The sequence below is a fragment of the Tachyglossus aculeatus genome, chromosome 5, assembly GCF_015852505.1.
Source record: "Tachyglossus aculeatus isolate mTacAcu1 chromosome 5, mTacAcu1.pri, whole genome shotgun sequence".
In the NCBI taxonomy this organism is placed as follows: Eukaryota; Metazoa; Chordata; class Mammalia; order Monotremata; family Tachyglossidae; genus Tachyglossus; species Tachyglossus aculeatus.
In genome coordinates this window covers 46196089-46268177 of record NC_052070.1, presented here as the reverse complement: position 1 = coordinate 46268177, position 72089 = coordinate 46196089, and the positions used below count along the sequence as shown (strand labels likewise).

The following is a 72089-nucleotide window of genomic DNA, read 5'->3' as shown; positions in this document are numbered from 1 at the left end:
CCAGGGGAGGAGTTTACAGTCTAGTGGAAGATTTTACAATTGAGTTAAATAGATGTGATAGGACGATTTCTTTAGATCATAGAATTTTCCAAAGTATGTGAATGGGAAATATTGAGATGTAAGTCAATTCTAAAAATAGACCTATGGAATACATATCAGTGTTGGTAATTGGGGAAGTAGTATTGAATTTGAGTACTATGAAAAGAATGCAGTCGAGTAAGATAAGGTAAAATTTGAATCACTGTAATTAGTGAAAAGTTAATCTTTAACCTGATTAGTAGAGTTCAATTTCATTCTGTAAGTTAAACTGCAATAAATTATGTAATGATGAATTTCTAGTGAGCATCAATAGCAACCTTATAGAGTCCCTTCTATGTGCGAAACCTCATACGGAGCACAGAGATTAGTGGGTACCTAATGTCCCTTCAGCAGGAGAAGCAGCATGGCTTAGTGGAATGAGCTTGAGTTTGGGAGTCAGAGGTCATGAGTTCTAATTCCGGCTCAGCCACTATCAGTTGTGTGACTTTGGGCAAGTCACAACGTCCCTGGGCCTCAGTTACCTCATCTGTAAAATGGAAATTAAGACAGTGAGCCCCACGTGGAGCAACCTGATTACCTTGTATTTCCCCCAGCGCTTGGAACAGTGCTCGGCACATAGTAAGTGCTTAACAAATATGATTATTATTATTATAATTACAACAGAACACTATTTCCCCTGTTTCAGATCATTTGTTCTGTTCAGTGCTGGATGGCTTTTGCAGGTTTATTTTTCTTATTTTTGTTAAGTTCCTGATTTATCATTTGTACTATTTATTTTATGGTTAAACTATAAGCTTGGCTAAGTTGCATCACCAGACAATTCAGGGAACATTCTAAACAAGACCTTTGGAGTTTTTTGTTATGCAGAAGCCGGTGTACTTGTTTGTGGCAATTACAGAAGTGATTTAACATCTCCCCTGAATGTAAGCCCAGTCACTGATAAATAAAAGCTAAGATTGAGGGCCTAGGAGAGGAGGGAGATGCAAGAAGAGGGGAGGTTTAGTGGCGGGTGGAAGGATGGGAGTCCAATTATCCAGTCCACTAAAATTGGTTATTGGGGTGGGAAGTCATATTGCTTATGAAAATGAAAGGCCCTGTCAATATAGTAGGCGTTGAGGTTCATTCTGCCCTAAACTTAGCTGCCAATCCAAAGCTCACTTCAAATAGTGGCAGGGATCACACTCTTACCTCCTTCCACCTCCCTGGCCATGAATATCCAGGCTGGACAATTCAAGACTTTTTCACATCTTCTTTGAAAGAAGCAGCTAGTTTTCTTGCATATCTGTGAGCCCTTTCAGAACTCTTCCCTCCTTAGACATGTTTTTAAGTCTTCCCAAACTGAAGACACAACATCTGGCTGGCCCTTACTTTGGGCTGCCATGGTTTATTTAGCTGGTGTGGCTAGGTTTCACCGAGAGGTTTCAGACTCTCTCTGCTCCCCTTCCCCATTTTGGATCCTGTGACTCAGTCCTCCTCTAGGGGAGGCTTATGGCCAGGGCCCTGCAAGGGGTGATCATCATCAATCGTATTTATTGAGCGCTTACTGTGTGCAGAGCACTGTACTAAGCGCTTGGAATCCAGGGCCAGAACTGGATTCCTTGAAGCACACAAACGCTGAATCAGGAGAAGGACAATAATAATAATAATAATAATGGTATTTGTTAAGTGCTTACTATGTGCCAAGCATTCATTCATTCATTTGATCGTATTTATGAGTGCTTACTGTGTGCAGAGCACTCCACTAAGCACTTGGGAAGTACAAGTCGGCAACATATAGAAACGGTCCCTACCCAATAACGGGCTCACGGTCTAGAAGGGGGAGGAAAAAAAAGCACTGTTTTAAGTGCTGGGATAGATACAAGGTAATCAAGCTGGAGCCCCCATATGGGGCTCACAGTCTTTAGCCTGATTTTATAGATGAGGTAACTGAGGCACAAAGAAGTTAAGTGACTTGCCCAAAGTCACACAGCAGACAAATGGCAGAGCCAGGATTAGAACCCAAGACCTCTAACTCCCAAACCTGTGCTCTAAGCCTAATAAACCCAAACGTAAAGTCATTCATTCAATCGTATTTATTGAGCACTTACTGTGTGCAGAGCACTGTGCTAAGCACTTGGAAAGTACAAGTTGGCAAAATATAGAGACGGTCCCTACCCAACAGCGGGCTCACAGTCTAGAAGGGGGAGACAGACAACAAAACAAAACATATTAACAAAATAAAATAAATAGAATAGTAAATATGTACAAGCAAAATAAATAGAGTAATAAATATGTACAAACATATATACAGGTGCTGTGGGGAGGGGAAGGAGGTACGGTGGGGGGGATGGGAGGGAGAGGAAGGAGGGGGCTCAGTCTGGGAAGGCCTCCTGGAGGAGGTGAGCTCTCAGTAGCCCCACATCATGTGGTGTAAGAACTAAGAAAATTATAGGTAATGTTAGGACACCACCGGAACCTTTGGGGCTTAGGGGCCCCCAGTGAGAGGAAACTGTGATATAGGCCCTGGGCCTCATTCCTCAATAAATCAATCATGCACAGCACTGTACTACACACTTGGGAGACTACAATACAGACATATTCCCTGTCCACAAGGCACTTACAGTCCAGAGGGGGAGACAGACATTAAAATAAATTATGGCTACATACTTAAATTCTGTGGGGCTGATGTTGGGGTGAATATCAAGTGGTTCAAGGGCACAAATCTAAGGTCAGCCCAGACGGGAGAGGGATTAAGAGAAATGAGGGTTCAGAGGCCTCTTGGAGATGTGATTTTGGAATAAGAGAAATGAAGGTTTAGAGGCCTCTGGGAGATGTGATTTTAACATCACTTGTTGCCGACTTGTACTTCCCAAGCGCTTAGTATAGTGCTCTGCACACAGTAAGCGCTCAATAAATACGATTGAATGAATGAACTTGGAGACGTGATTTTGGAATAAGAGAAATGAGGGTTTAGCGACCTCTTGGGAGACGTGATTTTGGAATAGGAAAATGAGGGTTTAGAGGCCTCTTGGAGACATGATTTTGGAATAAGAGAAATGAGGGTTTAGAGAGAGATGTGACTTTGGAATAAGAGAAATGAGGGTTTAGAGACCTCTTGGAGATGTGACTTTGGAATAAGATAATACTATTAATGGCATTTATTAAGTGCTTACTATGTGCAGAGCACTGTTCTAAGCGCTGGGGAGGTTACAATGTGATCAGGTTGCCCCACGGGGGGCTCACAGTCTTAATCCCCATTTTACAGATGAGGTAACTGAGGCCCAGAGAAGTTAAGTGACTTGCCCAGTCACACAGCTGACTATTGGTGGAGGTGGCATTTGAACCCATGACCTCCGACTCCAAAGCCCATGCTCTTTCCACTGAGCCACGAGAAATGAGGGTTTAGAGACCTCTTGGAGATGTGACTTTGGAATAAGAGAAATGAGGGTTTAGACATCTCTTGGAGACGTGATTTTGGAGTAAGCGAAATGAGGGATTAGAGACTTCTTGGAGACGTGACTTTGGAATAAGAGAAATGAGGGTTTAGACATCTCTTGGAGACGTGATTTTGGAGTAAGCGAAATGAGGGTTTAGAGACCTCTTGGAGACGTGACTTTGGAATAAGAGAAATGAGGGTTCAGACATCTCTTGGAGAGGTGATTTTGGAGTAAGCGAAATGAGGGTTTATTCATTCATTCATTCATTCATTCATTCAAGACCTCTTAGAGACGTGACTTTAGAATAAGAGAAATTAAGGTTTAGACATCTCTTGGAGACGTGATTTTGGAGTAAGCGAAATGAGGGTTTAGAGACCTCTTGGAGATGTGACTTTGGAATAAGAGAAACGAGGGTTTAGACATCTCTTGGAGAGCTGATTTTGGAGTAAGAGAAATGAGGGTTTATTCATTCATTCAATCATTCAAGACCTCTTGGAGACGTGACTTTGGAATAAGAGAAATGAGGGTTTAGACATCTCTTGGAGATGTGATTTTGGAGTAAGCGAAATGAGGGTTTAGAGACCTCTTGGAGACGTGACTTTGGAATAAGAGAAATGAGGGTTTAGACACCTCTTGGAGAGGTGATTTTGGAGTAAGCAAAATGAGGGTTTAGAGACCTCTTGGAGACGTGACTTTGGAATAAGAAATGAGGATTTAGACATCTCTTGGAGACGTGATTTTGGAGTAAGCGAAATAAGGGTTTAGAGACCTCTTGGAGATGTGACTTTGGAATAAGAGAAACGAGGGTTTAGACATCTCTTGGAGAGGTGATTTTGGAGTAAGTGAAATGAGGGTTTAGAGACCTCTTGGAGACGTGACTTTGGAATAAGAGAAACGAGGGTTTACACATCTCTCGGAGAGGTGATTTTGGAGTAAGCAAAATGAGGGTTTAGAGACCTCTTGGAGACGTGACTTTGGAATAAGAGAAATGGGGGTTTAGACATCTCTTGGAGACGTGATTTTGGAGTAAGCGAAATGAGGGTTTAGAGACTTCTTGGAGACGTGACTTTGGAATAAGAGAAACGAGGGTTTAGACATCTCTTGGAGAGGTGATTTTGGAGTAAGTGAAATGAGGGTTTAGAGACCTCTTGGAGACGTGACTTTGGAATAAGAGAAATGAGGGTTTAGACATCTCTTGGAGACATGATTTTGGAGTAAGCGAAATGAGGGTTTAGAGACCTCTTGGAGATATGACTTTGGAATAAGAGAAATGAGGGTTTAGACATCTCTTGGAGATGTGATTTTGGAGTAAGTGAAATGAGGGTATAGAGACCTCTTGGAGATGTGACTTTGGAATAAGAGAAATGAGGGTTTACAGGCCTCTGGCAGATGTGATTTTATTAGGGCTTTGAAGACTTCTCAAAGGCAGGTGAGAAGTAGGCCCGCGATCCGATCTGCCTGACCGACCAGGATGAAAAAAACAGTCCCCTCCAGCTCCTTAGCGCAGTGGGCCCCACCACTCCCAGCCTCGCATCGCCCCTTTAAGGGCCGCCTGCGGGGTGGGCGGGGCCCGGCCGGCCGGCCGCGTCCCTGAGCCCTCCCACCTTCTATAAAAGCGGCCGGCGGCGGCGCCAGAGAGCGTCAGTGCCCGAGTGAGCTCCGGAGGGCGGGGGTGGGTGGGGGGGAGGCGGGAGTTGGCGCCTGCGCAATGCGGCGGCCCGCTTCCCTGCAGCGCTGAGCCAGCCGGGACGGGCATGCGCGGGAGGCTGCAGAGGGGGCAGCTGTGGCTCAGACGAGGTAAGGGATGCCAAGGGGGGGAGGTGGGACTGGTTTTCCTATAGATGTGCCTGTGTGTACACGTATGTATGCATGCATGTATGTGTGAGAGAGTGGAAGGAGGTGGGGGGACTGGAAAGAAGAGTTATCCCTGTAGGGGAAGCTGGCTTCCCCCCCCAAATCCTTCACAGGCTGCCTTTCTCCAGCTGCATGTCAGGCAGGGGGCTTCCTCCACCAGATCATCATCATCAATCGTATTTATTGAGCGCTTACTGTTTGCAGAGCACTGTACTAAGCGCTTGGGAAGTACAAATTGGCAACATCTAGAGACAGTCCCTACCCAGCCAGTGGGCTCACAGTCTAAAAGGGAATGGGGAGGCACTGTGCCCTTCCCAGATCCCTTTTAGACTGTGAGCCCACTGTTGTCTCTATATGTTGCCAACTTGTACTTCCCAAGCGCCTAGTACAGTGCTCTGCACACAGTAAGCGCTCAATAAATACGATTGATTGACCCCTGAGGTATCCAGGCAAGAGGGAGGTCTCCCCCAGATGGGGATTGGGGTGGGGAGAGGCCTTTCTCCCCCCGGATGCCCGGGAGGAAATGGAGCCACTGTTTTTCCCCCCCCCCACAATCCCAGATGTGTAGCTAAGAGGGAAGGGGTTCACTGCAGGGATGGCTGGACCCCAGATATAATAGAAATAATGACGATGGCATTAATTAGGCGCGTACCATGTGCAAAGCACTGTTCTAAACGCTGGGGAGGTTCCAAGGTGATCAGTTTGGCCCCCGGGGGGCTCACAGCCTTAGAAGTCTGAGAAGCAACGTGGCTCTGGGGAAAGAGCACGGGCTTTGGAGTCAGAGGTCGTAGAGTGTGAGCCCACTGTTGGGTAGGGACTGTCTCTATATGTTGCCAACTTGTACTTCCCAAGCGCTTAGTACAGTGCTGTGCACACAGTAAGCGCTCAATAAATACGATTGATTGATTCAAATCCCGTCCCTGCCAGTTAGCTGTGTGACTTTAGGCATTTCACTTTTCTCCGTGCCTCAATTCCCTCATCTTTAAAATGGGAATGAAGACTGTGAGCCCCCTCCGTGGGACACCCTGATCACCTTGTAACCCCCCTCCAGCGCTTAGAACAGTCCCTTTTCATATAGTAAGCGCTTAATAAATGCCATGATCCTTATTTATTATTAATCCCCGTTTTACAGATGAGGTAACTGAGGCACAGAGGAGTTAAGTGATTTGCCCAGAATCACACAGCTGACAGTTGGGGGAGCCGGGATTTGAACCCACGACCTCTGACTCCAAAGCCCGTGCTCTTTCCATTGACCGTGTGTGTGTGTGTGTGTGTGTGTGTGTGTGTGTGTGTAAGGGGGGGGGCACTGAAGGAGCGGCCGTCCAGATGTGTAAAAGGGGGGAACCCTGTGGAGGGGACTGTCCCCCCTGCTTTTGTATCAGCCAACGAACGGACCAGCCCCCCAAGATATGGGTTCGAGGAAGGGCCCCCCTTTGGGTTGTCATCTCCTCCCCCTTGTTTCCCCCAATCCACCCCCGATTGTTCTGGTTTCCATGCATGATGATGCCGGCCATATCCAGCTCACTATCACTTTTTGACCATAATGAAAAGGCCAAGATGTCCTTCTCTGCATTAGGCCTTCCCTTAGGGTTGTAGTCAGTAGGTAGCGGGTGGTGGAATTTTTTTTTCTCTCTCGTGTCAGAACTGTTTTGTTTAGAGCACTTGACATTGTTAAATTCCTGATGATCCATAAATCCTCCCCTAAACGCCTTGGTGGGAGGCCCTAGTAGGGCCCTAGTAATTGCCAATTATTTGAACCTTCCTAGAACTCAGTCTGTAGAAAATTGCTTCACTCTTAATGATTTTCTCAACAGGCCATTCTTCAATCTTTCTTAATTCAGTCAACCTAGTTGATTATTTCCTTAGTGGTGTCTGTCGCGTCCCCTTCTTTTGCAGGCTTATCTTCTGGGTCTTCCTTCAAATGATTTCTTGAAAGTCTGGAGCTACAAGACTACTAGATTCCAAAGCTGGATAGTCCCTCCATTGGCCTTTAAGTCTGTAAACCTGCACAAATTAGTTTACTTCTTAGCTATGATTGGTGTATTGGTTCTTGCTCAGTCTTTATAGGATTTCATCATTGCTTGAAAGAGGCAAGTTTCTTACCTGATAAAATGTGAATAGATTGTTAGTCATAAACTTAAGTGTAGTCAGGAAAGGGACTGTAGCTTTAAAGGAGGTGTGTTGGTGACTTTAGATACACCTATAACACAGGTAGGGCAAGACTGGTTTCTAGGCAACTGTCAGGTGAAAAAAGGTGAGGTTGAAGTTTTGTATAGATGTGCATATAATAATGATGGCATTTGTTAAGCGCTTACTATGTGCGAAGCCCTGTTCTAAGCGCTGGGGGGGAATACGAGGTGATCAGGTTGTCCCACGTGGGGCTCAGTCTTAATCCCCAATTTTACAGATGAAGTAACTGAGGCCCAGAGAAGTTAAATGACTTTCCCAAAGTCACACAGCTGACAAGTGGTGAAGCCGGAATTAGAACCTATGACCCCTGGCTCCCATGCCCGGGCTCTTAACACTGAGCCACGCTGCTTCTTATGTATATGTATTTTTTTTTTTTTTTTTTTGCAAGCAAGTGCCCTACCAGGTATCAAGCATTTATGCATCAGAAGAAAGCTATTGAGTGTGTTGTCATCTGGAGTTTATCCATTCAGACTTTGTCTGGGTTTTCTTTACCGCATTGTATCCAAGTTTCTGTAAAGTGGAACTGGCTTAGATTATTATCTTGTTTTTCAATAAATTTTAAGGTGCCAAACCCACCAAAAGAAAGAAAAAAGGTTGCTTGCTAACATGCTTACTCTAGTTACCAGTATGTTCTAACCCAAGATCTCTTCCTGATAAAAGAAAATTTGAACTGCTGATAAATGTTTTAGTATGGGTAATATGACATTTTGGTTTTTGGGGGGTTTTATTGCTCAGTTAAGTTCAGTCAGGAGTGCATTTTTAGTTGTCCTGGAGAGGGGTCTAGTTTAGGTGATGCATGTCTTTTCTTGGACCAGTAGGCTTTAAGGTAGGGTAGGCCTCTGAGAAGTTTGTTTCTCTGTAAGCAAGTGGAAGTGTACCTTCAGACTTGGAGTAGTCAAAAGTGTCCACTTGACCCTTAGCAGATTTGGGAATCATATCTTCATTTTTTTGTGGGTGTTTTTAAAGAGTTAGGTTGTGTCCAATTTGATGGGTTTGTGCCTTTTCCCTAACCATGGTCCACAGAAGAAACTAATTATAGAGCAGTCTGACCATATTGTAGGTAACTTTGTCTTGAAACCCATTTTCATCGTGGGGAAAATAATGCAGCTGGTTCACTACTGAAGATAATTCTTCCTTTCTGGGAACATTAATAGAGGGCTTAAAAATGAGTTGTTAAAATTAGAGGTACAGTCAACATATGTGAAACCTACCTGATTCCTCCATGCCGGCAGGTTCCTTTAGATGGTGAAGCAAGGTTAAGGGATAGAAGTGATGCAAAGGGCAAGAACCTACCAGTGTTTGTGTGACCTAGATGAGGTCAAGGTCAAGATTTTTCTCATCTTTGTATATGTTTACTTATTAAAATTATATTCAATTTATTTTGACAGTTTTTAAAAGTTATTTCTTTGCTATTAGAGTGTAAGCTCCTTGTGAGTAGGGAAGATGTCACTTTTTTAGTACACTGCATCACATGCATCAGGTGGGCACTCAAATTCCAATAGTAGGCTCACTAGAGAAACATCCCTTGCATTTAACCGCATTAGTAGAAATTCATTATTCTCATCCCCTATCGAAACCAGCATTTCTTAACCCACTTTGATAGTCTTTGCATGTTTTACACAGGTGGTTATGAGCAAATTTGCTTTATCTCTACAGGCATATTGCTTTGGTGTTTCCGCTTGCCAGTGCACAACTGTTTCAAGTCCAAAATGTGATTTCTGAAGTTTCTTATTGAATTATGCATCCAGCCTAAACCACTGGAGAGTGGACCTTAGTGGAACTCCTATTTTAGAGGAAAAACTGGTAGAAGTTTTGTCTCAACTCGTCGCTTAAAGTTTTCCTCTAAACATCCAGTCATTTAGGAGGTGGCCATTCCTAAGTTGAATTAGGGGCCAGACCTCATCGGTGATTATTCTATTACTATTATTTTGGCCCTTTTCATTATAAATATATAAACATTAAAAAATAGATTTTATGCACTTATGTACATATCTGTAATTTATTTTAGAAATCACCCATTCAAGCTCATGTGGTCATGGTGCTAATATCATTTAGCCAACATGGACTTTATCCAAAATAGACACCACACATTTGGGGTTCTATTCCTAGGTCTGCCACTGACTAACTTTTGTGACTTTAGGAAAGGCATTAACTTCCCTGGGCCAAAGTGTTTCCATCTATATGCCAGGCTGTTGTGGAGAGGTGCTCAGGATGAAAATGTTTGGTTTGATACATCGGGCCACGGTAATTTGTTACCCTCCAAGTAAGAGAAGGTCATTTTTGGAAACCTGCTTCTGCCTTTGCAAAATGGTGGCTTAGGCAGTCTCTGCAGAACCTTATAATCACTTAAATTATTGGAATACCCAGTGTGTCAGTGCTCCGTGCCAAGATCTGGAGAGTATAGAAGTTGGAAGATACAATCCCTGCCCACAGGGAGTTTATACTGTAAACAATAGATACACTCAGATTGCAAAGAGAGGAAAGAGAAGAATGGAAAGAAGCAGTGTGGTCTAGTGGAGAAAGCATGGGCCTGGGTAGTCAGAAGGACCTGCGTTCTCAGTCGTATTTGAGCACTTACTGTGTGAGCCCACTGTTGGGTAGGGACTGTCTCTATATGTTGCCAACTTGTACTTCCCAAGCGCTTAGTACAGTGCTCTGCACACAGTAAGTGCTCAATAAATACGATTGATGATGATGATGCAGAGCTGTACTAAGAGCTGGGGAAGAGTACAGTACAACAATAAACAGACACATTCCCTGCACACAACAAGCTTACAGTCTAGAGGGGGAGACAGACAATAATATAAATAAATTACAGATATGAACATCAGTGCTTTGGGACTGGGGGCCGGGAGGGGGATGAATAAAGGGAGCAAGTTAGGGTGCTGCAGAAGGGCGTGGGAGAAGAGGAAAGGAGGGCTTTGTCAAGGAAGGCCCCTTGGGCGAGGTGTGCCTTCAGTAAGGGTTTGAAGAAAGGGAGAGTTCTAATACTGGCTCCTCCATGTATCTGTTCTGTGACCTTGGGCAAGTCACTTCTGTGCCTCAGTTATCTCATCTGTAAAGTGGGGATTAAGACTGTGAGCCCCATGTGGGACAGGAACTGTGTCCAACCTGATTAGCTTGTATCTACCCCAGTGCTTGACACATAGTAAGTGCTTAACAAATACCATTATTATTATTATTAGAGATAAGTGAGTTCTTAAATAGTCAAGAATCTGCCAGAGTTTTGAAGTAATGGAGTCCTTAAAATTATTCATTTTTTTTTAACAAATATACATTTTTCAGTTAGAAGCAATTCACAAAAACTGACACCCTCCCCCCTCCAAAAAAATATTTCATATGGGGTACAGGCAAATTACAACTATAGAAAGGTGGTTATTTAAAATGAAAAGTGCAACAGCCATGGCATATGCAGAAAGTAACTACAGTACCTAGGTGTGCCCTGGTGAAGACTGGGAAATATAGGTCACTACAACCACTAAAAGCCTGTTAGAATCCAGATGGTCCAAAAGGCTTTTAATGATCATGTAGTTAGGCTGATGGGGTTTTCCTATAGTTTGCTGTTTCTTTTCCTTGAAGGAAAAAGTTGCGTAAATCCCGAATTGGAAAACCTCAAGTTGTGAGAGGGCAATGTTTACCTATCCTCTGCATTCAGAGGTGCACGTCCAAACCAGGTGACAAGCTGTGGGCTGAGGGGGTGGGGGAGAAGTGGACTGAGCGCAAACCAATCCTTATGCCCTGGAACAAAGGTCTAGGTCCAGGGCCTGCGTGTGGGAATGTCATCAATGATATTTATCAAGCATCTACAGTCAACATGCAAAACATTGTGCTAATCCCTTGGGAGAGTACAGTAGAATTAGTAGACATGGATCCCACATGGATCTTACCGTCTAGTGGGGTAGACAGACACTTAAATTACAGCTAGGAGGACAAACATAAAAGATAGGTAGAAAATACCCCGGGTGGGGAAGTGAATACCCTAGTACTAAGAGGACACTGAAGTGCTGAAAAGAGGCAGTTGGGTGGGGGGGGCGGGAAATCAGGTGGGAAGCTGCCTAGCCCTTAGGAATTGATTTACACCCTCGTTGTACTAAAATCTGTTTATTCATTTATTATTTTGACCACTCGAATTATAAATGTTTTTATGTTTGTCTCCACTGCTAAGAGTGTAAGTTGTTGTGGGCAGGGAGCTGCTTTGTGCTGTTAATTCGCAAGAGCTTAGTACAGCACACCCCACAAAATGATTGCCCAAGAAATGCTGCTGCTACTAGTACTAGAAATTGCCTGGCACACATCAAAAAGCAGTGCTCTTGGTGGAGTACCCACTGAATGCAAAGTGCTTTACTGAGCACTTGGAAGAGTGCAGCAGAAGCAAGAAAAGTTTCTTAACAATCTAAAGGGAGACTGAAATTATTTGTTAGCAGTGTGGAGAAAGGAAGAAGCACAAAGATACAACAGGTAGTAGTACAAATAGGCCAAGTTGAAATAGGTGAGTAAATGGATTTACAAAAAATACAAATGCACATAAATAATATGCCCTGTAATGTGGTCATAAGCGCAGATAAAGTTAAATTATCCAGAAAGTAAGGTCGAGTGAGGCTAGGCTTGATTTGGGATAATTGAGTCTTCCAGGATGGATATTCATCACTTACCACTGTCCATAGCTAGGATTTTCTAAGCTCTGTACTTTGGTGTTTAGTTAGGTAAATAAAAAAGTTCAGTTTACCATGAAGGCCTGACATCCTGGATAACTGGAAAAATTCTGGGCAACCGAGTTTCAGAATTACTAGATTTATTATTTTTTTAAGAGAAATTGAGAAAATGCAGCAATATCATTTACTACTTTTAGCTACTTCCTAATAGTGCAGAACTGTCAGTTTTAACTAACTTTGAAACACTCAAGTTTTGATTTCATTTAAAAACTTAAAAAATTTTTTTCATTTATATGTAGAAATGTGAACGGAAAGAAGCAACAGATATTTCAGACCCTTGATGGACAACAACACTGATTTTTGTTTGCAAAGGCAGGAAGGAAGATATTTCTTTCCTTTTTTGACATGGGTGTTTTATGCACCCTGTTTTTTGAAAATTATAGCTTTCTACTGTTAGAACTAAATCTGAAGGGAATTATGAATTTGAAGAATGCATGGCAGGCTTGACCTTGTATTCAAAAAATGAATTTCTAGTGAGAAATTGCCAAGTGTCCATCTTTATTGATGAAATTAATGTAAGAGATGAAAGGCTTTCTGTAATAAAAATGTCTGTATCCAGTCTTGAGCTTTTTAAATGTTTCAATTGTTTTGTCTGTTCCCAGTGCTTAGAACAATGCTTGGGGCATAGTAAGCAATTAACAAATACCATCATTATTATTTATGGTGATAAAATGAGAATGGATTTAAGATGAATGAAACAATGTAAAATGAATTTTAAAGGGAGGGAAAATTTGATTATGAACTTTGGACCATTCTACTACTTTAATTAGTCAATATTTGTCTCATTGAATGGGAAACAGAGGGCCAGAAATTCTGTCTTGGTGTCTTTAAAAGCCCCTGAAACTACTTTAATAGGGAACAGATTGAAGAATTGGCAGTAGTTTAGCAGTAACCCTCTAAACCAGGATTACCAGAGAGCAGAGGCAGTTATCCAACAAGTAAGTCAGATCCAAAAAATGTTTTCACCTGAAATATGTAGATAATTGAAGCACAGGATTTTTTTTGGCTTATATTATCCAGTTAATGCTTATTCTTTCCATTCTTTGCCAGTTTAGACTAGTAAATGTGGTCACCTATCTATTCTGGTTACTGGAATGATTATGTAGATAAATGTTAAATGCAGCTGAGGAGACCATGTATTATTCTGAATAAACAGAAATCAGGTTCTAAAACCTGATTGAAAGGAGGAAATTACATCACACTGTCAAATAAGGAAGTACTGGGCAGAACTGGATGAGTTGTATGACAAAAATGCGCCCCTCCTCCTGTGGATGGATTGCTTCTGAGATTCATTAATGAGATCTGGTGGCAAGGTAAGCAAAATTAGGTTAGTGTCTTAAAGTAGCCTGTTCCCTCCCCCTAAACGGAGCTTTTCTAGAGACTGTAAGCAATGTGAATGCAGTTGTGTCTTTGAAAACAGCACGGTGATGTTCTTCTGATACATATTTTTTAAAGGCTCAAATGAGGGGTGGGAGGGCACCTTTTAGCTTCAGCCTGGTTTTATTTACCCTGGCTGCAACTCATGTTATGTAGTTTAAATTCTATATTCTAAATCAATCAGTCAATCGTATTTATTGAGCGCTCACTGTGTGCAGAGCACTGTACTAAGCGCTTGGGAAGTACAAGTTGGCAGCATATAGAGACAGTTCCTACCCAACAGTGGGCTCAGCACTGACTGTAACAGAAATGCTGCTTTGTAGGAAATGAGGGGGGATGGGAAGCCAGAAATTCAGCTCTTTAAACCATGCTCTTTGAAGTCTCTAAACTGATATTTTCAAATAACCAGCAGTGGAAATGTTATCAGAGGCTCTGGGATGCAGCCTCTTGTGTAAAAATTCTTAATCAGATCTGCAAAATACCAAGCCCTGACTTTGAAAGTCACTTAAAATATGAGCTTCTTGCCCCTATCATAAGCTTCCAAGAATTACTGCACCTTCTGATGGTCTCACGATTGTAGAGAATTATCCTCAATTTGGAGTTATTTTAATAATAATAATAATAATGGCATTTATTAAGCGCTTACTATGTGCCAAGCCCTGTTCTAAGCGCAGGAGAGGTTACAAGGTGATCAGGTTGTCTCACGGGGGGGCTCAGTCTTAATCCCCATTTTACAGATGAGGTAATGGAGGCCCAGAGAAGTTAAGTGACTTGCCCAAAGTCAAACAGCTGACAATTGGCAGAGTCGGGATTTGAACCCATGACCTCTGACTCCAAAGCCCGTGCTCTTTCCACTGAGCCACGCTGCTGCTTTTAAATCTCCATTGGCTTCTTCCAGTTCCCTTTTCTTTGGAGACCAAGGTAAAGCGACCTTATAAGCTGGTTGTGAAACTGTTTATGGTCAGAATGATAGACAGGAATCCCTATGCAGTTTGGAGGGGAGTTTTTTGGGTGGGGGTGGGGAGATTGCTTTGGGTTAAGCAACGTATTCCGAAAGGCCCTTCCCAACACCCCTGATCCACCCCTTACTTTGACCGGGCAGTATTGTGGAAAGCATGGGAGTATTACACATCTGGGAAATCCCTGAGATTGTACTGCTTTGTGATAGCCTGCCTTTTTGAATCTCTGGAAGGTTAAAGATGAGCCTCTGTTTCCCTGCTGCCCAGAGGTCCACTTCTTGGATGTCGAATGACCTGCATTGCCGGGGCCAGCGACAGCAGAGCAGCTGGGAATCTTGCAGCATCCAGAAACTAGTGCGGGAGTCGAAGTTGACTAAACTGCCCAAGGTTCATTCCTTACGAACGTGTGGCACAAACTACCCTTTTGAGTCTATGGGCTTGGTATTTTCCAGCAGAAGAGAACATGCAATTATACTGCTCTCCTCTCCCCTCTCATTCAAAGCCAGTAGGAAGTTCGGACAGTTTCATAACACAGCCCATTCACAATTCCCCATTGAAATTTAGAGGCAGGTCACCTTCTATGAATACACAAAGACGCTATTGTGGTCAGGAGTGAGCTGGCTCAGTGAGCACAATTCTTTTATATAAATTTTTTTTTCTTCGGAAAACTAACGAGTAGGTGATGGAAACAATGATTGAAAAATAACTTTTTCTAGAAGGCGTAAATAGTTTTAAGGGGCCATTGAAATGGACGTCTAGAATTCCAAGGCAATTTCAGAGCAGGCACTAGTTACACAATCATTCTGTTGAAAGCTAAGATTTAGACAGCATTAGGAGGCCGACACACAGTAATTACTAGTAGTCCTTGTTGGCATGCAGGCAGGTGGGGGCTGGGCCTCTCTGAATCCCCTGCGGGTTTTTCCTGTAATCTGAATGAGCGATCTGCCATACGTGTGCTTTCAAACTACTTAAACACCATATTCTCCTTCCTATCTTGCCTTTCATTTTTATATTACCACAGATACTTTCTCTATGGTCTTGCCGGTGCTTGTAATGTGCTTGGAAAAACCAGAGTAAACCACACTAAGACTGCTCCAGCCTAAAGAACTAAAGACTGTCTGGGGAGCTGGGAGACAAAGCCTAGTTAGCGTGGGGTTGGGGTTGGTTTTTTGTTTTTTTGGGTAGATTTTTTTTCCTAGCCTTCCCTTTTTCTTAACGTCCAAATGGAGTGTAGCATGTGAGGCTCTGGTTAGTGCGTAATCAGTCGCAGTTCCACCAGGTCTTGATTTCCTCAAGGATTGCTGTTGTGTTGGGAGGGCAGTGAGTGAGTTGGGGAAGATCACCGTCTATTTTTTCATAGCATTTAAAACCTTTTTCTCTTAGAGGCCAGTGTGGTATGGCGAGATCAGCCTTCCCATTCACTCAGTCTCTGTTGACTGCTGTGACCTTTAGTAGGGCACTGAAAATCGCTGTACTCTCTATTTTCATACCCTCTGATGTGAAGTAAGGATATTTCTTTGCAAAGCGCTTTTCGGAACCTAGGAAGAAAGGCTCTTAATTAGGTAGCATTGTGAATCCTTTCCTGCTGAAGGAATTAAAGTAGTGGAGCAAGTGAAATTTGGAATTAATGTCGTGGGGGAGGAAGAGAGAAAAAACAACCCCCAAAGCAAGTTATTTCTGGGAGGTATTTTCCAACTTCCTCAGTAATTTAGTATTTAGTAACAGTACAGTGCTCTGCACACAGTAAGCGCTGGATAAATATGATTGATTGGGACAGAAGACAAGTACTGGGTAGAATTAAATTGACACTTCCTCTCATCCAGAGGTCAGAATCCTTTTGGGAACATTTTCTGGGCCAAAGATGTATATTTGCAGGCATTAAAATAATAAGACTCCTAGATTATGGGGGTTAGGGGCAAGTGAGTGTTTTGGAGTTCCATGTGAAGGACTGGTTTAGACTCCCACTTCTCCCTTTTTATCCCCCTCCATTCCTCGCTGTGGAATCTAGGATCCACTGAGGTAGATCAATCAATCGATGGTATTTATTGAGCACTTACTATGTGCAGAGCACTGTACTAAGCACTTGGGAAAGTACAATAAGCTGGTTGTGGGCAGGGAATGTGTCTGCTTATTGTATCGTGCGTTCCCTGCCCACTGCCCATAACGAGCTTATGGTGTAGAGATGGGTTTGGAAGAATTGGTAGTCAGAGAGGATCTTCTCCTTGGTTGTGCTGAAGGTCAGAGCAGAGGCCTGGAGATCTGCTCATGTCCTAGGGCAAATGTTTATCATGACTGAGGGGAAAACTATAAAGGTAGACAGAGGGAGGTGGGTAGGTGGGGGCTTAACAATGCAGTCTGTAGCCAAAGGGAAACCCATAGCAACAAAAATGTGGGAAACAATGAATTAGGTAAAATCCAATTTACACCCTTATTTTGATGCAAAGGCTTGAAGTAGGGAGAAAGATGTATACACAAAGTAAAATGTAAAGTATGCATCTTGTAAATTTGTTTAAAAATGGAAAGCACCCAGTTGTCTGTGACTGACTCTTTGCTAATCCAACACATCCTGGTTTCTCAACTAGGGTATTTTATCCCCAGAGGAAACCCAGCCCAGAGAGGTTAAGTGCCTTGCCCAGAGTCATACAGCAGGCCAGAGGCTCATCTGGGTTTAGAACCCAGGTCTCCTGACTCCCAAGCCAAGGCTAGTGAGTAAGTAAACTCTTAAGAATGTTCTCCTCACAGTGTAAAGTGGAATTGAAGCTTTTCAGCTGACACTTGGGGAAAAAAAAAATGGGCAGGATGACTTTTGCTTCAATGCTTAATACAACTATACATCAGGAGGTTGGTCTAATGCAAGGTTAGACAAAGGTTTGTATGCTTTGGCAAGCTAATAGGGTCTGTTGTGCAACTGTCAGGCTGTGCAATACAAGGTCTGCTCTTGCTGGCACCTGACTGTTTCTCATCTGCTTTGCTGCAAGTCCCTGGGTTGCTGTCTACATAAATGATCTTTTATGCACTCTTACATCTTTATTATGCATACTTAGGTCACTTTGTTAACAAAACAAGAAGTTGCAGTATTGTCCTTTCTGGAAGTTAAGAAAAATAGACTTTATCTGCGCAAACAGTTCTACCCAGCAGGTGATTGGGCCAGAGGAAAGATCTATTACAATTGATAATATGCTGAAATGCATTCTGTAGGCCTTCTTGTGATCCAAATTTTGTCTCTCTGTCTCTCCCCCCCTCTCCCTTTAGGGAATGAAAGTGTCTGGTTAACCGGCTCTCCGGAAGCTTGAGGACACTTTGGACGAAGACACAATGTCATCAGCAGGCGTTGCTGCTCAGGAGATTAGAGCCCCACTGAAAACTGGATTTCTGAGTAATGGCCAAGCCATGGGGAATCTGAAGACCTGCTGGAACAGCCAGAGCGAGTTTGAAAAGTAGGTGGAGAGACAGCTAATGCATTGATTTTTTTTTTTTTTTAACCCTTGAGTTTGCAAGAGCCACCTAGGTCCAAGATCTGCCCTGCAGTTTCTATAAATATGGCCTTAATGGGGGATGTTGACCACGTTAAGATGAAATAACAAATGTTTTCCCTTACAGCAATTTTTTTGGCATCGATTCAATAAGCATGGCCTACAGTCTGAATTCGACCGCCCAGCAGCACCTGACATCCTTAGGTATGTATCTGGAAAGTTTCAATTAGGAGAGTAAGCCATTTGGGGGGTAGAGACTGATTTTTCTCCACTTCCAGAGCTCACCTCCTCCAGGAGGCCTTCCCAGACTGAGCCCCCCCCTTCCTCTCCCCCTTGTCCCCCTCTCCATCCCCCCGTCTTACCTCCTTCCCTTCCCCACAGCACCTATATATATGTGTATATATATATATATATATATATATATATGTGTGTTTGTACATATTTATTACTCTATTTTACTTGTACATATCTATTCTATTTATTTTATTTTGTTAATATGTTTGGTTCTATTTTTTTTTTAATGGCATTTGTTAAGCGCTTACTACGTGCAGAGCACTGTTCTAAGCACTGGGGGGGGGATGCAAGGTGGATCAGGTTGTCCCACGTGGGGCTCAGTCTTAATCCCCATTTTACAGGTGAGGTAACTGAGGCACAGAGAAGTTAAGTGACTTGCCCAAGGTCACACAGCAGATGTGTGGCGGAGCTGGGATTCGAACCCATGACCTCTGACTCCAAAGCCCATGCTCTTTCCACTGAGCCACGCAGCTTCCCTGTCTCCCCCTTCTAGACTGTGAGCCCACTGTTGGGTAGGGACTGTCTGTATACGTTGCCAACTTGTACTTCCCAAGCGCTTAGTACAGTGCTCTGCACACAGTAAGCGCTCAATAAATACGATTGATTGATTGATTTCCTGTGCAGATGGGTGCCACTACGGGCAGAATTCTATTTCAGATAGTATTCTGACCTCTAGTGGCAATTACCCTGCAGAAACCCTGGCACTTTGTCCAAATTGCTGTGCCACGCGAATCCTAGACCGAATCATCATCATCATCATCAATCGTATTTATTGAGCGCTTACTGTGTGCAGAGCACTGTACTAAGCGCTTGGGAAGTACAGGTTGGCAACATACAGAGACAGTCCCTACCCAACAGTGGGCTCACAGTCTAAAAGGGGGAGACAGAGAACAAAACCAAACATACTAACAAAATAAAATAAATAGAATAGATATGTACAAGTAAAATAAATAAATAAATAGAGTAACAAATATGTACAAACATATATACAGGTGCTGGGGGGAAGGGATCACCTAAGCAGTGATTCCGAAACACTGAGGAAGCCTGCTCTTCAGGAGGCCTTGAGCAACAGATTGTTCAAACTCGCTGCAGCTACTTGTGTCCAGTGAGGAGGCTCCGGAAGGATTTAGGCAGAAGCTGGGAAGTCACAGATGAAAGGAAAACTGCAGTGGGATGGGCCTCGAACACATTTACTGTGGACAGGATGGCCTGAACACGTTTGACCGGGGGCTCTTAGCGGGCTCTCAGTCGTGTTTATTAGTAATAATGATGGTATTTGTCAAGCGTTTACTATGTGCAAAGCACTGTTCTAAGTGCTGGGGATTACAAGTTGATCAGGTTGTCCCACGTGGGGCTCACAGTCGTAATCCCCATTTTACAGATGAGGCAACTGAGGCACAGAGAAGTTAAGTGACTTGCCCAAAGTCACCCAGCTGACAATTGGCGGAGCCGGGATTTGAACCCCTGACCTCTAACTCCAAAGCCCGTGCTCTTTCCACTGAGCCACGCTGCTTCTCATTTTTATTTTGTATTGTTTATTGTGCACTTACTGTGTACAGAGCACTGTACTAAGCGCTCACCGCTGACTCTTCTGCATTTGAGCCATATTCGCGATGAAGCCCCCCGGGTGCCTCAAACGATTAGGCCTGTATGGCGACCCGGGGTAGCGTGGCAGGTGGGTAACCTATGTGCTATTCCACTTTTGTAGATTTTTGTGCATGTCACACGGCTTGCCTGAAATGTGTGGGTGTGCACTGTGCACATGTCCAAAAGGAGATAGAGGAGATAATTTTTTTTTTCTTTGAACCAGTTCATACGGATGAACAATCTTCTGTTCCGTAATTACCCCCGAGGTTGCCTGGGTGTTCTCCGGGTTACCAGGAAAGTATTTCGCCAGCAGAGGTTCTCGGTTAGATGCACTGCCAGAAGTGCAACTAGCTCCTCTCCTCCCCCCTATCCAGGGTGGGGGAAGCCAGGACTTGGAAGGTGTTCATTTATCTCGTTCATTCCAGGGCCCGTTTCCAAGTCAGTCCCAAAGAGTGGCCACTGCTGTGCAGAGAATGGCTTCAAAGTTCCAACTAAGAAGTCCAGTTTGCCTCCCCTCGTCATCCCCAACAGTGAGCATTCCGGGGGGCACGAAGACGAACAAGTCGTTTCCGGATTTAAGAAACTCTCAGTAAACGGGAGCTGCACATCTCCCAGGAGTCCACCTCTCACCCCCCTAAAAAACGGTCTTTCCTTGTTCCCCCCCGGGGAGAGGGGCTCCCGGCCGCTCCCCCCGCTGCCGATTTCCGAAGACCTCTCCCCGGACGACGCGGACTGCGAGGTGGAATTCCTGACTAGTTCGGACACGGACTTACTCCTAGAAGACTGTGCCCTCTCCGCTTTCAAATACGGGGTTCCGGGCAGGCGGAGCTTCCGGGGGTGCGGCCAGATTAACTACGCATACTTTGACACCCCGGCGGGGCCTGCGCTGGAAGATGGGGGCGAAGCGGCTGACCCGAACGGATGTGTACAAACCTCAAATCCCCTCTTACCGCAAAGCCACCGGAGATTACGGAGGTCCCACTCGGGGCCGGCCGGATCGTTCCACAAGCCGGCAATAAGGATATCTAGCCATTTACACCGAGCGTCTCCCAACTCGGATGAAGACAAACCCGAGGTCCCCCCGAGAGTCCCCATACCCCCTCGGCCAGTGAAGCCGGATTACAGAAGGTGGTCGGCGGAGGTGACTTCTAGCACGTACAGCGACGAGGACCGGCCCCCGAAGGTCCCCCCCAGAGAACCCTTATCCCGGAGTAATTCGCGCACACCAAGCCCCAAAAGCCTTCCATCATACCTCAACGGGGTCATGCCCCCTACCCAGAGCTTTGCCCCCGACCCCAAATATGTCAGTAGCAAAGCCCTTCAAAGACAGAACAGTGAAGGAGCTGCCAGTAAGGTCCCTTGCATTCTGCCCATCATTGAAAACGGAAAGAAGGTTAGTTCCACGCATTACTATCTGCTCCCCGAGAGGCCCCCGTATCTGGACAAATACGAGAAGTTCTTTAGGGAAGCGGAGGAAACTGGTCCCAGCCCCCAAGGGCAGCCTTGGGCCGGAGACTGTGGGGTCGTTTCAGCTCCAGAGAAGCCGGACTCCAAATCTAAGACAGACCTAGGCAGCCATGTGAAACGCAAACACTTATCCTATGTGGTTTCTCCGTAGGCTATTGGAACGTCATTCAGCACAGGTCATGAGGGAGGCGATAGTTCTTGAAAGCGTTTTTGAATTTTGTCGAGATCTACGGAAAAAAAAAAAAACTCTCAATGCTACGCTATGTAAACAGTTATCTCTGTCCTGAGGAGAATGTGGAAAACCAATGTAAAAGTGCTCTTCTGTTGATTAGTCCTGGGTTATCTTTGAAGAGAAATCTTTCTATTCAAGTCTGTGTAACTTAAAGATGTGATGGTGGGTGGGGGGGGGGAGGCACGGGGAGACACCTTTTTAATAGAGAAATGTGGTGTAACCATAGAAACAGGTGAGCCAGTTTGTTACTGTCTTAGAGTAATATATATGTATTCAAAATTATCAAACGATACAGGCCAGGGGAGCGAGACTGCTGGCCGATGGTAGACTGAGGGAACGGAAGAAAGTATGGCATCGTTTAGATCGGAACCACAAGACGTATATCGTGGGAGTTTTGGGGGTTTTTTTGTTTTTCCCATCCGACTCTCTGAAGGGAAGATGCTCCTATTGAAACCACGGGGTCCGTGCTTTACCCCCCTGAACGTTCGTGCCGGTTTAAGACTCTGACAGTCTGACTCTTGGGGAATTTTTTGAAGTTCAATTAGAATCAAAATTATTTGTACATGTGTCACTTTGAAAAATTAATAGAAAGTAGAATTAGTGTATAACTTCCTTCACTGGAGCTGGGTTTCCATGCCTTGAGCTGCCTTCAGAGTCCTTTTCACTGGCTCAGTGAAGGCCACTATAAGGGGATGCCATTACCCCAACAGAAGTGGGGCTGTTTCAGCTAGTTTCAGCTAATAGGAAGAAGGCCTGCTAGATAGACTAACTCATTCATGTCTAGAAGTGGGTAGGAAGAAGCCTGGGGTTGGGACTTCACTACCTACTGTTCAGGGGTTTTTTTTTTTTTTTTTTTGTATTGTTTTGTTTTTACTTCTGACTGTATTAAAAAAAAAAAAAAAACAGAAATACAACCCAAGCTGGCCTTGTGTTGCTGGTTTCTGTTCAGTATTTTCTGGGGTTTGTTTGCTTGTAAGGGAAACAATTCCACCGACCAACAGCCCAATCAATGTATGTCTTAATACGTGAGGTCATGTCCGCTTCTTTCGGTTAAAAAAACTACTTCTCGCAGGGGACTGTTGCTGCTTCATTGATTTCAGTTTCTCACATCCTTACCCGTATTTTTCCTGGATAGATAAGCACAAGAGAGAGGTGCTCACTAACTGAGATACATTACCACAATGTTCTAACAGTTAAACAAGCTGTTTACAGTTTAAACTGCTGAATGATATATTTGAGCTATTTAAAGCTTATTATATTTTAGTACAAACTAAATGAAGGTGAAAACATGCTATAGAAAATGCACTGATTCTGCATCATGTGTACAGTATTGGACGAAAGGATTTTATTCATTTTGCTGCATTATTTTGAATAATATGTCTTTTCATTTTAATAAAGTTATAATATTTATGACAGTTAATCATGTCTCTTGCTGTCCCTGTTCTTTTTCCTTCCCGTGGGTATTTACCTTTTTCACCTGCTCGAAATGGTTTCTGCCCGTTTCCCCCTAAATTGAAAAGTGGTTTCTGAGCGAATGAGAATTGAATTCTTTCTTAAAAAACGAAACCATGACGAAAGTGACCTTGGTATGATATACGCCGAACAGCGACTTCCACCGTCAGCCGCAATCCAACCTTTTGTAGGTGGCTCGGGGTTATTCCATCCTGGAGGTGATGTTAATATGTGCAAGTGCAGTAACTTGGCCTCAACCACCCTTCCTGTGGCCCTCCATGTCTTCCACCTTCAAGAAATTGGTTTGATTTCGAACCAAAGCTTGGGTGGGACGACAACGGAGGGAGTCAGCCCAGTTAGAACTATTTTTGGGGTGGATCCTACTGTACTTCTTAGGGGACTCTGACTTTCTTCCCCTGCCTCTCAGGCAGGACCAAGTGTCCTGCTCACCCAGCTCCCTGGAATCAGCCAAAGTCTGCCCTAAATTGGACCTAGGGCTGATCCTGCTGTAGGAAATGATTCAAGTTGTCCAGCAGGGAATGTGTCAACTCCGTACTCTCCCAGGTGCTTAATACTGTGCTCTGCCCACAGTAAGCGCTCAATAAATACAATTGATTGTGATTTCTAGTGAGTGATTTGTTCTCAAGTCTCGTCTCTATGATCATACTGTCTACCCCCCTCCTTATATCCTCCTTTTGGCTTTTTCTCCTGTTCTCCCTCCTACTGTAAGCCCCGTGTGGGACCTCATTATCTTGTATCTACCCCAGTACTTAGTACAGTGCTTGGCACATAGTAAGCCCTTAACAACTACCACACATTATTCCTCTTGTTACCCATGTCTTCACCATTCCGCCCTTGCCTATATCTCCTCTTCATCCTCCTCCCTGTTTTGCAGCATGCTCTGCTACCTCAGTAGCCCCCTTCTTAGTCGAGTTCTCCTCAAAGTGAGCTTTTTTTTTAGGGAACATCTCTCCCTGATCACCAAGAGCCCCCTGCGATGGTGTGGAGGCTGCACATGGCCTAGCTGTTGGGGTGCGATGGAGTGAGTATGTGTTCTGCCCATGTGATTTTATGATTTTTTTTTTTTTTAATGGTAGTGCGGTGGATAGAGCACAGGTCTGGGGCTCAGAAGGCCATAGGTTCTAATCTTGGCTCTGCCACTTGTCTACTGTGTGACCTTGGGTAAGTCACTTCTGGGCCTCAGTTACCTCATCCGGAAAATGAGGATTGAGACTGAGCCCCACGTGGGGCAGGGACTGTATCCAACGTGATTTGCTTGTTATCCACCCCAGGGTTTAGTACAGCGCCACGCACATAAGTGCTTAACAATAATACTAAATAATTGTATTTAAGTGCTTACTGTGTGCCAGGTCCTGAACTGAGTGCTGTGGTAGATACCGAGCTAATCTGGTTGGACACAGTCCCTGTCCCACATGGGACTCTCATTCTTAATCCCCTTTTCAAAGATGAGGTAACTGAGGCCCAGAGAAGCGAGGTGACTTGTCCAAGGTCACCCAGCAGACGAGTGGCGGAGACTTCGAACCCAGATTCTTCTCCACCAGGTCAGACGACTGTAAAGCGGAGCATGCTGGGCTGCTGCGGAGGAAACCTGACTGAGGGCTGAAGCGCGGCAACGCACGAGGAACCCGAATTCAAGCCAAGGTTGCATTCCCAGTAGTGGGAAGGAGGAAATTCATTGGCCTGTAAAGCTCCCTGGATGAATGTGACAGTGTTCCTTTAAGGTTTGGGCCACCACGCCTCCTGCCCCCTGAGGCATCGGGGCTCTGGGAAATGAGTCAGCCCAAGGACAGGCTGAATCTGAATTTCTGCACCAGGCAGAGAGCCTCCCCCGTGTGAATTCCCTGCCCTGCTCCACAGGGCTGGCAACAGTTCTGTTATTGTTCTGGATAAGGAGGTAACTTCACCTTAAACCCACAGGTCCAGGGGCCTGTTTGTTTCCAGTAACTAGACTGGAATTTTCTGGTGTGTCTTGCTGGAGAGGGGAAAGGGTCCTTTTCCGAGAACGGTAACAATAACAACAATAATGGCATTTGTTAAGCGCTTACTATGTGCAAAGCACTGTTCTAAGCGCTGGTGGGATACAAGGTGATCAGGTTGTCCCACATGGGGCTCACAGTCTTCATCCCCAGTTTACAGATAGGGTTACTGAGGCTAGAAATGTTAAGTGACTTGCCCAATGTCACACAGCAGATGTGTGGCGGAGCCAGGATTCAAACCCATGACCTCTGACTCCAAAGCCCGGGCTCTTTCCACTGAGCCACTGCTTCAGGGTGGAACGTAACATTTTCAAGTTCCTGGGCGAGTTCCACACCGTGGAAGCTGATGGTTTTCGGATAGATTGGGACTTGGATCATGCCGGTTGTTTACAATCGCCAGCTACCTTTTGCGCGTCTAACCGCACACGAGGGTTAAGCAGGGTGGAAGTTTACACGACTTTGTGCCCGTTTTTAGAGTTATCAAACTGCACATGCTTCTGCTTTTGCCACACAGAGCATGTTACTAGAGCGTGTTTAAACAAGCCCCCGTGTCTACTTTCATCTTATCTAGGCCTTGCAGCGAACATTTTAAAAGGCACCAAGTGTCTCCAAAGGACTCTCGACTGGGTGTGCTGCTGGGTGGACTCAGAATCCATTGCCCTGGCAGTAGATTGGGGTTGCCAACTCGCCAGTGGCAAGGCCCCTTTGGCAGCCACCATGCTTTACTGGGGTGCCCTGCCTGAGGAGCCATTTTCCATTTGCGAAGATGGTGCTGTTGTATGTATCTGGTTTGGCCTGCTTCTCCCATTCATTCGTTCAGTCGTATTTATTGAGCGCCTACCGTGTGCAAAGCACTCCAGCGCTTAGAACAGTGCTTTGCACATAGTAAGTGCTTAATAAATGCCATTAAAAAAAATGCTTGGGGTAGTACACTATAACAACAAGCAGACACATTCCCTGTCTACAACCAGCTCACAGTCTACCCACACACCCATTTTCTTCCCAATAAACCAGACGTGTTGGGCAGCTCTGGCAAGTAGATGAGGGGCAAGCTCACAGGACCTGTGTTCTAATTCTGGCTCTGCCACTTGCTTGCTATGTGACCGTGGGCAAATCACTTGATTTCTTCGTTTTTTCATCCGTCAAACAGGGATTAAATACCTCTCTTCCCATCTACTTAGACTGTGAGCCCCGTGTGGGCCCGAGACCATGTCCGATCTGCACGTGCTATATCTACCCCAGTGCTTGGCACAGAGTAACTGCTTTAAATGCCATAATTATCGTTATGTGGATAGTAGCAGGAGGTATAGAGATCCATTCTTTTAATCAATCAGTCGTATTTATTGAGCGCTTACTGTGTGCAGAGCACTGTACTAAGCACTTGGGAAGTACAGGTCGGCAACATATAGAGACAGTCCCTACCCAACAGTGGGCTCACAGTCTAAAATCTTTTAATCTCTAAAGTCTTTTAATCCTTTTCCTTTTTTATTTTTTATGGTAAAACGTAATTTTAATGCCGAAAAAGCTTAACCCCGATCAGTCAGAATTTAAAAATGCAGCTCCATCAGTCCAGCGACTGAAAATTATAGTCTCGGCACACTCGCACCTCCGCCAGAGCACGTATGGATGGAGCGAACCAGCAATTACTCCTCGGGAGCAAGGGAGACCCATTACTTCGAATAGCCTGATGTAAGTAGTCCAAACACTGGAATCACATGCAGCGTTGCATCACCTCTCAAATTCTGCAGGTGCGATGACGTCTTAGCCCATCGCCCTCCTTTTGAAGCTTCAGGACACCCTCTCCCTTTCCGGCGTCCGAGGTCAGTATGGCTTTTCTAGCCCGAAGCCCAGATCCCTCCTTCCTCTCAGCCTGCACGTTGGCTGCCCGAGGCCCAGGCCCGCCGCAGCACAGAGGAAGCTGTATTTTGTATGTTTTGAATTCCTGGCCATCCCCAATGTTCTTGGATGAACTGGTGTTCTTGTACACACTGTCTCTATTTAGCAAGTGATACAAGTTCTAGGCGGAGCGGGAGCCAACTCCGCCAGCAACTCCTATGAGTAATCCTCGGCCTACGGGCCGCTCGGCAAGCCCGGAGCAGCAGAGGCAGTTTCCTCACCCACAGCAGCTCCGATAGACACATGATAAGACTTGTCAGCGTACCACATCATCCCTACAAAAGTCTCTAATTACACGTCTGAAGGTTTAGAGCTCGGGTGGCGTGGACTCCTCCGGTCCATGTGCCTGGAAAGGCAGAGTAGCATAGTTTTTGGGGCAGTGAGAAAATCCCCCGGGGAAAAGAAAAAAAAGGCTTTGTTAGCAGTCAGCTAGTCAGTTTTACCCAAAATAAGGTCCACAAAGCCAAGAGGAAGAGGCTCCGTCTCACCTTTAAAACGTGACCTAAATAGATTACATATCTATTCTATTTATTTTATTTTGTTAGTATGTTTGGTTTTGTTCTCTGTCTCCCCCTTTTAGACTGTGAGCCCACTGTTGGGTAGGGACTGTCTCTATATGTTGCCAATTTGTACTTCCCAAGCGCTTAGTACAGTGCTCTGCACATAGTAAGCGCTTAATAAATACGATTGATGATGATGATTATATATCTATTCTATTTATTTTATTTTGTTAGTATGTTTGGTTTTGTTCTCTGTCTCCCCCTTTTAGACTGTGAGCCCACTGTTGGGTAGGGACTGTCTCTATATGTTGCCAATTTGTACTTCCCAAGCGCTTAGTACAGTGCTCTGCACACAGTAAGAGCTCAAAAAATACGATTGATGATGATGATGATGACCTTTACTGTTTCTGTGTTCCCTCTGTACTTACGAACTCCCAAGTTTTCTGCTTGCTGACATCGCAATGTAGAAGCAGCATGGCTTAGTGGAAAGAGCCCGGGCTTGGGAGTCAGAGGTCGTGGGTTCTAATCCCGGCTCTGCCACTTGCCAGCTGTGTGACTTTGGGCAAGTCACTTCACTTCTCTGGGCCTCAGTTACCTCATCTGTAAATTGGGGATTAAGACTGTGAGCCCCCCGTGGGACAACCTGATTACCTTGTATCTCCCCAACGCTTAGAACAGTGGTTTGCACATAGTAAGCGCTTAACAAATGCCATTATTATTAGTAATGCTGTGAGCTCTATTTTCCCCCAGTTTATGTGTGGGTGTTGATCAGAACATTAAAAACCCACACAGATACGTAGTCAACATCTCCAAGCTTTTAGAAGATTTCAGTAATTGCCTTTTTCTTACCAAAATTGAGACAGGCAGAGGTGGAATGGAAACTATTCGGCAAATGTTTAATTCATGTTTTTACCGAGCTACATCTGTCGGTATTGCAGGAGCTAGTCATGTTGTCTTCCAGCATCGATTCGGAATGGCAGCCCTTCCCTGTATTGTATTGAAGAAACCCAGTCTTTAAGCCTAGGTCTCTGTCTTCTTTCTTTCCCCATGTACGCAGCTCTGTTACCTAGCCCTCTGTCTAGGGAATCGAAGCAGAAGGAAAAGCTCTTTCCACTAAGCCATGCTGCTTCGGCTCAGTCTGTTCTGGTCTTTAAACTCCCCGCCGATTTCCGGGAGGACGCGGACCCCGGCAAGGTCCATTTGGGGGTGAGAGCCCAGCCCACACACTCCGCTCCTCTGCTGCTCACCTCCTCACTGGGCCTCTTTCTTGCCTGTCCCGCCATCAACCCCTGGCCCACCTCCTACCTCTGGCCTGTTATGCCCTCCCTCCTCACATCCGCCAAACTAGCTCTCTTCCCCCCCTTCAAAGCCCTACTGAGAGCTCACCTCCTCCAGGAGGCCTTCCCAGACTGAGCCTCCCTTTTCCTGTGCTCCTCCTCCCCATCACCCCTACTCCCTCCCTCTGATAATGATGATGGCACTTGTTAAGCGCTTACTATGTGCCAAGCACTGTTCTAAGCACTGGGGTAGATACAAGGTAATCAGGTTGTCGCCCGTGGGGCTCACAGTCTTAGTCCCCATTTTACAGATGAGGCCACTGAGGCACAGAGAAGTTAAGTGACTTGCCCAAAGTCACATAGCTGACAAGTGGCAGAGCCGGGATTAGAACCCTTGACCTCTGACTCCCAAGTCCTTGAGCCACGCTGCTTCTCTGCCCTACCCCCTTCCCCTCACCACGGCACTTGAGTATATTTGTACATATTTTTTATTAATGATGTGTATATATCTATAATTCTATTATCCATTTTGATGTTATTGAGGTTATTGTTTTGTTGTCTGTCTCCCCCTTCTAGACTGTGAGCCTGTTGTTGGGTAGGGATTGTCTCTGTTGCCGAATTGTACTTTCCAAGTGCTTAGTACAGTGCTCTGCACACAGTAAGCGCTCGATAAATACGATTGAATGAATGAATGAAAAGCTCGGTGAGTTGTGAAGTGCGAAACAGCAATATGACAAAGAACAGCACCATCCGTCTTTAGACACCAGCATTTTACTTCGTACAATGAGTCTTTGTCTTGCTGTAGGTGCATCTTGGTGGTGGGTAGGCATTGCGGGGAACTCTAGCTTATTTAACTTCTTAATTTATTTACCCACGTCTTTAGCCGAGCGTCCTAAGTTTGCAATGCAAGTCTTTCACTTGGTGTTTTTCAGCATCCCGTTGCCAGTAGCCCCAAGAGAACAAGTTTGAAAAAAAACCCCAAACCCCAAATTAATATTTGCCTGTGTAGGACCGAGGGCTACTCGGGGCGTGACACTGTTGGGGTGCACACATTGGCCATGGGGTTCAGCAGAAAGTGGGGCCGAGATGAAAACAGCACTGAGAGTTCAGCACAACAATTGGTGATTCTGTCAGGAGCAGCAGCTGTGTAGGAGGATTTAGGGAATGGCAGACAGAAAGTCATGTGGGGGGTTTTTCCTGGCTTTTTTTTCCTAAACTACATTTTGTAGTCTCTATTTGTGGTGATGGCGTATATGTGCAATTGCTTCTTGTCTGGAGCCCACAAAACAAAAAGGCAACAGCATATTTTCAAAGCTATTAGCACCTGGAAGCTCTAATTTCTTGGAAACAATAGGACACTATTCTTTCTGTCCAGGGCCCCATTGAGAGGAAAATGATGGTTTTAAGTAGCAGATAATGATATGCTGTGCAGAGCCAAAAGAACATGTGATCTATGTTTTCTGATCATCTTCCAGTCGTTTACAAGAATATATCTGACAATAAATTGATTCATTTGACAGGCTCCAATGTTCATTTGAGGAAATTAATATTTTTTCTAAACATTTCAACATTAAAACCAGTTGATAGTTTACTGGCAAGCAATTCTTCTGATGTCATTTTTCTGGAAACGGCATAGGACTCTAAGATTATACATTCAGTACTTGGAAATACTGTCACATGAATCTTTAGTGTTCTGGATATTGACCTTGTGAATAGCCTTTGTATAGGCAAAAAGAGGTGTTACCCTCCACCCATCCTGCATTATAATTCTGTCCTTGCTTAATCCCCACCCAAATGCCCATTTCCATCTACACAAACTCACATTATTCTTTCTGAATCATACATAAACGCCACACCCTGAGTTGCACATAAAACTTTGCCATGTTATTTATACATCAGTGTGCACTAAAACTAGTTGCGGCTTACTTGGCAAATGTCAGTGGCTCTGTGTTTCTGGCAAACCTGGGGGATCAAACATTCCCTCAGCTATTTTCATTCATTCAATCGTATTTATTGAGCGCTTACTGTGTGCAGAGCGCTGTACTAAGCGCTTGGGAAGTACAAGTTGGCAACATATATATTTGCTATTTTTTTCCAGCTCTTAAATGATTTTTTTCTCTTTAAAAGTGGACCCATGGCAGAGCACAAAAATCTCAGAGGACTTCAGGGGCTATCTGAAGTACCCCCAAGACAACACCAACGGCAATTCCTCCCCCTCCCTCAAACCACACACATACACACAAACACACACTCCACTGTATCCATACACTCCAACCTCTGGGACCACTGAGGGCTACAAAAAAAAAACCTGCAAGTGGGCCAGAGGCAGGGACCCAAGACAGGCTGAGAGGGCAGGAGGGAAGGAATTGGGGGCTAAGCAAATTCGCCAATTCGTGAAGCGTTCCATATTTTTCTATTTATTTTATTTTGTTAGTATGTTTGGTTTTGTTCTCTGTCTCCCCCTTTTAGACTGTGAGCCCACTGTTGGGCAGGGACTGTCTCTGTATGTTGCCAATTTGTACTTCCCAAGCGCTTAGTACAGTGCTCTGCATGGTTAGCGCTCAATAAATACGATTGATGATGATGATCATTGGACTTTTTCTCCCTCCACCCTACCAAAGCCTTATTTGGGAGTGAATGGTAGCCCATTTAAGAGATCGCAAAAAGAAAATTGGATTCCCCGGCTAAGCATGTCAGACCCAGAGCAAAAAGACAGCCTACCGGTTTGGAGATCTATTTCATTCCTTTTGATTTTGGCCTTCCTGTAGGACAAGGGAAGTCCTTGTCCCTCTCAGGTATCTGTTTCTCTCCACTGAGCTAACTGAGAGGTACTAAAAGGGCCTGTGTGGAGAACAGCACATGTAGCATTGAGGGGGATGTGAGCCTTATTTCCCAAGGCACTGGATGTGTTTACGATGGAAAAATATGATCTGTAATCTTGAGCTAATTTGCTTTGTAGAGCAACTGGGTCAAATGGCTCTTACGCCGAAATTCTGGGGGTGGGAGGATAAAGTGAACCCTGGAGAATTTAAGTGTCCAAACGCTGAGCACTTGGCTTTCAGGGCCTAAGGGCCTTCGGAGTTGGTTTTCAAAATTCAAGGAAGAATGTCAGGAAATGTTCTAATCTCTACAGTGTAACAAACGGCTGGTTTGTCATCATCCTCTTCCCTTCTATCGGGGTGACAAGTTACACAGTATTCATGAAAAGATTTCCCCGGTTTTGGTCCTACACCCATACAATTATTAATTAAGCAATAGGAATTGGCAGGGTGTGGTATTTGAATGCAAAATCTGCATAACTGGAGCGTTGGGAGGCACGAGGCATCTGAGGGCTTAGACACCAGAGCGATGAGACTGTTGAGAGAGAGAGAGAGAAAGAGAGCGCACACCCTGGAGGATTCTGGACTGATTATAATGGGATTAAAACCCTTCCACATTCCTTCTATTTAGAGGGAAAAAAAAACTTTCTTCCTTTTATAAGCTTTGAGTAATGTTATTCTACCTTTGGAAGGAGCAGCCTCTCTGAGCTCCTTTTCTCTGGGGTTCATAGTCCCCAGCTCTTTAAAATTTACCTGGTCTCCGCTCAGGAAAGCATTTTGAAATTGATTCCCAAAGGTATGGATGTCCCATCCTCACTCTTCCTGCAACATCATCAGAGATTTTCCCTGGCTTCTATCATGGACTCCAGGTTTTCATGTTGTGGGACTTAAAAAAAAAAAAAAAAAAAGCAAAACACAATACCCACCAAATCTGGGTTTTAGGGTTTTGAGATGGCATAATAAGGTTTGGTCCAAAGCACAGTGGGGTTTGATGTTTTTGGTCCAATCACCCCGGAGGTCAGTCTGAAATTTCCTTTGGGAAATTTTCTTAATAGGGTAATAATGTATATATATATATATATATATATATATATATATATATATATATATATATATATATATATACACACACATATATATGTATATATATAATGTATATATATACACATTACCTGTATATATGTATATATGTTTGTACATATTTATCACTCTATTTATTTTACTTGTACATATCTATTCTATTTATTTTATTTTGTTGGTATGTTTGGTTTTGTTCTCTATCTCCCCCTTTTAGACTGTGAGCCCACTGTTGGGTAGGGACTGTCTCTATATGTTGCCAATTTGTACTTCCCAAGCGCTTAGTACAGTGCTCTGCACATAGTAAGTGCTCAATAAATACAATTGATGATGATGATAATAATAATAGCAATGATGATGGTATTTAAGCGCTTACTATGTGCCAAGCACTGTTCTGAGCACTGGAGTAGATTACAAGGTAATCAGGTTGTCCCATGTAGGGCTCACAGTCTTAATCCCCATTTTCCAGATGAGGTAACTGAGGCCCAGAGAAGTTAAGTGGCTTGCCCAAGGTCACACAGCACACAAGTGGCAGAGCCAGGATTAGAACGCATGTCCTTTGATTCCAAGCCCGGGCTCTTTCCACTAAGCCATGCTGCTTCTCTGCTTCTGCTTCTCCATGGTAGTTTAGTCACTCACCAAGCCTCTTCATCAGACCAATCTTGACTTCTTTTGGCCAAATTCAATGTCTTGACAGCCCTATATGCCCCTTAGGTGGATTTCACCATCAGTGGTGGCATCTCTTAGGATAAAAAGTGAAGCAGCCATGGCTTAGTGGAAAGACCACGGGCCTGGGAGTAAGGGGACCTGGATACTAATCCTGGCTCCGCCACTTACCTGCAGAGTGACTTGGGCAAATCACTTAACTTCTCTGTGCCTCAGTTACCTCTTCTGTAAGTTGGCGATTCAATACCTGTTCTCCCTCCTACTTAAACTTGAGCCCCATTTGACACCTGATTACTTAGCATCTATCCCAGTGCTTAGTTCAGTGCTTGGCACACAGTAAGCATTTAACAAATACCACTTTTATTAATAGAGTTACTTATCCCCTTGGAGTCGGGGGTTGAAATGGCAGACTTCTCTCAAAAGCCCCTCCAGCTCTATTAGGTGATGATCCTTCTACCACTTTACAGGAGCCCCTTTTCCCTCTAGCTTGGCATTCCTTGACCATCACCTCATTCTCAATTCCATCTGGCTACCCAGAGGTTTTTCTACTATAGTAAATTATCCTTTATAGAATTATTTTTTGCTCAAGATCAGGGGCTCTGACAGACCAGCATAGAGGGCTCACCACAAATAACAAACTACATCCACCCATTCTGAGAAGCCCACATCCAAGTACATGTGGTGGTTGACTTTAATTATGGAGTTGAAATGTCTAAATCAGGACTTAAATCCTAAAGGTCATCCTGAATTGCCAGTAGGGTTCCAAGCAGAAGGGTGAGCTACACCATAGTCTGACCTATTACCAACCCAGACTTCACCCCCTCTTCTTCCACCTCAATCCCAAGCAGCACAAAACAATCCAGGAACAAGACCTCTGTCCTATCCACTTTCTGGTTTAACATACAAAATCCTGACCTGGAGTGGGACTTGGGTCCAAATTCAGCAGACCCAGTTACTTTGGTGACTTCTTGAGGCCTACATTTTCTTTTCTGATATTTGTTAAGCTCCTACTATGATCCTGGCATTGTACTAAGTGCTGGGTAGATAAAAGGTAATCAGATTACTCATAGTCCTTGTCCCACATAGGGCTCATAGTCTTAATCTCCACTTTACAGACAGAGTAACTGAGGCAGAGAAGTGAAGTGACTCTCTCAAGGTCACACAGCAGACAAGTGGTGCAGCTGGGACTTAAACGCGGGTCCTTTTGAATCCTAGGCCCGTGCTCTACCCATTAGGCCACGGGGATGATAGTAATCCATTTTTTCCATTTTGGGGAGGCAGAAAAGCATCATGAGACCTGTGTAACGTACTTTGCACTTCATGGAAGAAAAATGCTCTACAGGCACAAATTCTTGTCAAACTCCATGGATTTTTTTAGAGGCATCCCAGAAACAATCATTCAGTCATTAAATCCCTCCTGAGGGAGATAAGTGACATTTTCATTCTACCTCGGGAAACTGGACCAAGGACCTCCATGTTCCAGTGAAATAATTTCCATCAATACAAGTTTTAAGCAACTTGATAGTTGCTCTCAGTCCTACAGCAAGTATGCATTAAAATTTATTTTAATGTCTATCTCCCCTCTAGACAAAGTCCTGTGGGCAGGGGATGTGTCCATCAACTCTATTGCAAACTGTACTCTGCTAAGAGCTTAGTACAATGCTCTGCACCAGGAATCATTCAATACCACTGAGTTTGAAATACAGCATGGTAAAGAACTACTCATCCGCCTCTCCTGCTACACACACTAAACTCTTTGAATGCTGAAGTCATGTCTAATGTGGGCAGCAAAGAGCAGACTGTGGCACATGCCCCTCGGCTGTCCTCTTCTCCTGCCATCTAGGGCCTTTGCCCCCGATATGCCCTGCGAGGGAGTCAAGCTGCAGCTGAGTGAGGCCCCTACAGATCTTGGAACATTGGAAAGGCTGTTTTTTTTAATAATGGCATTTATTAAGCGCTTACTATGTGCAAAGCACTGTTCTAAGCGCTGGGGAGGTTACAAGGTGATCAACTTGTCCCACGTGGGGCTCACAGTCTTAGTGCCCATTTTACAGATGAGGGAACTGAGGCACAGAGAAGTTAAGTGACTTGCCCAAAGTCACACAGCTGACAATTGGCGGAGCCGGGGTTTGAACTCATGACCTCTGACTCCAAAGCCCGTGCTCTTTTCCACTGAGCCACGCTGCTTCTCTAAGGCTGCGATCTCCCCTTCTAGGCAGTAAGCTCGTTGTGGGCAGAAAACACGTTTACCAACGCTGTTATACTCTCCCAAGCACTTAGTACAGTGCTCTACACATAGTAAGCACTCAAATACCATTGATTGATTAATTGATTGGATTCTGGATGACTTGGGTGGCAAACTCCATGAAGCCCCTTGTCACTAGACCAGTGGAAGTCTTATGATCAGGACTAAATAATAGGTCATTTCTATGCCCTTTGTGTTGGTTTTCCATAGCTACTGTTTTCACCTTTATTTAGACTGTGTCCAATTTAATTGACTTGTATCTACCCCAGCAGTTAGAACAGTGTTTGATGCATAGGAAGCACTTAACAAATATCAAAAAACCAAACAATAAAAACCAAACAAACCTTTCCTTGCTGGCTCTGTCATCAAACTTGCCCGTACTTACCGTCACCATTCCCTATTCTTAGATTGTGAGCTGTCTTAATTCTCAGCCACATACTTTCCCCCACATTCAGCCACAGTGTTTTGCACACAGTAAGTGGTGCACTACTAATACTACTATTAGTCTACTCAAGTCACAGGTACAGCTGAAATTGAGGCAGTATGGGCTAGTGGAAAAGGCATGGGATTAGACATTCGGCGACCCAGGCTCTAAACGTAGTTCTGCTGGCAACCTGCTGTATAACCTTGGGCAAATAACTTAACCTCTCTGTGTCTCATCATCTGTAAAATAGGGCTAACATTTGATTACCATGTATCTCTCCCAGCGCTTAGCATAAATGCTTCATAATTGCCTTAATTATTGGAGGCAAAGGATTAGGAAAGTCTCTAGTACACACCTCAGGCAATTCGAGAGAAACACTTTTCATATTTCCATTTCATTTGTCAAAATGAATGGTGTGTGTTAAGGTGTGAAAAATCTCTAACAAACTCCCTGACTCAACTGATTCAATAAATTCAAATTCTCTAGTTGCGCTAGATATCTGCTGACTTTCAGGTGGGGGAGGAAAGCACACGAATAGTGAAACACCAATCTAGGCGTGTGGTTGCTTAACCTGTCTTTAACAGAGACTACATAAACTATCCTTAAAGTGATTTCTCAAGAAGCTAATTCTTGAAGAGTACTAGGGACTCAACAGCCAAGCAAGCAGCACGTAGTTTGTTCTCTATTAATATTCTACTTAACCGAATAGTTTAGGGTAATAACAAGCTCAGCACCAATACCCACAAGATGAAGTTGTGACGGTGATGGAAATAGGTTCTTGGGGACAGTGTTTAAATCTTTTCTATCATGGTCTGAACTTACAAAAACAGGCAGTTCGATGAAAGGAGCCAAAGTTGGCTATAACCCGCAGCCACACCGCCCCGCTCTATGATCTCATCTGATCTTACGATCAAAACAGGCTCGGTCCTTGTCTAGGAGAACCTGAGAGAACAGCTTGGTGCTGTAGGAAGTGATGCTGCTGAATCAATAATTGGCATTCTTCCCTCTGAGTCAATACCAAATTGCTCGATGTCAATTAGCTTGCCAGGGGCATCCTATCGGAAGAAACCAAGGGTTGGTCACCAGAAGGCATTAGCGGTGTGGCCTAGTGGATAAAGGGAAGTCAGGGGACCTGGGTTCTAATCCCGCCTTTGTCTGCTGGGTGACCGTGGGTAAGTCGCTTCACTTTTCAGCGCCTCGGTTACCTCACCTGTAAAATGGGGATTAAGACTATGTGCCCCGCGTGGGAAATGGACTGGATCCAACCTGACTAGCTTTTATCTACCCTAGCACTTAATGCGGTGCCTGGCACATAGTGAATGCTTAAATACATAGTATCAATCAATCAATCAATCGTATTTATTGAGCGCTTACTATGTGCAGAGCACTGTACTAAGCGCTTGGGAAGTACAAATTGGCATCACATAGAGACAGTCCCTACCCAACAGTGGGCTCACAGTCTAAAAGGGGGAGACAGAGAACAGAACCAAACATACCAACAAAATAAAATAAGTAGGATAGAAATGTACAAGTAAAATAAATAAATAGAGTAATAAATATGTACAACCATATATACATATATACAGGTGCTGTGGGGAAGGGAAGGAGGTAAGATGGGGGGATGGAGAGGGGGACGAGGGGGAGAGGAAAGAAGGGGCTCAGTCTGGGAAGGCCTCCCGACTTAAATACTAAGCTTAAATACTAAGCTTAGTATTTAAGCTTAGTACATAATGTAATGCTTTGATACATAGTAAGCGCTTAGTACAGTGCTCTGCACACAGTAAGCGCTCAATAAATGATTGAATGAATGAATAAATACCATTAAATGCTTAAATACCATTTATAAAAATACCCGTTGTTGGGTAGGGACCGTCTCTATATGTTGCCAACTTGTACCTCCCAAGCGCTTAGTACAGTGCTCTGCACACAGTAAGCGCTCAATAAATGATTGAATGCATGAATAAATACCATTAAATGCTTAAATACCATTTATAAAAATACCCGTTGTTGGGTAGGGACCGTCTCTATATGTTGCCAACTTGTACCTCCCAAGCGCTTAGTACAGTGCTCTGCACACAGTAAGCGCTCAATGTACGATTGAATGAAAATTAATAATAAAAAAGGTGCTGCCCTCACTTGCTGACAGTCCCAGAGCCCCTCGCTCACACCACCATTGTGGGTAACTGGGTCTTTCTCTGGCCCCTCTATTGAGTAGGATGAGATCAGGTTGTGGGACACTGAAGATGAATCAAATCAGTGGTATTAAGTGCTTCCTGTGTTCAGGGCATTGCGCTAAGCGCTTACTATGTGCCAAACACTGGGGTAGATACGAGGTAATCAGGTTGTACACAGTCCCTGTCCCACATGGGGCTCAGTCTTAATCCCCATTTTACAGATGAGTTAATTGAGGCACAGAGAAGTTAAATGACTTGCCCAGGGTCACACGGCAGACAAGCGGTGGAACCGGGATTAGAATCCACGTCCTCTGAATCCCAAGCCCGGGCTCTTGCCGCTAGGCCATGCTGCTTCTCAATGCCCTCCCTCTGCCCATCCGCCAAGCTCGCTCTCTTCCTCCCTTCAAGGCCCTGCTGAGAGCTCACCTCCTCCAGGAGGCCTTCCCAGACTGAGCCCCTTCCTTCCTCTCCCCCTCGTCCCCCTCTCCATCCCCCATCTTACCTCCTTCCCTTCCCCACAGCACCTGTATATATGTATATATGGTTGTACATATTTATTACTCTATTTATTTATTTTACTTGTACATTTCTATCCTATTTATTTTATTTTGTTGGTATGTTCGGTTCTGTTCTCTGTCTCCCCCTTTTAGACTGTGAGCCCACTGTTGGGTAGGGACTGTCTCTGTGTGTTGCCAGTTTGTACTTCCCAAGCGCTTAGTACAGTGCTCTGCACATAGTAAGCGCTCGATAAATACAATTGATTGATTGATTGATTGGTCCTCCTGTAAGTTCTTTGTGGGCACGTAACATGTCTACCAACTGTGGTATATTGCATTCTCCCAAGTGCATAGTATAGCGCCCGTTGTTGGGTAGGGACCGTCTCTATATGTTGCCGACTTGTACTTCCCAAGTGCTTAGTGCAGTGCTCTGCACACAGTAAGTGCTCAATGAATACGACTGAATCATCATCATCATCATCAATCGTATTTATTGATGAATGAATGAATGAATGCTGTGCCCACAAAATACAGGCAATAAAACCAGCGATAGATTGGTTGGTTCCCTGTCCCCTCCAAACTTCCCAGGGCAACTCATTCCTTGACCCTTCTTCCACATCTTAGTAGGAGGTGCTTGGTCAGAGGTTCCTGATGCAAGCACAGGAGTTTCTGATAAAAAGCCAACATCCTAGGGGTTAAAATACAGATAGCATTAACACACTAGGTGAGAGGTTGGGGGGGAGGGAAGCGTTGCTCTGAGGTTTAGGACTGAAATCAATCAATCAATCAATCGTCTTTATTGAGCGCTTACTGTGTGCAGCGCACTGGACTAAGCGCTTGGGAAGTACAAGTTGGCAACATAGAGAGACGGTCCCTACCCAACAGCGGGCTCACAGTCTAAAAGGGGGAGACGGAGAACAAAACCACACATACTAACAAAATAAAATAAATAGGATATGTACAAGTAAAATAAAGAGTAATAAATATGTACAAACATATATACATATATACAGTGTATATATATATATATACACACACATATATACAGTGTATATATATATACACACACATATATGCAGTGTATATATATATACACACACATATGCAGTGTATATATACACACACACACACACATATATACAGTGTATATATACACACACACATATATACAGTGTATATATACACACACACACATATATACAGTGTATATATACACATACACATATATATATACAGTGTATATATACACACACATATATACAGTATATATACACACATATATATACAGTATATATACACACACATATATATACAGTATATATACACACACATATATACAGTGTGTATATATATACACACATATATACAGTGTATACATACACACACACATATATACAGTGTATACATACACACACATATATACAGTGTATACATACACACACATATACAGTGTATATATACACACACACATATATACAGTGTATATATACACACACACATATATACAGTGTATATATACACACACACATATATACAGTGTATATACACACACACACATATACAGTGTATATATACACACACACACATATATACAGTGTATATATACACACACACACATATACAGTGTATATATATACACACACATATACAGTGTATATATACACACACACACACATACAGTATATATATATATATATACACACACACATATACAGTGTATATATATACACACACATATACAGTGTATATATACACACACACATATACAGTGTATATATACACACACACATACAGTGTATATATACACACACACATATACAGTGTATATATACACACACACACACACACACATATACAGTGTATATATATATACACACACACATATACAGTGTATATATATATACACACACATACAGTGTATATATATATATATACACACACACACATATAGTGTATATATATATATATATATATATATACACACACATATACAGTGTATATATATACACACACACACATATACAGTGTGTATATATATACACACACACATATACAGTGTATATATATATACAAACACACACATATACAGTGTATATACACACACACACACACACACACATATACAGTGTATATATACACACACACACATATACAGTGTATATATATATACACACACACATATACAGTGTATATATATATACACACACACACACATATACAGTGTGTATATATACACACACATATATAGTGCATATATACACACACACATATATACAGTGTATACACACACACACACACACACACACACACACACATATGCTGAAAGAATTAACGAGTCTCACTCTTGCTACAGGAAACACCTTTTTCCATAAATCTTAGAACCTTAAATGGAATGATAAATTCAGTAGTAGTATTCCAAATATTTCTATATGAAGGCAGCTCACATGTATTTCCCCGTCGATAGATATGAGGAATAAAGGCTAGGTGGTGTGAAATCCGTAGTTTCAAATGTACTTTTGAGGGAATCTGTACCTTGGGAAGGGACTATAGCTAGGGTCCTCTTGAATGCGTAGATAATTTGAAATCAGCCATTTACCTATGGGGCAGTGCTGGAGAAGGACCCCAGGTGCTCTCTGGTGAAAATAATTCTGAGAGACTCATTCCTTCCCCTTCCCTTGTCCCTCCCACAGGGTTCAGGTGTTGGCCACAGATGACCCCCTTCATCTGTTTCCAATAATAATAATAATAATGGCATTTATTAAGTGCTTACTATGTGCAAAGCACTGTTCTAAGCGCTGGGGGGGATACAAGGTGATCAGGTTGTCCCACGTGGGGCTCACAGTCTTCATCCCCGTTTTCCAGATGAGGGAACTGAGGCACACTGTGTGCCCAAAGTCACACAGCTGACAAGCGGCGGAGCCAGGATTTGAACCCATGACCCCCGACTCCAAAGCCCGGGCTCTTCTCCACTGAGCCACGCTGCTTCAATAAGTGACTGGAGGAGGAGGAGGAAGCAGCAGTCTGGGGAAGGGAAGATAATGGCAGGTTTATCTCGGGTGGACAGGAGGACTATGAAATGTGACTTTACACGTCCAAAGGTAGCAATTCCTCCCAAGCCTGACCATGCCCGCAAGCTTAAGTCTGCCTTACCACCCTAGTGTGTCTTTTTTCCCTAATTAGCCACTCCAAAGTGTGTTATGGCTGGATGATGGAAAAAAAAAAAACCCCAACAAACACTGTTAACCCAGGATGAGATAAACTCTTTGATTCTCTTTGAAATTCTCTTCCACTTGGCACTCCTCCCCTTCCTTCCATGCATCAAGGACTTTCCTGCCAGCCCTTAGGGGACGGATTCAAAGGGTTGATTTCCTTTCTTTTGCCGGCACTGTCTCCTTCGATCCCCTCCCCACCCCACTCTTTCCTCTGTCTTGTCTCCACTTAGATCATAAGCTCCTAAGGGGTACAACCCATAGCTATATATAGGTTTTGTACACTGTATTCCCAGTACTTTGTAAATGTTTACTAATAATAAATGACTTACCAAACAGAACTTCCCCACCATCAGTGGTAGAAAGAGACTGATGTAAACTGCCCCGCTTTATTCCCTTTTTGATGGACGTTTATTTTCCAATGACTACTCTGGTGATTGACACGTTTATTGACCTTTTCCTCCCCCACTGTGAAGAAATAAAGATACTAGTCCCTGCCTTTTGAGTTTACAATCTAATAAAACAAAACAAATGACAAAGGGGCTTTGATTTTTTTTTTCATTTGGTAGGCTCCAGAGAGCAAAGCTTGGTAGTTACTCAAATTACCTTGTTTATGGAAAATGAGCAACCGCTTTGTACTTGGGATCTGATCATCTTAAAACGTTGTATTTAATTATATACTATCCGATTTTTTTCATAATCAGGCTTAATAATTGAAAAATAGATCATGAGCTTTTTAAATCACTGCTTCATGTGCCAGTGTACGTGTACACTGAAACTTGTACGTTTCAAGTACCACTGAGGCTTTTAACCATACTGTATCAAATCAAACTGGTGAAATGAAATCAATTTAAAGACATCTGAGAGCGAAGAGGGGCAACAATGGACAGTTTAGACAACAACTCTTTATTTAGCAAGCCAGGTTCAGAAATGTGTGGACCCAGGGCTTTTACATTCAGGAACTTAATTCTCTACCATAGTTAAGTCACAAGCTTCAAAGATTTTTAGGTTGCCGAGGGACACAAACTGGGAGTACACTTTGTTCAAGTTTTCCTTTAAACGGAACAATTGCCCAAGTAGTACAATTACAACTCAATTAACTCACTGAAACTACAATATACAGACCACCTCTTGGCTTTGGCTATTGGAGGGGAACTCTAAAGACAGAAGAATGAGGCCTTTTAGGGGTGTGTGACCTATTTTCAGGAGCCAACTCCACTTAATCTTTGAGAATAAGGGGAGCCCTCACCTTATCGGCCACTTCTTTCCCCATCAGGGTCTCAACAATAGCAAGGCCAAACTCAAAGCTGGTTCCAGGGCCACGACTTGTAAGAATCATTCCGTCCTTTTCTACTCGGTTCTCTGAGTACTTGTAATGATCTGAAAAAGAGAGCAAGCACATAAAGTGAAAGGTTACTACATAGTAGCACATGAAATGGCTCATGGTGCAGCCCTAAGCATATCATCTTTTAAATACTGAAATTAAACCATTGATGCTACATGCAAGTAATTTTCAAGGGTAATCCCTAAGCATATCGTCTTTTAAATACTGAAATTAAACCATTGACGCTACATGCGAGTAATGTTCGAGGGCAATCCTGTCTGTAAAAATGTGAACGGTGGGTTCATTTATTACCAATACCTTACCTTCCTCAACAGTATAAAAACATCTCTTAGCAAATTGCTGGATAAAATGTCTCAGAAATACTGAAAATAAATTTTAATACAAAACACAAACCCTATGACAATCACAACGAACACTGGACTAGATTTTTTAATTTTATGCTTTCATTAATAATAATAAGCAATAATAATGGTATTTGTTCAAGTGCTTACTATGTGCCAAGCACTGTAGTAAGCTCTGGGGTTGATACAAGATAATCAGGTCCTAAACAGGGCTCACAGTCTAGGTAGGAGGGAAAACAGGTATTGAATTTCCATTTTGCAGATGAGGGAACTAAGGCACAAAGGAGTTGAGTGATTTTGCCAAGACTGCATAGCAGATAAGTGAAGGAGCTAGGGTTAGAACCCGGGTTGCCTGACTTTTTAGACTGTGAGCCCACTGTTGGGTAGGGACTGTCTCTATATGTTGCCAACTTGTACTTCCCAAGCGCTTAGTACAGTGCTCTGCACACAGTAAGCGCTCAATAAATACTATTGATTGATTGATTGACTCCCAGGCTCTTGCTCTTTCCACTAGGCCACATTGCTTTCTGAAGTCCATCCTGTATTAGGTTTACCATTCCCCTCAATGACAAGAAGAAAACATGAAGAAGAAACAGATTTAAATCAATCAATTGTATTTATTGAGCGCTTACTGTGTGCAGAGCACTGTACTAAGCGCTTGGGAAGTACAAGCTGGCAACAATGTTAAACCAAAAAACAATTTAAAATGTTAAACCAAAAAACTATCTGAGAAGTGCCAACTGGACCTTGAGATCGGTATCTTAAACAGGAAGAGAGGATGGAGAGTTTTACTAATGGCTTTTTTTTTAAAGCTAATACTGAAGATCTTGCTATTTATCACGGAGAAGCAGTGTGGCCTATTGGATAGAACACAAGCCTGGGAGTCAGAAGGGACCTGGGTTCTAATCCCAGCTCCACCACTCGTCTGCTGTGTGACCTCGGACAAGTCACTGAACTACTCTGTGCCTCAGTAACCTCATCTGCAAAATGGGGATTAAGGGATGGAGAGTTTTACTAATGGCCTTTTTTAAAGCTAATACTGAAGAGCTTGCTATTTATCGCGGAGAAGCAGTGTGGCCTATTGGCTAGAACACAAGCCTGGGAGTCAGAAGGGACCTGGGCTCCACCACTTGTCTGCTGTGTGACCTCGGACAAGTCACTGAACTACTCTGTGCCTCAGTAACCTCATCTGCAAAATGGGGATTAAGGGATGGACAGTTTTACTAATGGCCTTTTTTAAAGCTAATACTGAAGAGCTTGGTATTTATCGCGGAGAAGCAGTGTGGCCTATTGGATAGAACACAAGCCTGGGAGTCAGAAGGGACCTGGGCTCCACCCACTTGTCTGCTGTGTGACCTCGGACAAGTCACTTAACTACTCTGTGCCTCAGTAACCTCATCTGCAAAATGGGGATTAAGACTGGGAGCCCCATGTGGGAGAGGGCTGTGTCCCATCTGATTGGCTTGTATCTACTCCAGTGCTTATTACAGTGCCTGGCACATGCTAAGTGCTTTCTGTTGTACTCTCCCACGTGTTCAGTACAGTGTTCTGCACATAGTAAGCACCCAATAAATACCATTCATTGATTAACAAATACAGTTTAAAAAGCGCTTTTAGGCAGTGTACACGCTACTTTGCTACCACCTAGTGTTAGTCCTGAAGAAGTGCACCCAATAGGCTTATCCCGGGTTCTGTTAACATTATTTTCATTCATTCAATCCTATTTATTGAGCGCTTACTGTGTGCAGAGCGCTGTACTAAGCGCCTTATTTGTTATTCTGAATCTAAAATAAATATTCATTGTGACAGGAGTTAACTATGTAGGTGACATCATAATAAAACGACTCCCCAGTGAATTAACTGCTGCTTCATTGGAGTGATCTTATGAAGAGGCCCCTGGTTACGCCTCACACCAATTTTTTTTTTTAAGTCACTTATCCCTTTGGGCCAGAAACTGAAAACTGGGAGAGTAATTTAATGATAGTTTATTTGAACTGGAATAGAGTAAGTCTGGATGGGGGTGGCCCCATTCTTAGCAGGAAGCAAACTTAAAATAAAAGCAAAAAGTGTACATGCAGGGGCCTGCCTCTCTTCTCCTTTCCTCTATTTCTCCTCCTGCTGCTGGTTCCAGTATTATTCCTGCTGGAGGACTACCAAACTGGCCACTTCCTCTCCCATTTAAAATACAGCTGAGGAAAAAAAAAATCCTGCAATTAAATATCCTGAGGTCAGGTCTATTTTCCAAATCTCCCAATTTAGGGCCTAAACCAGGGGTTTGATGCCTTCTCAAAATATCAAGTCAAATGATAGGTTTCCCAAAAAATAACACTGTGGACAAAGTTTGGAAAACAAAACTTCTTATAAGGACTGTCAGTTTTAAAGGGTAAATCAACCTTATTGTATAGCCTCCAGTTGCTCAGTATTCTGTAAAACCTCCATACAACAATCTGAAAAGACATTTTGCATATTAAGTCTAACACCCACCTCCATTCATCATTTTGTCTTTGGCCCCAGGATGTGTTGTGACTTTGCTCCCAAAGCCTATGCCATGAGCCAGCAGAGCTGTGGGACCTGTAAGTAAAAAAATACGGTATTTAGAGAGTTCTCGAAGCGCTAGGAAAGAATTGCCCATTTTTAAAAAATTCCAAGAAAAAATTGTTCAACGCTAGGGCCAGTCAGACTTGCAGAACCACAGGTTATATTGTTAATGCTGGGATTCTGTGCCCTACAAATTTTTAAAAGGAAAAAAATCATTAGCCATCTCAGGGAAAGGGATATAATGTTCTATATTTCAGGTTTCAACTATCCATTACCTTCTATTTTGAGAACATAAAACATATCTAACATTAAATACAAGACACCGTAACAATGGACAGAATTTCTGAACTTAGGAGTATGAGGTGTTAATTTCAAGTTAAAGATACTGCCTCACATTTTATTAACATTCCTCAGTGAGTCCCTGGTCTTACTTTATCAGCCTGGGTAGGGTAAAATGAAAACTGTGGGCCTGAGTTCTCCACTTACAGCATCTTGTTCTAAAGTCCAATAGGTTTTAAGAAGACCCTTAGTGGCTTGAATTAATTAAAATGACTTGGGGGAAGACCTGCCCACCCGTCTCCTAGGTTTGGATCAAGTCTCAAGGGAAATAAATTGCTAGTAATGTTCCAGTTCATATGAATTCTGTTTCTGTATCAAATAACTACAGCTGGGAAGCAACATGGCCTAGTGGAAAGAGTAGCGCTTAGTACAGTGCTCTGCACGCAGTAAGTGCTCAATACGTTTGAATGAAAGGGCCTGGGAATCATAAGATCTGGGTTCTAATCCCTGCTCTGCCACTTGTGTATTGCGGGATGTTGGGCCAGTCACTCAACTTCCCAGTGTCTCAGTTTCCTCATCTGTAAAATGGGAATTAAATGTTTGTTCACCCTCTTAGACTGTGAGCCCTATAAGGGACAGGGATTATGTCCAATCTGATCATCTTATATCTACCCCAGTGCTTAGTAATGATAATAAAAATAATAATACAACACCACTATTATTATTATTATTATTATTATTACTACTAGCTGTCCATCAAGATCATTTGGTTATTTTGAATTCAAACACTCGCCTGAGATTGGTTACTAGGAATACTTGGGATTTTGAATGAGCTTGAAGAACGTACTTTGGCTCCGAGGGATGTTTAGTAGTGCAGAACTCTTGTTTTCCTCAAGCCAGTGGCAAGCACTCCTCAGCTCCATCTCCTCATGCTTATCAGAAACTGCATTTGGATCCGAGAGTCTGAGTGACACCACCCCCAATGTAAGATCTGCACTGTATCTCTCGGCCAGTAGCATCAATGACCAATTCATTTCTGACCCGCATGTCACTCCCCTCCTCAAAAATCTCCAGTGGTTTCCTGTCAACCCACGAATCAAGCAAAAACTCCTCACTCTCGGCTTCAAGGCTGTCCATCCCCTCGCCCCCTCCTACCTCACCTCCCTTCTCTCCTTCTCCAGCCCAGCCCGCACCCTCCGCTCCTCTGCCGCTAACCTCCTCACTGTACCTCGTTCTCACCTGTCCCGCTGTCGACCCCCGGCCCACGTCCTTCCCTTGGCCTGGAATGCCCTCCCTCCGCACATCCGCCAAGCTAGCTCTCTTCCTCCCTTCAAAGCCCTACTGAGAGCTCACCTCCTCCAGGAGGCCTTCCCAGACTGAAACCCCTTTTCCTCTCCTCCTCCCCATCCCTCTCTCTGCCCTACCTCCTTCCCCTCCCTACAGCACTTGTATATATTTGTACAGATTTATTACTCTATTTATTTTACTTGTACATATTTACTATTCTATTTATTTTGTTAATGATGTGCATATACCTATAATTCTATTTATCCTAACAATTTTGACACCTACTTGTTTTGTTGTCTGTCTTCCCCTTCTAAACTGTGAGCTCGTTGTTGGGTAGGGACTGTCTCTATATGTTGCCAACTTGTACTTCCCAAGTGCTTACTACAGTGCTCTGCACACAGTAAGCACTCAATAAATATGAATGAATAAGCTACAATGCCTTATATTCCATAGCTGCAAGAATTCATTCATTCACATTTATGGAGCACTTACTATGTGCAGAGCACTGTACTAAGCACTTGGGAAGTCCAAGTCGGCAACATATAGAGACGGTCCCTACCCAACAGTGGGCTCACAGTCTAGAAGGGGGAGACTGACAACAAAACAAATCACATTAACAAAATAAAATACACAGAATAGTAAATATGTACAAGTAAAATAGAGTAATAAATCTGTACAAACATATATACAGGTGCTGTGGGGAGGGGAAGGAGGTAGGGCGGGGGGGATGAGGAGGGGGAGAGGAAGGAGGGGGCTCAATCTGGGAAGGCCTTCTGGAGGAGGTGAGCTCTCAGTAGGGCTTTGAAGGGAGCTCGTGAATACAAATAAATGGAATTCTAAATTCATTCAGTCGTATTTATTGAGCGCTTACTGTATGCAGAGCACTGGACTAAGCGCTTGGGAAGTCCAAGCTGGCAACATATAGAGACGGTCCCTACCCAACAGCGGGCTCACAGGCTAGAAATAGGAGGTGCCCCTTGGCACGGACCGAGGAAAGCCATTGGGGGCAAGGGGCCCGGGAGTGATGCCAAGGTCCTCTGGGCAAGGACCGGTTAGGGCCAGCCGGCCACCCCAGGCACAGAGGGGAGGGAAGGAGGGAGGGAAGGAGAGAAGGAGGGAGGGAAGGAAGGAAGGAGAGAGGGAAGGAAGGAGGGAGGGAAGGAAGGACGACATCCAGGAGGAGGAGGAAGAGGAGAGGACACTCACCTGCTGCCTTTTCCCAGACGCCCCCACCCCCTCCAGCGCTTACTGTGTGCAGGGTATTATACCAAGCGCTTGGGAGAGTAAAATACAACCAAATTGGCAGACACGTTCCCTGCCCACAACGAGCTTGCAGTCTAGAGGGGGAGACAGACATTTATATAATTTAAAGATATGTACATAAATGCTGTGGGGCTGAGGGTGGGGCAAATACCAAGTACCCAAAGATCACAGATCCAAGTACAAGAAGGATACAAATGAATCCAAATCACCCTTGCACCCCTCACCTGCCCTTATTCGCATCTACATAGCCTCCGAGATTACAAAACTCGAATATTCGCCCACTGCCACTATCCAGCCCTTCTTTTCCACAAACAGGAAGTACGGCTCTGCAACTAGAAGCTGGAGTGGTTTAAACGTTAAAAACCTGCAGCCATGTTGTTCACTATAATTATGCAGAATCTAGTCTACTAATGAAGTATCTCATCTACTTATTTCCAAATACCCGCAAAAGCAAATAAATAGAAAAAATAGTATCACTTGCTATTTTACTGCGTAAAACTCCAGAAAATGTAATTCGCTAGCTACACAATAGTGACATGTTCATAACAAGAGTTGGGTCTGGGCTACTTAAGTTCAGACTACTGGACCACACAATCTTTCAGAACTTGGAATCCTGGTTTGCTGTGATATTGAGATTTGGGGATTTCCCTGATGTCTCGATCATTCACTATGCTTAAACGAAAAGTAATTTATTTCAGCTTTACAAGGAACAAAAACTGTGGTGGAATAGACCTATTGTTCCTTATTACAGAAAGCTGAGACAGTCAGCTCCTTGGGGGTAGGGGATGTGTTTCAGGCTTCTGCTTTATTTTACCAAGCTTTCCCAAGTGCATCTACTTCCCAAGCGCTTAGTACAGTGCTCTGCACACAGTAAGTGCTCAATAAATAGGATTGATTGATTGCATCATTCATTGTTCCCAATGGGTGTTCAATGGTGTAGTTCATAGTGCCTGGGGCAGAGTCAGAAGACCTGGGTTCTCGTCTAGTCTGCTGTGTGACCTTGGGTCAGTCACTTAACCTCTCTAGGCCTCAGTTTCCTCATCTGAAATATGAGAATACTGACACCTATCTCATCCCACCACACAAAAGATGTTGTGAGGAAAAAATGAGATAATAATAATAATAATGATGGCATTTGTTAAGCTCCATGTGCAAAACACTGTTCTAAGCACTGTGGGGGATACAGTGTGATCAGGTTGTCCCACGTGGGGCTCACAGTCTTCATCCCCATTTAACAGATGAGGTAACAGCCTCAGAGAAACTAAGTGACTTGCCCAAGGTCATACAGCAGAGATGTGGAGGAGCCGGGATTAGCACCCATGACCTCTGACTCCCAAGCCCGTGCTCTTTCCACTGAGCCACACTGTTTCTCTGACACAATCATGTCAGAGCAGTTTGGGGGGAAAAAAAGAAGTGCTATACATAAAGCATACAAGTCTTACTGCTACAGTCAATGATATTTATTGAGCACTTACTGTGAGAAAAACACAATACTAAGCACTTAAGAGAGTCCAAATACAAATGAATAGGTACAGACAATCCCTGCCTACCAGGAGCTTACAGACTAGACTGAGAGGCAGACATTAAAATGATTTGCAAGTAAATATGTGTACATAAGTGTTGTGGGGCTGAAGGCGAGGTGAATTCATTCAATCAATCGTATTTATTGAGCACTTACTGTGTGCAGAGCACTGTACTAAGCGCTTGGGAAGTACAAGTTGGCAACATATAGAGACGGTCCCTACCCAACAGTGGGCTTGATTAAAGGAAACAGACCCAAGTGTGTAGGTGACACAGAAGACAGGGCTTAGACTGGTGAGTGCTTAGTTGGGGAAAGCCTCTTGGCAGAGATAATAATAATAATAATGATAGCATTTATTAAGCGCTTACTACGTGCAAAGCACTGTTCTAAGCGCTGGATACGATTTTAAGCAGAGATATCTTAGCAGATATCTAAGCAGATATTTAAGCATATCTAAGCAGAGATATGATTTTAGGATGGTTTTTAAGATAGGGAGAGACGTGGTCTGGTGGATATGAAGAGCAAAGGAGTTCCAGACCGGGGGAAGGATGTGGGCAAAGGGTCAGCGGCAAGAAAGACAAGGTGGAGGTTCGACGAGAAAGCTGGTGTTAGAGGAATGAAATGCACAGACTGGGTTACAGCAGGATGAGATCAGTGAGTTGAGGAAGGGGGTGGAGAGCTGAATGAATGCTTTAAAGCTAACGGTAAAGAGCTTTTGTTTGATGCGGAGATGGACGGACAACTATTGGAGGTTTCTGAGGAGAAAGGAAGAGTACTACTATTAGTGCTACTAGGAGAGCCCCAAATGGTCTGGAGCCTATTACACTAAATAGGAATGAAGGAAGAACAAAGACCTGGTTCTAAGGAGGATTTTCTATTTTGGGAAGTTCACCTAACCACTGCATAAAAGATTCATGAGAATGCACCGCTTAGCCCTATTTTCTGCTTAATCAATGAACGCAATCAAAAGTTAAATGTACCGAATGAATGGAACTGTTAGCTCGATACAGGAGAAATTCTGCTAAAACTGAATCCCATGACAGCAAGAATTCCACTGTGCTGAACTGATGGTGATGGTGAACTGAAACTGTTTTGTTGTCTGTCTCCCCCTTCTAGACTGTGAGCCCGTTGTTGGGTAGGGATTGTCTCTATCTGTTGCCAAACTGTACTTTCCAGGCGCTTAGTACAGTGCTCTGCACACAGTAAGTGCTCAATATGAATGACTGAAATGGGATGCCCACCAAGTAGAATGGTTACAATCATCATTTTAAAGACCCAATGAAGCACGACCTTATGACGTGGCAATACTTGTAACTTGCCAGAGATTAAAAACATTATTCACAACAACCTGGTGGGCCACAAATTGGAGCGTAACCTCTTGAGGAGAGGCTCTAGGGAAAATATACTAAAGAAGAATCCTAGTCTGTCCCAGGGGTTGGCAATAATAAGGATAATAATTGTGGGATTTGTTAAGCACTTACTACATGCTAAGTGCTGGGGCAGAAATAGGTTGCACATGGGGCTCACAGTGTAAATAAGAGGAAGAACAGGTATCAAATCTCCAGTTTGCAATTGAGGGAACTGAGGCACAGAGAAGTAAAGTGACTTACCCAAGGCAGGATTAGAACCCAGGTCCTCTGACTCCCAGGCTTGTGGTCTTTCCCCTAGGCCACACTGAATCATTATACATGCACAGTGTGGATGGGATTATGGGGACTTTCCAACTAATTCTCATTTTTGATCCCAAAGGACAACCACAGGCAGCAATGCTGGGAACTTGGTTGATTTATGTATACATGTATATACCTGTATATATGTCTGTACATATTTATTACTCTATTTATTTTACTTGTACAGATCTATTCTATTTATTTTATTTTGTTAGTATGTTTGATTTTGTTCTCTGTCTCCCCCTTTTAGACTGTGAGCCCACTGTTGGGTAGGGACTGTCTCTTTATGTTGCCAACTTGTACTTCCCAAGCACTTAGTACAGTGCTCTGCACACAGTAAGTGCTCAATAAATACGATTGATTGATTGATTTAAATAATAATGATGACATTGAAGTGCTTATTATGTGCCAAGCACTGTTCCTAGCGCTGGGGTAGATACGAGGTAATCGGGTTGTCCCACATGGGGCTATTGACCTGCCTGGAGGCAGGAGGCTGAACCAGATGACCTCTCCCCATCCCTGCCTGCCAGCTCTGAGATTCTGTTTTTAATTGTCAGGTGATTAGACCTAGGTAGTCCCATCAGCTGACTAAAATGCTAGGGTGGCAATCTGGAAAGGAAGGGTATGGAGAGAGAGAAAAGGAGGTGGAATGGTGGGTGAGGTAATAACCTCTTAAGTTTCCCAGATATTCACCCCAGGAACTGTTAAGAGTCCAGAGCTGCGGGGAGGCAGGATGTTTCAAAGTGGATTTAAATTGCATAAAGTGGAGAAGAGCATAACTCACCACACATTCTCTCTTTCTCACATGGACCCAAAGAGATCTTTATGGCACACTGGGCTGATGTAGCCATAAGAAATAATTACTGTCAGGAGGAAGTCCCTTGTATTTCCACAGTTTCCTGTAAGCATTCTGATGGCCCTCTTTGCTTCCGAGTGTCCCTCCTCCACACCTTTTCTGGACAAAAGCATTGGCTTAAGCCAGTCCCAGCTCCCCTGAGCCTGTTAGTAAAAGGATGTACATTTTCTTATTTTACTTTCCTAGCCTTATCCTTGCTCTGGCAGGTGATGTCAGTCCACTGAAATGGGGTTGCTGACACTGAAATATCAAGTGTTTGTCGGCACGGACAGGAAATGGAAGCCCCAAGCAGCCAAGCCAATTCCATTTATAACTGCTAGTCAAATTAGAAATGCTAGACGTGCAATCCTATATTTAAAACATCTTTTGAAGCTAAAGGGCAGATCTAGGGCAGAGTTAATTTATTTATGTCTGACATTCATGCTAACAGCAGCGGGTCTCCTGGCAAAGATTCTGCTGTGACCAGCAGTTTACTGAATACCGCAGCGACATATTTCTCCCTTAAAAAAAAAGGGTCAAACATACTGAATGCTGTGTTTCAAAAAAAATGCACGCCAAGGGTGTGGACAGATAGACTGAAAGTTGAACAAGGAATCTCTGTATTGTTGGATACACTGCTCTGCAACTAGTCTTTCTGAAATAATACCCCACCCCCAGCCCCTTGCCTCCATCGTCCAAATACCTAATTCTGATTCTGTTGAATTTCATGTTAAGTTGAAGGGATACTTTGGAACAGGGCAGGATGTCTGAAGCAGATCTCAAGAAGAGGCACTGATAGAGGTTTATAAAAGATAAACTTGTACCGTACCTGCACAAATAGCAGCTATAAGGCCTTTTCTGTTTTCTTGATCCTTCAGTATGGCTTTCACAGTAGAAGACTGTCCAAAACAAAAAAAAAAAAAAAACCCACCCATAAAACACTTCAAAAACAGAAAACAGCAAACACTTCAACAGAAAACACTACCAACTTTTTGTGGAAAACTTCAGTACTTCACCATTTATTTTTGCTTACAATTACCTGGATTAGCCTCTGGCCAACTTTACTGGTTACCATGTCACTGTGAGGAAGGGGCAGAACATTTGCCAAGTATGTGGCAGCCACCTGGGCTGACTGGCCCCCCTGCCCACCACGCTCCAGTTTGGTAGTCCAGAACTGCCCTGACAGTGGTTCCCCTCTGTGCCCTTCCACCACCCAGTCTGTGGGCTTCGGCTTCTCCTGCCACCTGAACCACTGCTCCGAGATGGCTCACCTCTCATGCTGTCCCTGCTTCTTGAAAGGAGGAAGGAAACATGTCCAGAAGCTGTAAGTGAGGGCAGGGCGCAAACCCCAACATCGCCAAGATCCGCCCCTTCCTCTCCATCCAAACAGCTACATTGTTGGGTCAATCTCTCATCCTATCCCGACTGGATTACCGCATTGGCCTCCTTTCTGACCTCCCATCCTCCTGTCTCTCCCCGCTTCAGTCTATTCTTCACTCTGCTGCCTGGAGTATCTTTGTACAGAAACGTTCTGGGTATGTCACTCCCCTCCTCAAAAATCTCCAGTGGTTGCCTATCAACCTTCGAATCCAGCAAACTCCTCACTCTCAGCTTCAAAGCTCTCCATCACCTCGTCCCCTCCTATTGCACCTCCCTTCTCTCCTTCTACAGCCCAGCCCCCACACTCTGCTCCTCTGCCGCCAACCTCCTCACTGTGCCTCGCTCCCGTCTGTCCTGCTGTGACCCCTGGCCTGGAATGCCCTCCCTCCACACATCCGCCAAACTAGCTCTCTTCCTCCCTCCAAAGCCGTACTGAGAGCTCACCTCCTCCAAGAGGCCTTCCCAGACTGAGCCCTCCCTTTCCTCTCCTCCTCCTTCCCATCAACCCAACTCCTTCCCTCTGCCCTACCCTCTTCCCCTCCTCACAGCACTAGTGTATATTTGTACATATTTATTACTCTATTTTATTAATGTGTATATAGCTATAATTCAATGTATTCTGATGGTATTGACACCTTTCTACTTGCTTTGTTGTCTGTCTCCCCCTTCTAGACTGTGAGCCCGTGGTTGGGTAGGGACCGTCTATCTGTTGCCGATTTGTACTTCCCAAGCACTTAGTATAGTACTCTGCACACAGTAAGCACTCAATAAATATGACAATGCATGAATGAACAGGAGAGGAGAAGAGCCCAGCCGGAGGAAACCGTGTCACCCAGGATGGCCTAGAGTGATTTCAATTATGGGTCCTGATCGAGATTTTCTAATCATTTTCCAACAAATCTTCAAATCAGTCAGATTCCAATCACACGGATATAAACTAAGTTCTGCCGTAACCGGTGTTGTCAACCTGCGTTTTGGCTCGAATGTGATTAAGGAAGATCAGATAGGCTCTGACACCGTGAGCCTATCTGGACTCAGAGCCCGGTTTACCAAAGAACTGCTTGTGAACATGCATATGAGCTCGTGGGCAGGGAATGTGTCTGTTTATTGTATTATACTCTCCCAAATGCTTTGTACAGTGCTTTGCACACAGTAAGCTCTCAATAAATTCAACTGAATGAATGAATGACATCCCAATGGATGAGTAGTAATGCTAGTTTTAACCTAAGTTTCCTCAAGGATACATCTCTTGCATGAATGGAGAACTTGGTTACTCTAAAGACAGGTGTGGAACTCAAGGTCCATCATTCAAACAGTGGTATTTACTGGTTGTTCACTGTGTGCAGAGCAATCAATCACATTTATTGAGTGCACTGTGTGCTGAGTACTGTGCTAAACAATTGGGAGAGTCCAGCATAACAGCATTAGCAGAAACATTCCCTGCCCACAACAAGCTTACAGTCTACAGCACTGTCCTAGGCTTCTGGGAGAGCACAGCACAACAGAGTTGATAAACACGATCCCTGCCCAGAAGGAGCTTACAGTCCAGAGGATACTAAGCTACTTATTCTATATAAAAAGGATACTGAAAACTAGCTTATACTGGGTGCATGGCCCTTAGTCATGCCATTAGAAAATACCTGATATATTCAGGAATCAGACTTTACCTCTGATAAATTCTGGGCTCCTAGGTTACCACCTGGCAGGACCACCACATCATATGGTCCCTAAACATTGGAAAAAACACAAAAAGAAAGCTAACGTTAGTAATCTAGTACATGAAATCAAATGTTTTAAAAGGATCATGCATGACACTAAAATACTTCTAATGTGAGAAACAGAGAAATTGTATTTTTTCTTTATTTTAAAACTTGGCTACCAAAGGAATCTCACAAAAAAAAAAATAAAGAAAAAATACTATTATTTGTCAAGAACTCCCAAATGAGAGTTACTGGAATAGCTCTATAACTGCAAGATATTAGTAATGTCCTTTGAAGAATCCATCTCAAATTCTTACACTTCCTTTTCAAATGAAGTTTTCAAATCTTAATCATATTAGGAATCAAGTAACACTAAAAATCAAAGAGTAGCTCTTTCCACTCAATCAACAAATCAATCAGTGACATTTACTGAACAACTACTGGGTACTAGCTTCTGTAGTAAGCATTTGGGAAAGTCCAACAGTAGCAAGGCCCCCAATCCCTCCCCTTAAGGAGCTTGCGATTCTAAGGGGGAGACAGGCAAAAATTATTTACAGGGAGTAAAGGTCAAAGGAAGAGCAAATATAATGTAAAAAGCAGCACATACAACAGGCTGTTTCATCTTGTTTACATACTTTTCCCTGCTTTATATAACCATTTAAACATAAACTGTGTATATACATATATATATAATATGTACATGTGTATATATAATACATATTAATATTCATTCAATCATTCAATCGTATTTATTGAGTGCTTACTGTGTGCAGAGCACTGTACTAAGAGCTTGGGAAGCACAAGTTGGCAACATATAGAGACGGTACCTACCCAACAATGGGCTCACAGTTTAGAAATATGGACAATTGTGCTGAGGATAGGGTTAAAATATGCAAGTGCCAAGGGCAGTTGTTCGTTTGCTGCACCTAAGCTACCGCAAACCAACCGAGGAAGGCCTCCTGGAATGGCTTAAAAAAAATGAGGGGAACTGCAATACTGCATACTTATGGGAGAAGGGGGTTCCAGTCTGGGGAACCATATGAGGTAGGGGTTGGAGGCTGGAGAGTTGAGGGTGAGGTATGGTTAGTTGATGAATCCGGGAGGAGCAAAGAGTGCAAGCTCAGGAGGACCGTGTGAAGACAGCCAACGTGTAAGTGGAAATTCATAAACTATTTATATTAATGTGTCTCCTCCTTCTGACTGTAATAAACTCACTGTGGGCAGGGAATATGTCAGCCAACTCTGTTGTACTATACTCTCCCAAGTGTATAGTACCTCACTCTGCATTGTACTAAGAGAAGCAGCATAGAGCATGAGCTTGGGAGTCAGAAAGGCCTAGGTTCTAGTCCTGCCTCCACCACTTGCCTGCTGTGGGACCAATATAACAGAGTTGGTAGACACATTCCTTGCCCACAAGGACCTTACAGGCTACAGGGGGAGACAGGCATTAATATAAATAAATTGCAGATATGCTGTGGGGCTGAGCATGCGGTAAATATCAAATGCTTACAGGGTACAGAGCCAAGTGCATATGTAACACATAAGGGAGAGGGAGTAGGGGAAGAGGACTTAATAGGGGGAGGCATCTTGCAGGAGATGTGATTTCAATAAGGCTTTGAAGGAAGGGAGAGTTTCGACCTGGTGTATATAAAGAGGGAGGGAGTTCTAGGTCAGAAGGAGGGTGTCTCTATATGTTACCAGCTTGTACTTCCCAAGTGCTTAGTACAGTGCTCTGCACACAGTAAGCGCTCAATAAACACAATTGAATGAATGAATGTGGGAAAAGGGTCAGCAGCGAGACTGCGCTGTGGAGAGACGTGTGTGTGCTGGGCTGTAATAAGAAATCAGTGAGGTAAGGTAGGAAGGGGTGAGTTGACTGCTTTAAAGCCAATAGTAAGGCATTTCTGTTTGATGGAGCAGTGAACGGACAACTGGAAGTTCCTAAGGAATTGGGAGGCACGGACTGAATGCTTTTTTTTTTTTTCCAGAAAAATGATCCAGGCAGCAGATCATGGACTGGAGAGGGAAGATAACTTCAGTTTTGGACACGTTCAGTTTGAGGTGTCAGCAGAACATACACGTGGCTATGTCTCGGAGGCATGAGGAAACGCAGGATTGTAGATTAGGGGAGAGGTAAGGGCTGGAGAGGCAGGTTTGGGTGTCATCCGCTCAGAGGTGGTAATTACCGCCATGTGAGCGGATAAGCTCCCCAGGGAGTGAGTGCTGAGCAGGAAGGAGTAGGACATCCAGCTTTGCGGGAAATCCACAGTCAGGTGATGAGAGATGGAAGAGGAGTCAGCAAATGTGACTGACAAGGAGCAGTCGCTGAGGTAGAGGACCAGGTGAGAACTTTGTCAGTGCAACACAGGTCTTCCCTCTTTTGTTTAAATAGCACTATTTTCAACAAACAACCACCCAATTCCATCAACACAACAGCCACCCTTAAGTGTATTTAGCACTTAAGTTCAAATGCATTTTATTTATATATTTCTTTGATCAATCAATGGTATTTACTGAGTGCTTACTGGGTGGAGAGCACTTTACAAAGTAATAATAGTAATGACAGCATTTATTAAGCGCTTACTATGTGCAAAGCACTGGGCAAGTTACAAGGTGATCAGGTTGTCCCATGCAGGGCTCACAGTCTTAATCCCCATTTTACAGATGAAGTAACTGAGGCACAGAGGGTTAAGTGACTTGCCCAAAGTCACACAGCTGACAATTGGTGGAGCCGAGATTTGAACCTATGATCTCTGACTCCAAAGCCTGGGCTCTTTCCACTGAGCCACGCTGCTTCTCTAAAAGTACCCAGGAGAGTACAATTCAACAGAGTTGGTAGACATGATCCCTGCCCACAAAGGGCTCACAGTCTAGAAGGGGACACAGATATTAGAGAAGCAGTGTGGCTTCGTGGAAAGAGCAAGAGGTTGGGAGTCAAAGGACATGGGTTCTAATCCTGCCTCCGCTACTTGTCTGCTTTGTGACCTTGGTCAAATCACTTAACTTCTCTATGCCTCAGGTACCTCATATGTAAAATGGGGATTAAAAGTGTGAGCCCCACGTGGGACAACCCTGTATCTACCTTAGATAAGGTAGCTTAGAACAGTGCTAAGCACCTAGTAAGTGCTTAACAAATACCAAAATTATTATTATATTGAAATAAGTTTCAGATAGGGGTAATGGCAAATATAAGAGTTCATTCATTGTCTTTCAGTTGTATTTGAGTGCTTATTGTGTGCAGAGCACTGTACTAAGCTCTTGGACAGTACAATACAGTAATAAAGAGAGACAATCCCTGCCCACAACGGGCTCACAGTCTAGAGGAGCCTAAAACCACACAACAGACAAGTGGATTAGAACCCATTACCTTCTGACTCCCAGCCCAGTGCTCAATCCACTAGGCTATAATGCATATTCATTCATTCAATTGTATTTATTGAGCGCTTACTGTGTGCAGAGCACTGTACTACACGCTTGGGAAGTACAAGTTGGCAACATATAGAGACGGTCCCTACCCAACAACGGGCTCACAGTCTAGAAGGGGGAGACAGACAACAAAACAAAACATGTTAACAAAATAAAATAGAATAGTAAATAGGTACAAGTAAAATAGAGTAATAAATCTGTACAAACATATATACTTCCCCATATGTATATGTTTGTACATATTTATTACTCTATTTAATTTGTACATATTTATTCTATTTTGTTAATATGGTTTGTCTCGTTGTCTGTCTCCGCCTTCTAGACTGTGAGCCCACTGTTGGGTAGGGACCATCTCTATATGTTGCCAGCTTGTACTTCCCAAGCGCTTAGTACAGTGCTTTGCACACAGTAAGCGCTCAATAAATATGACTGAATGAATGAATGAATATATACAGGTGCTGTGGTGAGGGGAAGGAGGTAGGGCGGGGGGGATGTAGAGGGGAAAGGAAGGAGGGGGCTCAGTCTGGGAAGGTCTCCTGGAGGAGGTGAGCTCTCAGTAGGGCTTTGAAGGGAGGAAGAGAGCTAGCTTGGCAGATGTGCAGAGGGAGGGCATTCCAGGCCAGGGGGAGAAAGTGGGCTGGGGGTCGACGGCGGGACAGGCGAGAACGAGGCACAGTGAGGAGGTTAGCGGCAGAGGAGCAGAGGGTGCGGGCTGGGCTATAGAAGGAAAGAAGGGAGGTGAGGTAGGAGGGGGCGAGGTGATGGACAGCCTTGAAGCCGAGAGTGAGGAGTTTTTGCCAGATGCGTAGGTTGACTGGTAGCCACTGGAGATTTTTAAGGAGGGGAGTAACATGCCCAGAGAGTTTCTGCACAAAGATGATCTGGGCAGCAGTGTGAAGTATAGAGAACGTTAAGTGCTTTAGGTGGGTTGAGTATCGAAGTCCTTAAAGGGTACAGACCCAAGTGCTTAGGCGATGCAATAGAGAGGGCATACAAACTGAGTAAATGTGATTTTAGGATTGCTTTTAAGATGGGGGAGAGTAATAATAATAATAATAATGGTATTTGTTAAGCACTTACTATTTGCCAAACACTGTTTTAAGCGTGATCTGTCAGGTGTCAAAAGGGAAGGAGTTACAAGCCAGAGGAAGTCTTTTAGACTGTGAGCCCACTGTTGGGTAGGGACTGTCTCTATATGTTGCCAACTTGTGCTTCCCAAGCGCTTAGTACAGTGCTCTGCACACAGTAAGCTCTCAATAAATACGATTGATGATGATGATGTGGGCAAGGGGTCAGGGAAAGGATAGGAGATGAACCTACAGTGAACAGATTGGCGTTAGGTAGGGGGAGATCAGAGAAGTGAGATAGGAGGGGGAGAACTGAACGAATGCCTTGAAGCCGACAGTAAGGAATTTGTATGAAGAGTTGGACGGGCAATCACTGAAGGTTTTTGAGGAGTATAGAGAAGTAAACAGAACTTTAAAAAAAAAAAAAAGAGCCAGGAAGCAGAGTGAAGTACAGACCTGAGAGGGAAGAAACAGGAGTCTTTGTGATTTTAACTATTCAACTATTTCATCCTGATACACTTGTAACCTTTCTGCTATATTCTTGTTCTTCCTCCTGCTCCCACTCTTTGTAAATAATTATCGCCCCCATTTCCCACTAGAGAGAAATTCCTTGAGGGCAGGGAACTTGTGTCTTCTGGTTGTACCCTCTAAAGTACTTATCTGCAGCAAATAGCAATAAATAGTATTACTTAATAGTTACCACTGATTAACTGATATCTGGATTAAACACGGAGAAATGGTGATTCCAACTTCAAATAATGATTCGCTGTACTTATCTTTACAACACGTTTGGTTTTAGATGGTCCACAAGCAAATTCTGCAAAACCTATATTTAAAATATCCAAATGTATTGAACGCATTGTAAAAACAAAGGCCAGTTACCATTACCAAATGAAGGGATGATCAAAATTTTTAAAACCCGGATCTCTAGTTTGACTTCTCACATATTTAAGCCAAAATAGCCATTCAGTGACAGTACATCTGACTTTCAGTTACTGTTCCTATCAGTCATTTGATGCTATTTAATGGGCACTTACTGCATGCCGAGCACTGTACTAAGCACTTGGGAGAATGCAAGAAACAAGGTAGATATGATTCCTGCCCTCAACAATAGAATAATTTAGCAGAGGCGGCATGTACTAAATTAAATTATAGGTAGGGGAAGCAACAGAATATTAAAATACATGAGTGCCATGAGGGTGAACATCAAAGTAATAATAATAATAATGATGGCATTTGTTAAGCGCTTACTATGTGCCAAGCACTGTTCTAAGCGCTGGGGAGGATAAAAGGTTATCAGGTTGTCCCACATGGGGATCACAGTCATTCATTCATTCAGTCGTATTTATTGAGTGCTTACTGTGTGCAGAGCACTGTACTAAGCACAGTCTTAATCCACATTTTACAGATGAGGTACCTGAGGCACGGAGAAGTGACTTGCCCAAAGTCACACAGCTGACAAGTGGCTGAGCCGGGATTAGAACCCATGACCTCTGACTCCCAAGAAAGTAGTTAGGGGTATGGCCTTAAGTACATAGGTGACACGGAAGGGAGGAAGAATTGGATTGTGAAGTGAGAGATTAGGTAGGGAAGGCTTCTTCGAGGAGATACGATTAACAGGGATTTGAAGATGTGGAGAGCAGTCTTCTCTCAGTTAAGGGCAGGAGAAAGGGGTCGATAATGAGAGAAATGAGATCGAGGCAAGGCGCAGTAAGTACCAACTCTACTGTCCTGTACTTTCCCAAGCACTCAGGACAGTGCTCCGCACCCAGCAACTGTTCAATAAATCACTGATTAACTGATTGTCTTGAGGGTAGAATTGAGATGATTTGCTGACAAACTGAATATGCGGGTTGAATGAGAGAGACAAGTCAAGGAAAATGGCACAACTAGAGGTGTTTGTGAGACAAGGAGGATGGTAATAGAGGAGCAAAGCACATGGTCAAGGTTGTCATGAGAGTGGAGCGAAGAGAAGGAAGAGAGCTGATTCAGTGTTTCTACTCATGAAGTTCCTGCTGGTCCTCTTTCCCCAAACTCACTTTTTCCACAGACAACTACACACTCAAGGTGTGGACACTCTGCTACTCTTCTCTCTCGGCTGCCCTTTTGGATCCAGGCTTTCCAACCCTAGCCCTCCTATCATCGTCATGAGAACCAGGACATGGCCTAGTGGAAACAGCACAGGCCTTGGAGTGTCAGAAGACCTGGGTTCTAATCCCGACTCAGCCACCGGCCTGCTGTGTGACCCTGGGAAAGTCACTTTACTTCTCTGTGCCTCAGTTTCCTCATCTGTAAAATGGGATTCAATCCCTGATCTCTCTCCTACTTGGACTGTGAGCCCCAAGTTGGGTAGGGACTGTGTCTGACATTCATTCATTCAGTCGTATTTATTGAGTGCTTACTGTGTGCAGAACACTTTACTAAGCGCTTGGGAAGTACAAATCGGCAACATATAGAGACGGTCCCTACCCAACGATGGGCTCACGGTCTAAAAGACATGATTACCTTATATCTACCCTAGCACTTAGAGCAGTGTTTGACACAAAAACATTTAAATACCACAATTATTATTATTGTCATCATCATCAATGGTATTTACTGAGCACTTATTATGTGCAGAGCACTGTACTCAGTGCTTGGGAAAGTACAACAGAATTGGCAGACATTAAGCTTAGAGTCTAGAGGGGGAGACAGACAATATAAATAATTTATAATATATGACTTAAAGGTATCTACCTAAGTGCTGTGGGGTGGGGAGGCTATCAAAGGTCCAAAGGTCACTGATCCAAGTGCATAGATGATGCAGAAGGGAGAGGGAAGCCAGAGGGGAAAGAGGGTTTAATTGGGAAAGGGGTCCAGGAGTTATGACCTTGATATTTTCAAGGTGGGAAGAGTGGTGGTCTGGGGTATATGGACGGGGAGGGAGTTCTAGGCTAGAGGGAGGATGTGGGAAAGGGGTCGGCAGCAAGACAGACAAAATCGGAGAGCAGTAAGCTGGTGCTACAGGAGCCAAGACTGAGGGTTGGGCAGTAGTAGATCAGTGAGGTGAGGTGGGAGCGGATGAGCTGATACACTGCTTTAAAGCTTAAAGCCAATGGATAGAAGTTTCTGTTTGAAGTAGAGGTGGATGGACAACCACTGGAGGTTCTTGAGGAGTGGGGAAACATGGACTGAACTTTTTATAAAGAAAGAAAAAGCTCCTATTAATCAATCAAGCAATGGCCCGTGTCATCCTCCTGACTTTCCCATCCCTGTAGACAATACCACTATCCTCCCATTCTCACAAGCCCATAACCTAGGCACTCTCCTCAACTCATCTCTCTCATTCAACCCACACAATCTGTCACCAACTCCTGTCGGTTCTTCCTTTACAACCTCGCTAAAATCCACTCTTTGCTCTCCAAACTGCAACTACACTGATTCAACCACTTATATCCTGGCTTGATTACTGCATCACCCTGCTCGCTGACCTCCCTGCCTTCTTTCTCTCCCTACTCCAGTCCTTACTATATCATGCTTCCACGATCACTGTCTTAAAAAAAAACCCACCAAAAACAGAAACAAGAAAACCCCACAACATTCAATCCACCTCTCTCCTCTCCAAGAGCCTCTAGTAATAATAATAATAATGATGATGATGATGGCATTTAAGCGCTTACTATGTGCAAAGCACTGTTCTAAGTGCTGGGGAGGTTACAAGGTGATCAGGTTGTCCCACGGGGGCCCCCAGTCTTAATCCCCATTTTACAGATGAGGTAACTGAGGCCCAGAGAAGTTAAGTGACTTGCCCAAAGTCACACAGCTGACAATTGGCAGAGCTGGGATTTGAACCCATAACCTCTGACTCCTAAACCCAGGCTCTTTCCACTGAGCCACGGTGCTTCTCCACCACCACAAATAGAAACTCCTTATCACTGGCTTTAAAACACTCAGACAGCTTTCCTCTACCTCACTGATTTCCTACAATAACCCAGCTGGCACACCTCGCTCCTCTAACACCAACCTACTCACTGTACCTCATCTATCTCACTGTCAACCCCTTGCCCATATCTCCATTCTGGCCTGGGACTCCCTCTCCCTTCCTGTATAACAGACCTCCACTCTCCCCACCTTCAAACCCTTACTCAGATCACATCTCCTCCAAGAGACCTCCCCAGCTAAGCCTTCATTTTCCATACTCCCTCTCCAGTCTGTGTCACCTAGATATTTGGATCTGTGTCCTTTAAAGCACTTGATATTCTCCCAATCCTCAGCCCCACAGCACTTATTTGCATATGCGAAATTTACTTTAATGTCTGTCCCCTTGTAGACTGTAATGTCCTTGTGGGCAGGGAAAGGGTCTATCAACTCTGTTGCATTGTACTCTCCCCTTAGTTCAGTACTTTGCACACAGTAAGCACTCAATAAATACCAATGATTGATTAACTGATTCAACAGTATTATCTACTCTGTGCAGGGCACTTGGGAGAGTACATACACATGAGCTCATATGGTAGAGTGGGGGAAACAACCTTAAAATATATTCAGATAGGAAGACTTATTAGAATACATAAGATATGTACATAATTGTTACGGTGAGTGTGTGAGTGCTCAAATGTTTAGGTGAGGCTGAAGTACAGATGTGGCAGTCGTGGGGGAAATAGGGTTAGATGAGAGATTAATCAGGGGAGGCCACCTAAAGGAGATATGAGTTCAGAAGGGATTTGTAGATATGGAGAGTTGTAGTCTGTCAGATGTGAAATGGGAGGGAGTTTCAGGCAGAGGGATGTGAGCAAGAGGATGGAGGCAGAAGAGACAAAAACAAGACAGAGTGAGGAGGTTAGTGTGACAAGTTTAAGAGTTTGCGTGTAGCGGGAGAAGACAGTGGATAAGTCACGGGAGGAGAGAGATGATTGAGAGCCTTGAAACCAACAGTCAGGAGATTCTAGATTATGGAGAGCAGAATGGGGAACCAGGGATTTCTGAAGCATGCAAAGCCATGTGCAGAATGTTGCTTTAAAAAAATGCACTGGGCAGTGGAGTGAAAAATGGACTTGAGAGGGGAGAGAATGATGGTAGGAAGATCAACGAGGAGGCTGGTGCAGCAGTCAAGTCAGGACAAGACAAGTGCCTGGACCAAGATGGAGGCCACTGGGATGGAGAGGAAGGGGAGGATCCTGCCTCCCGAAACCCCTCCTCCCTTTCCCCAAGGCCCTTCCCTCCCTCTTCTCCTTCCCCCTGCCTCTTCTGTGATCTACCTATTCTCTAAGGCAACCTCAATATATATATATATATATATATATATATATATGCTGAGAATATATATCCATATATATATATGTATGCTGAGAAAGAAAAACATATCCTCATACAAATAGAGAGTAAGCTTGTTGTGGGCAGGGAACATATCTATCAATTCTTATACTGAACTCTCCCAAGCCCTTAGTAAAGTGCTCTGCATAGTGAGAGCTCAATAAATCTGACATTGTAAAAGCACCCCCCTCTAAATGTAGACTAACTTCTTAGAAGGTGCAAAGGTGAAAAGGAACACTGGAGATGTAGTGAATGCCTATTATACAGCAACTAGCAATGTCACAATCTGCTTCCTTGTGACAAGTCACAAGGAAAAAAAGTATAATGGGGACAGAGATCTGCAGGGACTGAAATGTCACAGCCTGGCTTGGCAGCCCCCTTCTTGATCCCGGCCCTGCCCAAACCAATATGGGCCCCAGGATCAAGGGTTCAGGTTCAATCTAGGTCTGAGTAGATGATTAAGCCTCACAATTTCCAAGGGTGCTGTGGTCCGCATGAAAATGTACATTCATCCCAGAATGTTGTGCGCACAGTTTCAGCAGTCCAACTGAGCGGCCTCGGCAGGCTGTGAGCCCGTTGTTGGGTAGGGACCATCTCTATATGTTGCCAACTTGTACTTCCCAAGTGCTTAGTACAGTGCTCTGCACACTGTAAACGCTCAATAAACATGACAATGAATGAACCTCACCAGCGCCCAGCCCTAAATGGATCTCCAATGGCCATGGAAAACTGAAAGATGTTTGATCCTGCCCAAATCTATAGTGCTTGAGTTTGACTTGGTGCCACCCAGACCTCAGAACCGAGGACTTGGTCTGAACCCATGCTGGAATCCAACGCGGGGAAAAATAACTGATTATACTGATAATTAATACGTATTTAGTGAACACCCACAGGGTGCAGAGCATTGCCTTGTGACCTTGCCCTTGGAATGTATTTCAAAGAATAGACCTAATCCCTGCTCTCAGCAGGAATAAGATTGTACAAAGAAGAATACCAAAAGACAGAAAGAAAGCATTTCCAAATTCTGGTTAAAGCCTAAAAGGATTACTATTTTGTCAATCCAGAGAAAGCATTAGGCTGAATGCATATAGCGCTATAAACAAAACAGATTATATTCTGTCACATACACTAGGAAGCTCCTAAAACCTCCAAACAGATTCTAATTAACAAATCACTGAAGCCCTTTGAACTAACACTTGTAGGGAGAACAAACCTCCTTTTTCGCATCCTCTAGGCTGGCATCAGGACAAATTAATACATCACGGCTACATTGCACTGGCTCTTTTCCAGTCAGACCTGCAACAGTCACCTTGATCTGAGAGAAAAAGAAATTGAAATCAATCAATAAATGCTATTTAGTGAGTAATACTGAGAAGAGAACACTATCACAGGCACTTGGGAGAGTATAATAAAAGTAGCCCACAAGGAGCTTATAACCAAATGGAGGAGACAGACATACAGATAATTAAGCGCTTAGTTCAGTGCTCTGCACACAGTAAATGTTTAATAAATACGATTGAATAGTTTACAAACAGTAGAGTTCTGTTGGTAAATCAATATGTTCAAAAATGCAAAAAGAGGTTGTGAATGCAAAAATACCAAGATAGTTGGAAGGATGTGTCTGGGGAGAAGAAAAAATTAAGTGGGGCAAGCCTTGTGGAGGAGGTGGAATTTCAGAAAGGTTTTGAACCTGGGGAAGGCTGTGGTTTGGCAGATTTTACAGGGGAGGAGGAAGGGAATGAGCAAGGGGTGAGTGGTGGGGGAGTTCAGAAATAGATACGGTGAGAAGGTGAGCTTGGGAGGAATGCAAAGGGCTGGCTGAAATGAAGAATGAGAGGAGAGGGGATAAGAGGGAAAAAAATCAGATGAAATGCCTTAAAGTCAAACGTTTCTGTCTGATGCAGAGACAAATGGGTAACCACTGAAGGTGTCTGAGGAATGGAGAGAACTGATCCAAGCAGTAGAGTGAAGTATAGACTGAAGAAGGGAGAAGCTGGTGGTAGGAAGACCAATGAGGGGGCTGATAAAATATTCAAGTTAGGATACTGGAATGGGAAGAATTAATAAAAATGGAAACTTCTGAGATGGCATTTTCACAGTTTCCCCTTTTTAAACAGAGGATGTTAAATTCAAATTCCAACAGATGCTGTAATCCAATTAGACTGAATGGAAGACAAAATATCAGCAGAAATAACTGGTATTTATCCAACTTAGGGACTGTTTTTAATGATATGGTATTTATATCTCTATGACAAGATTGCAATGACTTTTCTGAACATGAAGATACTTACACCGGCCCTTCTCATGACATCAGTGGGGATAACTGTTTCCATCTCCTCTGCTCCTTTGGCCAGGATTACTAAGGCTCTTTTCGATGCCATTTTGTATTTTTCTTTTCACCACCGAAAGCTTAACTAAGCGTTTCAACTGAAATGGCCAGGTTCCAAAGTGCAGAAACTGCTCAAAGAAACCCTCCTAGAGAAAAATGATTACAGAAAGAAAAAGAGGGGGCAAACAGGTACCCTGTTACACATCATTCAACATGGAAGTTCATTACTTTATACAGTTTTATAATAAATGATTTACTTGGCCTGAATTTCCCTAAATTTATAGCTATAAATGACACTATAGGGTCATTTTACTGAAAGTTGTCTTTATAGTCAGCAGTGGTCATAGTGATAAACAAATACTGCTTGAAAGGTTCAACGTAGGTTTTAAATAGAAATAACAAAAAAATTATTGAAATCAATGTAATTGTAAAATTCCTGTATATTGTTTCACACATTGCCTGGTGTAAACACAGTTTTCCAGTTTCAGGAGAAAGAATACTCTGAGTAAGCTTGAACAAAGAATTCAATTACTGTAGCTGGTCTTTGATATTAACCATATGAGTCAGAGGTCATGGGTTCGAATTCCGCTCTGCCACATGTCTGCTGTGTGACCTTGAGCAAGTCACAACTTCTCTGAGCCTCAGTTACCTCATCTGTAAAATGGGGATTAAGACTGTGAGCCCCACGTGGGACAACCTGATCACTTTGTATCCCCCCAAGCGCTTAGAACAGTGCTTTGCACATAGTATGCGCTTAACAAATACCAACGTTATTATTATTATATTTTAACTTCAAGGCTTAACTTATTGAATTTTTAAATTGAGAATATATTACAAGCAGTATCTGACCACAGGTGTTAGAAATCAATCTAATCACTTAACATTTACAGTACACCAAGCTATTCAATTCTTCTGCACAAATGCTTTAAATCTGTGCTCATTAGTGAGGAGGTGAAGGGGGTTTTCCTTCTGGTTAGAAAAAAAGCTTTATTTTGTGGGTAAAAATGCAATGACGAGAATTTTATTGGAAGGACATTTGATGGGGCTTTTTAAGCCTAGTCACTGGCTTCTGAATGTGTTATGTATAAACATGATTACTCTGAAAAACAGATTGGGAACTGCCCCTTTCACCTCTACTCTGGATGTTATTTTCTGCCCTATCCTTTTTTTTTTTACCTTTACCTACGGTGCTCCCCTGAAATTTTTTGCCCGCTACGATATACTATACGACAGCAGATTTTTATCACACAATCAAATCCTCCTCTGGAGATACAACTTATAACTTTTCCCTTATTAAGAAATCATACGGGAACCCTTGGAACATTTCACACAGCAACAGATTATTTTGCAATCACTGTGTCCCCCCCCTAGACTGTAAACTCCCGGTGGGCAGAGGACGTGTCTGCCGACTCTATTGAATTGTACTCTCCCAAGGGCTTAGGACAGTGCTCTGCACACAATAAGCGTTCAATACCAATGATTAATTAGCTCACCCTAAGAGGCTGCAACCAGAGCTGTGTCCAGTTCTGCTGACACCATTCTAACTCTACTCATTCCCTTACCCATGGTTGAAAATCTTGCAATTTTATCGACTATAAATTGCCCCCCTCCAACAAGATCCCAGAGTTGGGAAGGAATTACTTTCTCAACCCTGGGCCCATCCCTGCCTCATCCAGTTGCAGATCTGTACAACATTGCTAAAATCCCACAGACAATGTTACAGCAATTCAACCCTCCATCTGAATCGATCAAATCCGATCGTCTGATTGAACCCATGTGTGATATTGAGGCAGGGATGAGCCTCTGACCTATCCAGACGTAAAAAGCTACATTTCGAAATGCTACAAAACCACTTGGACATTCGTCAAAGGGTTTTCTGGGCCCACACATGTTCAAAGCCGCGTCCTACTTCTTTACCCTGGCATTCAACCCACAACACATGAGAAACAGACTTGAATTTGGGGGATTTTTTCCCCCTGATCTCTTGCGACGTTTAGCACTACTTACTCTACAGGAAATTGCAGGTGAGACGACTCACTACTCACCCGAATTTAACCCGGAAAATTAGAGACAGCAAAGCCACTCTTTAACCGAGTGAGCACCCAGGCCAATGGCAAAGTCTCACTAACTCGGGGTGGGGGACAGTTTCAAGTCCAACATTGTCGATAACTTAATTATATTTTGCCTGTTTTTGAAAGACCACTGAGGATTAGTTCCCTTTTATGATTCCCTTAGTAATTTCATTTTGAAAAATTAAATCATTTTAGCGGAAACACTCTGCTTGTGGACCGTCTTACCCTCCCTTCCGGGAGAATGGAACAGTCCTTATTTTCCATTTCCCCCCCAGAAGTAACTGCTCTGGTTTTTAACCTAATTTTTGCCAAATTAAAGTTGAAACGAGACGAAGATCTCGAGAGGTGCTGTTTTTCTTTTTTAAATGCCTAAGGAGAGATATTGGATATTTAAATTATATCGGCCAAATGAATTGACCAGTTAGTGAAAATCAAGACATAATCCTAGGTATAATCATATGATAACAAAATGGGATGAGCCTCCCCCCCTCAGTACCTTACTTTTTTATAGCATTTATTAAGCACTTACTTACATGTGATAAACGCTGTACTAAGCGCTGGAGTAGATACAAGATTAGATACAGTCCCTGTCCCACATGGGGCTCACAGTCTAAGTTGTTTTGCAATGTTCCCTGTAAATATTTCATACAGACAAAATAGATATAATGAAATATAGTATTGTCTTGGTTATTTTTTCACATTTTTTCTTGCTGGCCATTTTTCAAAATCTCTCATTCAATATTTAAAATATAAATTGGAAAGTCTCATAAAATTTCAAGGGGTCAGTAATATTTATCCAGCATCCACTGTGCACAGAACACTGTACTAAGTGCTTGATCAATCTATATGTTAATACAGATTTTCATTTTTGCCTGGGGGGAATCAAATTATGGCTACAAATTCTGGGTTATAGAATCTTTAAGAGCATGAAACTGGGAGTCACAGGATCCTGCTTTAAGTTTTAGCTCTTCTACTGGCCCACTGGTGATTCTGAGCAAGTTACTTAATTTCTGCAGGCCTCTGTTTCCCCATCTGTAAAAGATGAGAGAGATTGAGGGTCCCATGGGGACAGGAACTATGTCCAATCTCCTAATTTTCTATCTTATGCCCGTGCTTAGCACATAATAATCAATGAATATAATGTCATTATTATTTTAGGAGACCAGGAGAATAATTCTCATGTGAATCACAGTCATGAAAAGCAGATTCCCATATAGAAAACACTGGCTATTCAGTAGAAAAATGGCATTTACTATTATCACATCATAACCAATTATATTTATTAAGCACCTACAGTGAAGCACTGTACTAAGCACCTGGGAGATAACAACAGAAGCCAAATATCTGATCATTGATTGCCTTCCATAAGTTTACAGATTAATAGGATGGACAGGCAGGAAAAAATTATCTTAAGATAGAGAGGGCAGGCCTAGTAGATACAGCGCAGGACTGGGAGTCAGCAGGACCTGGGTTCTAGTTCTAGCTCCTCCACTTGTCTGCTGTGTGACCCTGGGCAAATCGCTAAACTTCTCTGTGCCTCAGTTACCTCATCTGTAAAATGGGGATTAAGACTGTGAGCCCCAAGTAGGACAGGAACTCTGTCCAACCCGATTCGCTTGTATCCAACCCAGGGCTTACTACAGTGCCTGGTACGTAGTAAGTGCTTAACAAATATCACTATTATTATGATTAATTCTTAAATATAATTGATAATAACAATGATATGAAAAGAAGTAATGCAAATACATCAGAATAGAAAATAGCTGAATAATTGAATATACAAATAAAAATATGCAAAAGTACATAGTGCTTATGATAAGTGCTGAGGATTGTAATAGAATTCACAAGTTCTAAGAGTTATGTTGGGCAGAGAATAATGGTACTTGTTAACCACTTACTATATGCCAAGC

At 43.5% G+C, this 72089-nt stretch overlaps 2 protein-coding genes across 3 annotated transcripts; one reads left to right on the top strand and one right to left on the bottom strand.

Annotated features, from left to right (window-relative positions):
• The first annotated feature begins 5154 nt into the window (after positions 1-5154).
• On the top strand, positions 5155-21761 carry ERRFI1 (ERBB receptor feedback inhibitor 1). The gene is made up of 4 exons (XM_038746152.1): positions 5155-5252; positions 17800-17984; positions 18148-18224; positions 20327-21761. The coding sequence occupies exons 2-4, from the start codon at positions 17863-17865 to the stop codon at positions 21517-21519; spliced, it is 1392 nt and encodes a 463-aa protein (XP_038602080.1). The 5' UTR covers positions 5155-5252; positions 17800-17862; the 3' UTR covers positions 21520-21761.
• A 20957-nt stretch (positions 21762-42718) lies between these two features.
• PARK7 (Parkinsonism associated deglycase) lies at positions 42719-70217 on the bottom strand. Of its 2 annotated transcripts, none has more exons than XM_038747393.1 (7): positions 70153-70217; positions 68070-68253; positions 66992-67093; positions 55961-56020; positions 53743-53812; positions 46004-46090; positions 42719-43213 (listed from the first exon to the last, which is right to left on the bottom strand). In XM_038747393.1, the coding sequence occupies exons 2-7, from the start codon at positions 68157-68159 to the stop codon at positions 43053-43055; spliced, it is 570 nt and encodes a 189-aa protein (XP_038603321.1). In that variant the 5' UTR covers positions 68160-68253; positions 70153-70217; the 3' UTR covers positions 42719-43052. The 2 variants fall into 2 exon arrangements, with proteins under 2 accessions (XP_038603321.1, XP_038603322.1); XM_038747394.1 differs by having other exon boundaries at positions 70115-70157.
• Positions 70218-72089: the final 1872 nt, after the last annotated feature.

Bases quoted from the DNA above. Each gene is read 5' to 3' on its own strand.
- ERRFI1 (XM_038746152.1), top strand. From the start codon at position 17,863: ATGTCATCAGCAGGCGTTGCTGCTCAGGAGATTAGAGCCCCACTGAAA. The intron at 17,985-18,147 runs GTAGGTGGAGAG...TTTCCCTTACAG, and splicing joins AGCCAGAGCGAGTTTGAAAA to CAATTTTTTTGGCATCGATT. The intron at 18,225-20,326 runs GTATGTATCTGG...CGTTCATTCCAG, and splicing joins GCAGCACCTGACATCCTTAG to GGCCCGTTTCCAAGTCAGTC.
- PARK7 (XM_038747393.1), bottom strand. From the start codon at position 68,159: ATGGCATCGAAAAGAGCCTTAGTAATCCTGGCCAAAGGAGCAGAGGAG. The intron at 53,813-55,960 runs GTAAAGTCTGAT...TGTTTTGGACAG, and splicing joins GAGCCCAGAATTTATCAGAG to TCTTCTACTGTGAAAGCCAT. The intron at 46,091-53,742 runs GTACGGTACAAG...TTTTACTTACAG, and splicing joins TATAGCTGCTATTTGTGCAG to GTCCCACAGCTCTGCTGGCT.